Source organism: Watersipora subatra, chromosome 1 (assembly GCF_963576615.1).
Source record: "Watersipora subatra chromosome 1, tzWatSuba1.1, whole genome shotgun sequence".
Lineage (NCBI taxonomy): Eukaryota > Metazoa > Bryozoa > Gymnolaemata > Cheilostomatida > Watersiporidae > Watersipora > Watersipora subatra.
The window spans coordinates 37,242,985-37,315,073 of NC_088708.1; the positions used below are offsets into that span (position 1 = coordinate 37,242,985).

Consider the following 72,089-nt stretch of genomic DNA (forward strand, 5'->3'; position numbering starts at 1 on the left):
AGAAGGTAACACAGCTTATAACTACAGGTAGATCTTAACACAAGAGAAGGTACCACAGCTTATAATTACAGGTAGACCTTAACACAAGAGAAGGTAACACAGCTTATAACTACAACCATCTGCAAGACATTTCACATTCTCTTTGATAATCCTTAACACTATGGTAGTAAACGTAGAGTGTTTAGAATATTTGGCCGGCTTACATTCTTGTTGCGACTGTATAGTTATCCCGGAATCCTGCAAAACCTGGTCTAAAAGCTGATCCCGTAACCTGGAATCCATCTGCATTTTATCGTAGCGAGCAGTCAACTCCTTGAATTGAGATTCTTTCTGAGTACAAGCAAAGCCCTGAGTGAGAGCGAGTGAGAGAAGGTGCTCCAACAGATACTTGCTTTCATCAACAGAGGAGACATCCAAAGCTTTTGTCAAACTAGTCTCATCCTAACAAGTAAGGTAGTATGTGTAAAGAGCACATTTTGTAATATGGTTCAGAGACATCATTACAAGCAATATAACAACCAGTTCTTCGAGTTGCGTTGTGATTGCAAAAGCAATGACCAAATTTGATGCTCAAACCAAAGAGCTATCGCAATATGTAAACGTAACTTGTTTTGTCGTAATATAAACTGATAAAAACTAATGAAAAAGGACTCAAGAAAAAAACAGCAGGGGTTCATTCTATAAGAATATATAACATGTTAACTGTTTCTTGAATTTATGAGAAGAATTTGAGCCATAATAAAATTATTGATATAGGAATAAAAGTGTCATTTCTTCTAGTGAATAACGACAGGTTAAAAGATTATCTTGGCTCATAATAATATTTTATATGAGAGACAAGATAGATATGAAAGGGCATGCAAGTCGTACGATGAGGTTTAGAGGTTGTTAGAGGGGTAGCGTTTTAAACATAACATGAACTGCTTCTAGTGAATTATTGAGAAAATGTTTCCAGTCGATAGGAGATGAACTCATTGTGGATGTCAAATAAAGGTGAAAGATTATAGATTCTGAATTAACAAAATCAAATGTTGCTGCATGACTGTAGAAGATAACTTTACTGATTTACATGCGCTTACGTAAATTCGAGTATAGCCATCTATGGGAACGGGCCGATAAATGGGAATTGTTAGCTAAGCCGGCTGTAACATTAAAAAGGATAAATAAAGCAATGAATAATTACTAAACATACAACACACTGATGAAATATATTAGGTAAGTGCTTAGACAGGAGGCAATGCGAGATTACTAAATGCTTAGACAGGAAGCAATGTGAAATTAGTAAATGCTTAGACAGGAAGCAATGCGAGGTTAGTAAATGCTTAGACAGAAAGCAATGTGAGATTAGTAAATGCTTAGACAGGAAGCAATGCAAGGTTAGTAAATGCATGGACAGGAAGCAATGCGAGGTTAGTAAATGCTTAGACAGGAAGCAATGCGAGGTTAGTAAATGCTTAGACAGGAAGCAATGCGAGGTTAGTAAATGCTTAGACAAGAAGTAATGCGAGGTTAGTAAATGCTTAGACAGGAAGCAATGCGAGGTTAGTAAATGCTTAGACAGGAAGCAATGCGAGGTTAGTAAATGCTTAGACAGGAAACAATGCAAAGTTAGTAAATGCTAGCAGTAGCCACTACAAGCCTAAGCAGACGCATAGCAAAAGCAAATGAACAAACCTTCGCCTCCTCTTCCATCTGCATGATATTGTTTTGGCACTCAGACACGTTACTCTGAATGTATGTCATATTGGTGCTCATCGTCTCCAGCTGATCTTCTAGGTCCATGGCGACAGTCGTCTGCAAATGAATAGGAGTTACACAACAACTACCTTAAGCGTGGTTCTCATATATGCCGCAAAGCACCGGCAACAGCACCGCAGGCTATGGCGGTGAAATGTGAGCCTACACGCCGGGTACCGCCGAGTACCACCAGTAGTTGCCGGCAGTTAACACAAGATTTTAGCGTTGTTCAAATTTCGCAAATAGCCGCAAGCAAAACCTTCCTGAAATGCACTGTACAGGTAAAGGTCACCATTATCAAAATGGCGTGGCGAGCGAACATTTTATGTGAAGCTGCGATTATGTTTAGCAATGCAGCTTTAGATGTGAACAGAAGCTGCCGATCCTAACGTCGCAAGCGTTTTGCTGCGCAAGTTACCGCCGGAGTCTCGCAATCAATATGGAAACCAGACTTTAGCAGCTATGAAGATGAGTTGAACATATCATCAACAAAATTTCAGCGCAATATATTGTAACCGTGACATTACTGATTACTCTATGCAATGTAATGATTATGCCAGCAATTATCAAATAAGAGTCTGTAGAGAGTTTTCTGTTCAACAGAACAGAAAACATTAGAGAAACACAAGGAATAAGGCATTGGCTATTTACGCTGGCAAAATTATTATTTGCAAAGACACCACACACCCCTGATGGCTGTGTAGTAATAGAAGAAACTGATGTATTTGTGATTGGTTAAAAGTGTTGATCCCTGATTAACATAATCATGACACCAATTTGTTCATTTTCACAGTAAACCGATTTTTTTTGAAAGTTGCTTTGAACTAGTGACAACGATGACCAACAAGTATTTATATATGAAAAAGGCTGTTACTTGCTGTAAAAGATATGTGATGAACACTGGTGTAAATTGGAACTGCTTGCATAAAATTTCAGGATATGTTAGATTAAATATTTTAAAGACCTAAGTTTTACTTGCAGTTTGATACAATTCATCAGCCTGAGTTCAAGTTGTAGTTGGACGAATTTAGATTATAAGTTGATGGATCTTTTTTTTAAGAAAACACAAGTGTAAATAGCTGTACAAACATTAGTGCAATGATAAACTATGGTTTACCCATATCTACTATATATATATATATATATATATATATATATATATATATATATATATATATATATATATATATATAATTAATACAATCATGTTCCAATAAGGGTAATGACAACATCCAATAGATGTTTTGATCTTTACTTGACCTAGGTTGATACTTGTAAAACATAACTAGTTATTCAGTAGTCTCGATCTGTGTAGTCGCAGCAGATGTTTATGCCATATGTCAGCTAAGAAATTTGCCCATTTTAAGAGCCTAAGAGTAATGACTATACATGTGTCCGACCTCATTTCTCCTAATGGCAGTGTCCAGCCTTTTACTGTACGCATCTATCTTCTTGCTGAGCTGTTCTCGCTTGTTAATGTGAAGATCCATCTCAGCTTCCATGTTGGCAATTGTCTGTTTCCGCACAACAACGGATGTAATGTACCGCTCAAGCTTGTCCCACTTGCTTTTCGCCACCTGAGTTAGAGTAATCGAGTAAAACGTAGTGTCCATTAGCACAGAGGACAAGACAACATAATATGTGTATATATAAGAAACATGCCATACACAAAAAAAATACTCTTCCAAATTAAGTGGCAGATTATTTTATATTACTTTAGGTTTAGCTGTAATCAGTAGAAAAAGTCACTAGTAAGTTGAGATTATAACAACAGGCTGTGAGAAACTTTGATATAAGAGGTGACATGAGATAACATGAGGTGCCATGAGATAACATGAGGTGACATGAGATAACATGAGGTGCCGTGAGATAACATGAGGTGACATGAGATAACATGAGATAACATGAGATAACATGTGCTAGACGTATCAACAAAAGGCAAATAGTAAATCGCCGTCTGAGCAACAAGCAGTTATCTACTCTGCAATTGCTCATTTAACATTGTCTAGTTTTATCTCAGCTATAAGTTACGACCCAGTTAGTGCTATGGCCCAGCTATAAGTTGTTCTTCAGTAACTAACATTCGCTACCAGAATACTGTCCAGAAATGAAAATCATTTTGAAGCAAATTTGGCAGATTGATTGGGACAAAAAGGTTAAAAAAGACGATGCAAACAGTTACCTTGGGAGAGAAGAGAAGAGCTGCTGACTTGTGCCTAGAAGCAGAAGATGATGAAGTCTTGCCAGATGAATTTTCATGGGAGAGGTTTGCCCTATTTTTGGCCATCACCCTGGAAGAGGCGGACGAGTCTCTTTGTCTTTTCCTCAACTGACTGACCTCTTCGTGCTTGCGCTGGCAACACAATACGCTGACTTATGCAAAGGCTAGGATCAAATAAAAATGATTTATATGTCAAAGATACATGAAATGTCGATGGCTATCCCAAGCCACCTACTTTTTACGACAGAATTAATTAAAACATCAGTAGACTGTTATATTCGTCCTGTAATTAATGAAGGCACTCTTTGAAAACTTAGAGACCAACATTTGAGTGTTGTTAAAGACCAACCTTGAGTATGGCATTTTTCTGTCTGTTTTGCAACTTCAACATGCGCACCTGATTGTCTCGTTGCCGCTTCTCTTTTTTCAGCTGTAGCAGCTCCTTATTCTTTCGTTGGTCACTAATCTTATTCTTCTCTGATTCCGTTTTCATTTGTGCCATCAGTCGCACCTGCAATAGCATCACCATAGTTGTCAAGATCTCCAAAACCAAGATCATGTGGTGGTGCAATAGTCAACACAACACATTACGAAGATCCCAAAAAACTCATACGCCAAACAATTATTTCCCATTCAAACTTTTCCCTGACTAACACAGATATAAATATAGTAGTGATGTCTCTCTGTGTAGGATTAAGTAAGACATAAATAAATATATTGGTGATATCTCTTTGTGTAGGATTAACTAGCACATATAAATATAGTGGTGATATCTCTGTGTAGGATTAACTAGCACATATAAATATAGTGGTGATATCTCTGTGTAGGATTGACTAACACATATAAATATAGTAGTGATATCTCTCTGTGTAGGATTAACTAGCACATATAAATATAGTGGTGATATCTCTCTGTGTAGGATTAACTAATACATATAAATATAGTGGTGATATCTCTGTGTAGGATTAACTAGCACATATAAATATAGTGGTGATATCTCTCTGTGTAGGATTAACTAACACATATAAATATAGTGGTGATATCTCTCTGTGTAAGATTAACTAACACATATAAATATAGTGGTGATATCTGTGTGTAGGATTAACTAACACAGATATAAATATAGTGGTGATATCTCTGTGTGTAGGATTTACTAGCACATATATAAATATAGTGGTGATGTCTCTCTGTGTAGGATTAACTAACACATATAAATATAGTGGTGATATCTCTGTGTAGGATTAACTAGCACATAAAAATATAGTGGTGATATCTCTCTGTGTAGGATTAACTAACACATATAAATATAGTGGTGATATCTCTGTGTAGGATTAACTAGCACATATAAACATAGTGGTGATATCTCTCTGTGTAGGATTAACTAGCACATATAAATATAGTGGTGATATCTCTGTGTAGGATTAACTAACACATATAAATATAGTGGTGATATCTCTGTGTAGGATTAACTAGCACATATAAATATAGTGGTGATATCTCTCTGTGTAGGATTAACTAACACATATAAATATAGTGGTGATATCTGTGTGTAGGATTAACTAACACAGATATAAATATAGTAGTGATGTCTCTCTGTGTAGGATTAAGTAAGACATAAATAAATATAGTGGTGATATCTCTTTGTGTAGGATTAACTAGCACATATAAATATAGTGGTGATATCTCTGTGTAGGATTAACTAGCACATATATAAATATAGTGGTGATATCTCTGTGTAGGATTAACTAATACATATAAATATAGTGGTGATATCTCTGTGTAGGATTAACTAGCACATATAAATATAGTAGTGATATCTCTGTGTGTAGGATTAACTAACACATATAAATATAGTGGTGATATCTCTGTGTAGGATTAACTAGCACATATAAATATAGTGGTGATATCTCTGTGTAGGATTAACTAGCACATAAAAATATAGTGGTGATATCTCTCTGTGTAGGATTAACTAACACATATAAATATAGTGGTGATATCTCTGTGTAGGATTAACTAGCACATATAAATATAGTGGTGATATCTCTCTGTGCAGGATTAACTAACACATATAAATATAGTGGTGATATCTCTGTGTAGGATTAACTAACACATATAAATATAGTGGTGATATCTGTGTGTAGGATTAACTAACACAGATATAAATATAGTGGTGATATCTTTGTGTGTAGGATTAACTAGCACATATAAATATAGTGGTGATATCTCTCTGTGTAGGATTAACTAACACATATAAATAAAGTGGTGATATCTCTGTGTAGGATTAACTAACACATATAAATATAGTGGTGATATCTCTGTGTAGGATTAACTAGCACATATAAATATAGTGGTGATATCTCTCTGTGTAGGATTAACTAACACATATAAATATAGTGGTGATATCTGTGTGTAGGATTAACTAACACAGATATAAATATAGTAGTGATGTCTCTCTGTGTAGGATTAAGTAAGACATAAATAAATATAGTGGTGATATCTCTTTGTGTAGGATTAACTAGCACATATAAATATAGTGGTGATATCTCTGTGTAGGATTAACTAGCACATATATAAATATAGTGGTGATATCTCTGTGTAGGATTAAATAATACATATAAATATAGTGGTGATATCTCTGTGTAGGATTAACTAGCACATATAAATATAGTAGTGATATCTCTGTGTGTAGGATTAACTAACACATATAAATATAGTGGTGATATCTCTGTGTAGGATTAACTAGCACATATAAATATAGTGGTGATATCTCTGTGTAGGATTAACTAGCACATAAAAATATAGTGGTGATATCTCTCTGTGTAGGATTAACTAACACATATAAATATAGTGGTGATATCTCTGTGTAGGATTAACTAGCACATATAAATATAGTGGTGATATCTCTCTGTGTAGGATTAACTAACACATAAATATAGTGGTGATATCTCTGTGTAGGATTAACTAACACATATAAATATAGTGGTGATATCTGTGTGTAGGATTAACTAACACCGATATAAATATAGTGGTGATATCTTTGTGTGTAGGATTAACTAGCACATATAAATATAGTGGTGATATCTCTCTGTGTAGGATTAACTAACACATATAAATATAGTGGTGATATCTCTGTGTAGGATTAACTAACACATATAAATATAGTGGTGATATCTCTGTGTAGGATTAACTAGCACATATAAATATAGTGGTGATATCTCTCTGTGTAGGATTAACTAACACATATAAATATAGTGGTGATATCTGTGTGTAGGATTAACTAACACAGATATAAATATAGTGGTGATATCTCTGTGTGTAGGATTAACTAACACATATAAATATAGTGGTGATATCTCTCTGTGTAGGATTAACTAACACAGGTATAAATATAGCGGTGATTTCTCTCTTTGTAGGATTAACTAACACAGCTTTTGTATCGGTCAGCAAGCCTACCTTTATCTTCTTCATCTCATTCAGTTCAGTACTAAGGTCCCTGATGCGCCGGTCGTAGACAACTTGGTTCTTCATCATTTTGGCGTGCTCCTTTTTGGCAGTATTTACCTTATTGAGCTCCTGTTGCATGGTATCCAGCCGTTTCTCAAACTCCACTTTAACTTTGCGCACCTGCTCCTCCGACTGCTGCTTCTTGCTGCCTGAAAACAGAACTCACATAACAGTTTATTTCATTTGTATTTGCTATCCTGGTAACTGCTGTCCGGTTACGAATTAGCTGGTTGCAAAGCTAGCTACACGTTAAGATTATCAAACTCATACCAATTACTATCTAAATGACAGATTATTACACCGAAGCCATAGCACTGTATGGACTGAACTTTATAACTTGTTAAGAGCTAGCTGATTAACTGTTAACAGCTGATCTAACATATACTAGCTATAACAGCTGATCTAACATATACTAGCTATAACAGGAGGTTACCTAAGCTGCTTAGGACCTGGTTTCGTTCTCGTTCAACAGCCATTATTTGGTCCTGCAAGTTGCGCATTTTATCCTCGTAATGCTGACGAATTGTTTGCAGTTGTCGCTGGCTCCTTTCGAGTTCTTCAATCATTCTTTGTTTAAGTGAAATCTCTCCTGACAGCTCTGCCAGGTCTTCTTGAAGATGGTCAGACTCTACAAGAATTAGAAATGATAAAAACCAGCTGATTATATCAAGTCCTGATGAGCATATGAAGGTTTTAGCAATGCTTTCGACCAGTATTCATATGGGTAGAATAGCACCAGTGTATATACGTATATGGGTAGAATAGTACCGGTATCTATACGTATATGGGTAGAATTGTACCGGTATCTATATGGGTGCTATTCTACCTAGTATAGATACTGGGTAGAATAGTATTTATATGGGTAATCTTGGCCTTGACCTTTAAACAGTTGCATCAACCAAGGGTGATCAACGGATCAAGGCGGCAAAAGAAATTAACTGAAAGCAGCTGTCATATATGTTATAGCAGTTGTTATATATGTTATAGCAGTTGTTATATATGTTATAGCAGCTGTTATATATGTTATAGTAGCTGTTATATATGATATAGCAGCTGTTATATATGTCAAAATATGATGCTAGTAAGCGATCAATGAAAGTAATCTAGACTTGCACACTACACTTACTGCTTCTAGCGAGCTGCTCTTCCTTGTGTTAGTCTAGCAAAACATTATCGAATTAATTGTTACATGATATACCTTACCCGCCTTAGCTTATTATGGCATAGACTTATTATGGCAATAACTCACTTAACAAGTTGTATACCATTACTGTTAACAAACTGTAGATTTCACCTTAGTTGGTGGTCTTTAATACTTCTGAAAAACTCAGATTTTGCCCCCAAGTGAACAATAGTCTAGAGACACCTCATTTAATACTCTAACATAGAATTCAATTCTTTTTTAAAAATTACAGATAAATAATTTATAGATAGGCTAACTTTCAATATTATTTGCGTTCAACAAAGTTTACATAAGTTGGTAAAGCACAATGTTCAAATACTATTTGACGAAGAAAAATGTAACTAGCAGTTGTGACAGAGCTAAAACATAAGTTAATCATGTAAAATGTATCAAATAGTTTGTAGCTCTGAAAGTTTCAAGTTAATTACAAAAGATACATGAACGCTACGTTTTTTGCGGCGTTAAGAAGAAAAGCAACAAATGACAGCCACTGACTTACATTTAAAAAATGTGTCAAAATGTGTAAGAGTTGAGGCTGTTGTGGCTAGACACACAAAATAACACGTCACATTGACAAATAAATGGACGAGTGCGAATTAGCCTTTACCAGGCGAAGGCCATGACATTCTTGTTAGATTTTTTATTATCATTAGTTGTTATTATTAGCGTTTTTAAGGAAATTTTGTTGTGTAAATTTTACTGTTGGTTTTGAGAGAGAATAAATTGATTGGTTAAAAAAGGTCAGACTTTACAGAATCCAGCTAGTTTTTTTCTGCCTTAAAGAATAGAGAAAGCATAATATTATTATGCTTTATTAGTTATCTTGAGGTGTTGACTGATGTTCTAAAAAAAGAATCAAGGAGATTGACCCCCTTGAAGCTGAGATATAGACAGCCAAACACAGGTCTACCTAATAAAGAATCAGAGGAAAACCCTTCGAAAATCCCAAAAACTGTGACGTTTAAAATCGACTTAATGGTCATGTGCCGGAGTTGCGCACCCTTACCGTCGTTACTTATAATGATTGTTTTGGCTACGAGATGTGAAACGCATCTCGCGATAGTAAATAATTTACATACTAGCTCTGGTTTCTCAGGAAAATCATCCAAACATTGTATGGTAAAGGCATTTGCCCACAACCCCTCGCCATGATTTTTTAAAGCAGAAGAGCAGATTTTGACTATTGTGCTTCAACTTTTAACTCGATCTCCACGGATATGCTCCGAAGATCATCTGTTCAACGAACGGCGCGTGTATAGTCTATATGCGATATCCGCGATTGCAGTTTGTTTAGAATAAGAAATAGGAATGGGACTTTTTGTTCCCTTCATCATTTTTCTACTGTGTATCTACTGCAGCATTCAGTTTATTTTTATGATTATCGTCACTATTAACAGACTGGAAGTTCACTACAGCCATAATCTTAAAAAGACTAACTTGACCGTGCTGCTCTTGCTATAAGAAAAGAAAACGATAACTTTTGCTTTGATTTTTCTATTGATCTATTATCTAATCTATGATTATTTTTTATGATTTATATAATATTCATAATGCATATTATACAAAATAATAATATAACTGCGTATAGAATAAATGATGTAACTAATATAATTTGTAGAAAATTCCAAATGATAACCGAGATTGATGATTGATTTAATTGATTCTATTTATTAGCTATAGTTAAAAAATCTGAACAACGCTAAAGATGAGTCTGAATAGGGAAGCTAAGTAGGAGAACAACAAAACTGAGCTGAACTAGCAAGATAGCGAAATGTTGCGAAATAATAGATGCGTGTAGTTATTTTATGCTAAAACTAATCTACACGTCAGAGGGACTGGTTCGGAATTCTAGGAGCGATGATTGTTAGGCCCAATTTGATTGTTCTATACTTCCAGGGATTAAACCAATTAAAACGCCGTGATTGTTATAGGAGAGCGCATTAGTTGGCTTAATTGACCAATGGCACACAAGTCGATTTCATACGTCATAGATTGATGATTACCAAAACACTTTTGTTTTTTTGGTAGACCTGTGTTTGGCTGGCTATATCTCAGCTTCTGGTTGGTCAATCTTCTTGATTCTTTTTTTAGAACATCAGTCAACACCTCAAGATGAATAATAAAGCATAATAATATTATGCTTTCTCTATTCTTTAACAAAACAACAACTTAAAAGCATTCTATATAAAACATGTAATATAATTATTAGGTTAACAAAACTGTGTTTTGCCAAATAAACAACGACATTGATTCAAATTGTCTTTGTAATTTATTCAAATATCCATTCGCATCTTACTGACACTTAACAATGATTGAACAATGCGTGCAGAGTTATTGAAATTAATAATAAATGCCTGTTCAATAAATCAATAAAGGTCAGTATTACCTGAGGTATTGAAGAAACGAAATTGTTATCCATTTCAGTAGGAAATGTTTGCACAGAACTATCACCACTAGTGCCACAGCTATACCGTTCTAGATCTCTGCAGGCAGAAAAAGTAGGTCAAGGCCGGTCATACGGAGCAAGTTAAGGCCTGTCATACAGAGTAAGTTAAGGCCTGTCATACAGGGTAAGTTAAGGGCTGTCATACAGAGTGAGTTAAGGCCTGTCATACAGAGTAAGTTAAGGCCTGTCATACAGAGTAAGTTAAGGGCTGTCATACAGAGTAAGTTAAAGCCTGTCATACGGAGCAAGTTAAGGCCTTTCATACAGAGTAAGTTAAGGCCTGTCATACAGAGTAAGTTAAGGGCTGTCATACAGAGTAAGTTAAAGCCTGTCATACGGAGCAAGTTAAGGCCTTTCATACAGAGTAAGTTAAGGCCTGTCATACAGAGTAAGTTAAAGCCTGTCATACGGAGTAAGTTAAGGCCTGCCATACGGAGCAAGTTAAGGGCTGTCATACAGAAGAAGTTAATGCCTGTCATACAGAGTAAGTTAAAGCCTGTCATACAGAGTAAGTTAAGGCCGGTCATACAGGGTAAGTTAAGGGCTGTCATACAGAGTAAGGTAAAGCCTGTCATACGGAGCAAGTTGAGGGCTGTCATACAGAGTGAGTTAAGGCCTTTCATACAGAGTAAGTTAAGGCCTGTCATACAGAGTAAGTTAAGGCCTGTCATACAGGGTAAGTAAAGGGCTGTCATACAGAGTAAGTTAAAGCCTGTCATACGGAGCAAGTTGAGGGCTGTCATACAGAGTGAGTTAAGGCCTGTCATACAGAGTAAGTTAAGGCCTGTCATACAGAGCAAGTTAAGGGCTGTCATACAGAGTAAGTTAAAGCCTGTCATACGGAGCAAGTTAAGGGCTGTCATACAGAGTAAGTTAAAGCCTGTCATACAGAGTAAGTTAAAGCCTGTCATACAGAGTAAGTTAAGGCCGGTCATACAGAGTGAGTTAAGGCCTGTCATACAGAGTGAGTTAAGGCCTGTCATACAGAGTGAGTTAAGGCCTGTCATACAGAGAGCTAAAAGCTACTAAAACTGATAGTAGCTATTTACTATAAATACTATTTACTGTGTATGTGAACTTGTAGCTGTCATAGATAGATTTGCTGGAGCTCACCCTATAAAATTTTACTTGCATTCACAAACATGAATTAATGCAATGTCCGTAGTCATGTATTTTAATAATCATTTTATTGCACTAATGCTTTAAAAAAATTTCGAAAAAGATTAAATGTCCAGTAAACTGATGCAAATAGAAACAATCACATTAACCTTAACACAAGAGAAGATCTTAACACAAGAGAAGGTACCACAGCTTATAACTACAGGTAGATCTTAACACAAGAGAAGGTGAACCACAGCTTATAACTACAGGTAGATTTCAACACGAGAGAAGGTAACACAGCTTATAACTACAGGTAGATCTTAACACAAGAGAAGGTACCACAGCTTATAACTACAGGTAGACCTTAACACAAGAGAAGGTAACACAGCTTATAACTACAACCATCTGCAAGACATTTCACATTCTCTTTGATAATCCTTAACACTATGGTAGTAAACGTAGAGTGTTTAGAATATTTGGCCGGCTTACATTCTTGTTGCGACTGTATAGTTGTCCCGGAATCCTGCAAAACCTGGTCTAAAAGCTGATCCCGTAACCTGGAATCCATCTGCATTTTATCGTAGCGAGCAGTCAACTCCTTGAATTGAGATTCTTTCTGAGTACAAGCAAAGCCCTGAGTGAGAGCGAGTGAGAGAAGGTGCTCCAACAGATACTTGCTTTCATCAACAGAGGAGACATCCAAAGCTTTTGTCAAACTAGTCTCATCCTAACAAGTAAGGTAGTATGTGTAATGAGCACATTTTGTAATATGGTTCAGAGACATCATTACAAGCAATATAACAACCAGTTCTTCGAGTTGCGTTGTGATTGCAAAAGCAATGACCAAATTTGATGCTCAAACCAAAGAGCTATCGCAATATGTAAATGTAACTTGTTTTGTCGTAATATAAACTGATAAAAACTAATGAAAAAGGACTCAAGAAAAAAACAGCAGGGGTTCATTCTATAAGAATATATAACATGTTAACTGTTTCTTGAATCTATGAGAAGAATTTGAGCCATAATAAAATTATTGATATAGGAATAAAAGTGTCATTTCTTCTAGTGAATAACGACAGGTTAAAAGATTATCTTGGCTTATAATAATATTTTATATGAGAGACAAGATAGATATGAAAGGGCATGCAAGTCGTACGATGAAGTTTAGAGGTTGTTAGAGGGGTAGCGTTTTAAACATAACATGAACTGCTTCTAGTGAATTATTGAGAAAATGTTTCCAGTCGATAGGAGATGAACTCATTGTGGATGTCAAATAAAGGTGAAAGATTATAGATTCTGAATTAACAAAATCAAATGTTGCTGCATGACTGTAGAAGATAACTTTACTGATTTACATGCGCTTACGTAAATTCGAGTATAGCCATCTATGGGAACGGGCCGATAAATGGGAATTGTTAGCTAAGCCCGCTGTAACATTAAAAAGGATAAATAAAGCAATGAATAATTACTAAACATACAACACACTGATGAAATATATTAGGTAAATGCTTAGACAGGAAGCAATGCGAGATTACTAAATGCTTAGACAGGAAGCAATGTGAGATTAGTAAATGCTTAGACAGGAAGCAATGCGAGGTTAGTAAATGCTTAGACAGGAAGCAATGCGAGGTTAGTAAATGCTTAGACAGGAAGCAATGCGAGGTTAGTAAATGCTTAGACAGGAAGCAATGCGAGGTTAGTAAATGCTTAGACAGGAAGCAATGCGAGGTTAGTAAATGCTTAGACAAGAAGTAATGCGAGGTTAGTAAATGCTTAGACAGGAAGCAATACGAGGTTAGTAAATGCTTAGACAGGAAGCAATGCGAGGTTAGTAAATGCTTAGACAGGAAACAATGCAAGGTTAGTAAATGCTTAGACAGGAAGCAATGCGAGGTTAGTAAATGCTTAGACAGGAAGCAATGCGAGGTTAGTAAATGCTTAGACAGAAAGCAATGCGAGATTAGTAAATGCTTAGACAGGAAGCAATGCAAGGTTAGTAAATGCTTAGACAGGAAGCAATGCGAGGTTAGTAAATGCTTAGACAGGAAGCAATGCGAGGTTAGTAAATGCTTAGACAGAAAGCAATGCGAGATTAGTAAATGCTTAGACAGGAAGCAATGCAAGGTTAGTAAATGCTTAGACAGGAAGCAATGCGAGGTTAGTAAATGCTTAGACAGGAAGCAATGCAAGGTTAGTAAATGCTTAGACAGGAAGCAATGCGAGGTTAGTAAATGCTTAGACAGGAAGCAATGCGAGGTTAGTAAATGCTTAGACAGGAAGCAATGCGAGGTTAGTAAATGCTTAGACAAGAAGTAATGCGAGGTTAGTAAAAGCTTAGACAGGAAGCAATACGAGGTTAGTAAATGCTTAGACAGGAAGCAATGCGAGGTTAGTAAATGCTTAGACAGGAAACAATGCAAAGTTAGTAAATGCTAGCAGTAGCCACTACAAGCCTAAGCAGACGCATAGCAAAAGCAAATGAACAAACCTTCGCCTCCTCTTCCATCTGCATGATATTGTTTTGGCACTCAGACACGTTACTCTGAATGTATGTCATATTGGTGCTCATCGTCTCCAGCTGATCTTCTAGGTCCATGGCGACAGTCGTCTGCAAATGAATAGGAGTTACACAACAACTACCTTAAGCGTGGTTCTCATATATGCCGCAAAGCACCGGCAACAGCACCGCAGGCTATGGCGGTGAAATGTGAGCCTACACGCCGGGTACCGCCGAGTACCACCGGTAGTTGTCGGCAGTTAACACAAGAGTTTAGCGCTGTTCAAATTTCGCAAATAGCCGCAAGCAAAACCTTCCTGAAATGCACTGTACAGGTAAAGGTCACCATTATCAAAATGGCGTGGCGAGCGAACATTTTATGTGAAGCTGCGATTATGTTTAGCAATGCAGCTTTAGATGTGAACAGAAGCTGCCGATCCTAACGTCGCAAGCGTTTTGCTGCGCAAGTTACCGCCGAAGTCTCGCAATCGATATGGAAACCAGACTTTAGCAGCTATGAAGATGAGTTGAACATATCATCAACAAAATTTCAGCGCAATATAGTGTAACCGTGACATTACTGATTACTCTATGCAATGTAATGATTATGCCAGCAATTATCAAATAAGAGTCTGTAGAGAGTTTTCTGTTCAACAGAACAGAAAACATTAGAAAAACACAAGGAATAAGGCAATGGCTATTTACGCTGGCAAAATTATTATTTGCAAAGACACCACACACCCTTGATGGCTGTGTAGTAATAGAAGAAACTGATGTATTTGTGATTGGTTAAAAGTGTTGATCCCTGATTAACATAATCATGACACCAATTTGTTCATTTTCACAGTAAACCGATTTTTTTTTAAAGTTGCTTTGAACTAGTAACAACGATGACCAACAAGTATTTATATATGAAAAAGGCTGTTACTTGCTGTAAAAGATATGTGATGAACACTGGTGTAAATTGGAACTGCTTGCATAAAATTTCAGGATATGTTAGATTAAATATTTTAAAGACCTAAGTTTTACTTGCAGTTTGATACAATTCATCAGCCTGAGTTCAAGTTGTAGTTGGACGATTTTAGATTATAAGTTAATGGATCTTTTTTTTAAGAAAACACAAGTGTAAATAGCTGTACAAACATTAGTGCAATGATAAACTATGGTTTACCCATATCTACTATATATATATATATATATATATATATATATATATATATATATATATATATATATATATATATATATATATAGTGTTAATACAATCATGTTCCAATAAGGGTAATGACAACATCCAATAGATGTTTTGATCTTTACTTGACCTAGGTTGATACTTGTAAAACATAACTAGTTATTCAGTAGTCGCGATCTGTGTAGTCGCAGCAGATGTTTATGCCATATGTCAGCTAAGAAATTTGCCCATTTTAAGAGCCTAAGAGTAATGACTATACATGTGTCCGACCTCATTTCTCCTAATAGCAGTGTCCAGCCTTTTACTGTACGCATCTATCTTCTTGCTGAGCTGTTCTCGCTTGTTAATGTGAAGATCCATCTCAGCTTCCATGTTGGCAATTGTCTGTTTCCGCACAACAACGGATGTAATGTACCGCTCAAGCTTGTCCCACTTGCTTTTCGCCACCTGAGTTAGAGTAATCGAGTAAAACGTAGTGTCCATTAGCACAGAGGACAAGACAACATAATATGTGTATATATAAGAAACATGCCATACACAAAAAAATACTCTTCCAATTTAAGTGGCAGATTATTTTATATTACTTTAGGTTTAGCTGTAATCAGTAGAAAAAGTCACTAGTAAGTTGAGATTATAACAACAGGCTGTGAGAAACTTTGATATAAGAGGTGACATGAGATAACATGAGGTGCCATGAGATAACATGAGGTGACATGAGATAACATGAGGTGCCGTGAGATAACATGAGGTGACATGAGATAACATGAGATAACATGTGCTAGACGTATCAACAAAAGGCAAATAGTAAATCGCCGTCTGAGCAACAAGCAGTTATCTACTCTGCACTTGCTCATTTAACATTGTCTAGTTTTATCTCAGCTATAAGTTACGACCCAGTTAGTGCTATGGCCCAGCTATAAGTTGTTCTTCAGTAACTAACATTCGCTACCAGAATACTGTCCAGAAATGAAAATCATTCTGAAGCAAATTTGGCAGATTGATTGGGACAAAGAGGTTAAAAAAGACGATGCAAACAGTTACCTTGGGAGAGAAGAGAAGAGCTGCTGATTTGTGCCTAGAAGCAGAAGATGATGAAGTCTTGCCAGATGAATTTTCATGGGAGAGGTTTGCCCTATTTTTTGCCATCACCCTGGAAGAGGCGGACGAGTCTCTTTGTCTTTTCCTCAACTGACTGACCTCTTCGTGCTTGCGCTGGCAACGCAATACGCTGACTTATGCAAAGGCTAGGATAAAATAAAAATGATTTATATGTCAAGGATACATGAAATGTCGATGGCTATCCCAAGCCACCTACTTTTTACGACAGAATTAATTAAAACATCAGTAGACTGTTATATTCGTCCTGTAATTAATGAAGGCACTCTTTGAAAACTTAGAGACCAACATTTGAGTGTTGTTAAAGACCAACCTTGAGTATGGCATTTTTCTGTCTGTTTTGCAACTCCAACATGCGCACCTGATTGTCTCGTTGCCGCTTCTCTTTTTTCAGCTGTAGCAGCTCCTTATTCTTTCGTTGGTCACTAATCTTATTCTTCTCTGATTCCGTCTTCATTTGTGCCATCAGTCGCACCTGCAATAGCATCACCATAGTTGTCGAGATCTCCGAAACCAAGATCATGTGGTGGTGCAATAGTCAACACAACACATTACGAAGATCCCAAAAAACTCATACGCCAAACAATTATTTATCATTCAAACTTTTCCCTGACTAACACAGATATAAATATAGTAGTGATGTCTCTCTGTGTAGGATTAAGTAAGACATAAATAAATATAGTGGTGATATCTCTTTGTGTAGGATTAACTAGCACATATAAATATAGTGGTGATATCTCTGTGTAGGATTAACTAGCACATATAAATATAGTGGTGATATCTCTGTGTAGGATTGACTAACACATATAAATATAGTGGTGATATCTCTCTGTGTAGGATTAACTAACACATATAAATATAGTGGTGATATCTCTGTGTAGGATTAACTAACACATATAAATATAGTAGTGATATCTGTGTGTAGGATTAACTAACACAGATATAAATATAGTGGTGATATCTCTGTGTGTAGGATTTACTAGCACATATATAAATATAGTGGTGATGTCTCTCTGTGTAGGATTAACTAACACATATAAATATAGTGGTGATATCTCTGTGTAGGATTAACTAGCACATAAAAATATAGTGGTGATATCTCTCTGTGTAGGATTAACTAACACATATAAATATAGTGGTGATATCTCTGTGTAGGATTAACTAGCACATATAAATATAGTGGTGATATCTCTCTGTGTAGGATTAACTAACACATATAAATATAGTGGTGATATCTCTGTGTAGGATTAACTAACACATATAAATATAGTGGTGATATCTCTGTGTAGGATTAACTAGCACATATAAATATAGTGGTGATATCTCTCTGTGTAAGATTAACTAACACATATAAATATAGTGGTGATATCTGTGTGTAGGATTAACTAACACAGATATAAATATAGTGGTGATATCTCTGTGTGTAGGATTAACTAACACATATAAACATAGTGGTGATATCTCTTTGTGTAGGATTAACTAACACAGGTATAAATATAGCGGTGATTTCTCTCTTTGTAGGATTAACTAACACAGCTTTTGTATCGGCCAGCAAGCCTACCTTTATCTTCTTCATCTCATTCAGTTCAGTACTAAGGTCCCTGATGCGCCGGTCGTAGAAAACTTGGCTCTTCATCATTTTGGCGTGCTCCTTTTTGGCAGCATTTACCTTATTGAGCTCCTGTTGCATGGTATCCAGCCGTTTCTCAAACTCCATTTTAACTTTGCGCACCTGCTCCTCCGACTGCTGCTTCTTGCTGCCTGAAAACAGAACTCACATAACAGTTTATTTCATTTGTATTTGCTATCCAGGTAACTGCTGTCCGGTTACGAATTAGCTGGTTGCAAAGCTAGCTACACGTTAAGATTATCAAACTCATACCAATTACTATCTAAATGACAGATTATTACACCGAAGCCATAGCACTGTATGGACTGAACTTTATAACTTGTTAAGAGCTAGCTGATTAACTATTAACAGCTGATGTAACATATACTAGCTATAACAGCTGATCTAACATATACTAGCTATAACAGGAGGTTACCTAAGCTGCTTAGGACCTGGTTTCGTTCTCGTTCAACAGCCATTATTTGGTCCTGCAAGTTGCGCATTTTATCCTCGTAATGCTGACAAATTGTTTGCAGTTGTCGCTGGCTCCTTTCGAGTTCTTCAATCATTCTTTGTTTAAGTGAAATCTCTCCTGACAGCTCTGCCAGGTCTTTTTGAAGATGGTCAGACTCTACAAGAATTAGAAATGATAAAAACCAGCTGATTATATCAAGTCCTGATGAGCATATGAAGGTTTTAGCAATGCTTTCGACCAGTATTCATATGGGTAGAATAGCACCAGTGTATATACGTATATGGGTAGAATAGTTACCAGTGTAGGTACGTATATGGGTAGAATAGTACCGGTATCTATACGTATATGGGTAGAATTGTACCGGTATCTATATGGGTGCTATTCTACCTAGTATAGATACTGGGTAGAATAGTATCTATATGGGTAATCTTGGCCTTGACCTTTAAACGGTTGCATCAACCAAGGGTGATCAACTGATCAAGGCGGCAAAAGAAATTAACTGAAAGCAGCTGTCATATATGTTATAGCAGTTGTTATATATGTTATAGCAGTTGTTATATATGTTATAGCAGTTGTTATATATGTTATAGCAGCTGTTATATATGTTATAGTAGCTGTTATATATGATATAGCAGCTGTTATATATGTCAAAATATGATGCTAGTAAGCGATCAATGAAAGTAATCTAGACTTGCACACTACGCTTACTGCTTCTAGCGAGCTGCTCTTCCTTGTGTTAGTCTAGCAAAACATTATCGAATTAATTGTTACATGATATACCTTACCCGCCTTAGCTTATTATGGCATAGACTTATTTTGGCAATAACTCACTTAACAAATTGTATACCATTACTGTTAACAAACTGTAGATTTCACCTTAGTTGGTGGTCTTTAATACTTCTGAAAAACTCAGATTTTGCCCCCAAGTGAACAATAGTCTAGAGACACCTCATTTAATACTCTAACATAGAATTCAATTCTTTTTTAAAAATTACAGATAAATAATTTATAGATAGGCTAACTTTCAATATTATTTGCGTTCAACAAAGTTTACATAAGTTGGTAAAGCACAATGTTCAAATACTATTTGACGAAGAAAAATGTAACTAGCAGTTGTGACAGAGCTAAAACATAAGTTAATCATGTAAAATGTATCAAATAGTTTGTAGCTCTGAAAGTTTCAAGTTAATTACAAAAGATACATGAACGCTACGTTTTTTGCGGCGTTAAGAAGAAAAGCAACAAATGACAGCCACTGACTTACATTTAAAAAATGTGTCAAAATGTGTAAGAGTTGAGGCTGTTGTGGCTAGACACACAAAATAACACGTCACATTGACAAATAAATGGACGAGTGCGAATTAGCCTTTACCAGGCGAAGGCCATGACTTTCTTGTTAGATTTTTTATTATCATTAGTTGTTATTATTAGCGTTTTTAAGGAAATTTTGTTGTGTAAATTTTACTGTTGGTTTTGAGAGAGAATAAATTGATTGGTTAAAAAAGGTCAGACTTTACAGAATCCAGCTAGTTTTTTTCTGCCTTAAAGAATAGAGAAAGCATAATATTATTATGCTTTATTAGTTATCTTGAGGTGTTGACTGATGTTCTAAAAAAAGAATCAAGGAGATTGACCCCCTTGAAGCTGAGATATAGACAGCCAAACACAGGTCTACCTAATAAAGAATCAGAGGAAAACCCTTCGAAAATCCCGAAAACTGTGACGTTTAAAATCGACTTAATGGTCATGTGCCGGAGTTGCGCACCCTTACCGCCGTTACTTATAATGATTGTTTTGGCTACGAGATGTGAAACGCTTCTCGCGATAGTAAATAATTTACATACTAGCTCTGGTTTCTCAGGAAAATCATCCAAACATTGTATGGTAAAGGCATTTGCCCACAACCCCTCGCCATGATTTTTTAAAGCAGAAGAGCAGATTTTGACTATTGTGCTTCAAATTTTAACTCGATCTCCACGGATATGCTCCGAAGATCATCTGTTCAACGAACGGCGCGTGTATAGTCTATATGCGATATCCGCGATTGCAGTTTGTTTAGAATAAGAAATAGGAATGGGACTTTTTGTTCCCTTCATCATTTTTCTACTGTGTATCTACTGCAGCATTCAGTTTATTTTTATGATTATCGTCACTATTAACAGACTGGAAGTTCACTACAGCCATAATCTTAAAAAGACTAACTTGACCGTGCTGCTCTTGCTATAAGAAAAGAAAACGATAACTTTTGCTTTGATTTTTCTATTGATCTATTATCTAATCTATGATTATTTTTTATGATTTATATAATATTCATAATGCATATTATACAAAATAATAATATAACTGCGTATAGAATAAATGATGTAACTAATATAATTTGTAGAAAATTCCAAATGATAACCGAGATTGATGATTGATTTAATTGATTCTATTTATTAGCTATAGTTAAAAAATCTGAACAACGCTAAAGATGAGTCTGAATAGGGAAGCTAAGTAGGAGAACAACAAAACTGAGCTGAACTAGCAAGATAGCGAAATGTTGCGAAATAATAGATGCGTGTAGTTATTTTATGCTAAAACTAATCTACACGTCAGAGGGACTGGTTCGGAATTCTAGGAGCGATGATTGTTAGGCCCAATTTGATTGTTCTATACTTCCAGGGATTAAACCAATTAAAACGCCGTGATTGTTATAGGAGAGCGCATTAGTTGGCTTAATTGACCAATGGCACACAAGTCGATTTCATACGTCATAGATTGATGATTACCAAAACACTTTTGTTTTTTTGGTAGACCTGTGTTTGGCTGGCTATATCTCAGCTTCTGGTTGGTCAATCTTCTTGATTCTTTTTTTAGAACATCAGTCAACACCTCAAGATGAATAATAAAGCATAATAATATTATGCTTTCTCTATTCTTTAACAAAACAACAACTTAAAAGCATTCTATATAAAACATGTAATATAATTATTAGGTTAACAAAACTGTGTTTTGCCAAATAAACAACGACATTGATTCAAATTGTCTTTGTTATTTATTCAAATATCCATTCGCATCTTACTGACACTTAACCATGATTGAACAATGCGTGCAGAGTTATTGAAATTAATAATAAATGCCTGTTCAATAAATCAATAAAGGTCAGTATTACCTGAGGAATTGAAGAAACGGAATTGTTATCCATTTCAGTAGGAAGTGTTTGCACAGAACTATCACCACTAGTGCCACAGCTATACCGTTCTAGATCTCTGCAGGCAGAAAAAGTAGGTCAAGGCCGGTCATACGGAGCAAGTTAAGGCCTGTCATACAGAGTAAGTTAAAGCTTGTCATACGGAGCAAGTTAAAGCTTGTCATACAGAGTAAGTTAAGGCCTTTCATACAGAGTAAGTTAAAGCCTGTCATACGGAGTGAGTTAAGGCCTGCCATACGGAGCAAGTTAAGGGCTGTCATACAGAGTAAGTTAAAACCTGTCATACAGAGTAAGTTAAAGCCTGTCATACAGAGTAAGTTAAGGCCGGTCATACAGAGTGAGTTAAGGCCTGTCATACAGAGTGAGTTAAGGCCTGTCATACCGAGTGAGTTAAGGCCTGTCATACGGAGAGCTAAAAGCTACTAAAACTGATAGTAGCTATTTACTATAAATACTATTTACTGTGTATGTGAACTTGTAGCTGTCATAGATAGATTTGCTGGAGCTCACCCTATACAATTTTACTTGCATTCACAAACATGAATTAATGCAATGTCCGTAGTCATGTATTTTAATAATCATTTTATTGCACTAGTGCTTTAAAAAAATTTCGAAAAAGATTAAATGTCCAGTAAACTGATGCAAATAGAAACAATCACATTAACCTTAACACAAGAGAAGATCTTAACACAAGAGAAGGTACCACAGCTTATAACTACAGGTAGATCTTAACACAAGAGAAGGTGAACCACAGCTTATAACTACAGGTAGATTTTAACACAAGAGAAGGTAACACAGCTTATAACTACAGGTAGATCTTAACACAAGAGAAGGTACCACAGCTTATAACTACAGGTAGACCTTAACACAAGAGAAGGTAACACAGCTTATAACTACAACCATCTGCAAGACATTTCACATTCTCTTTGATAATCCTTAACACTATGGTAGTAAACGTAGAGTGTTTAGAATATTTGGCCGGCTTACATTCTTGTTGCGACTGTATAGTTATCCCGGAATCCTGCAAAACCTGGTCTAAAAGCTGATCCCGTAACCTGGAATCCATCTGCATTTTATCGTAGCGAGCAGTCAACTCCTTGAATTGAGATTCTTTCTGAGTACAAGCAAAGCCCTGAGTGAGAGCGAGTGAGAGAAGGTGCTCCAACAGATACTTGCTTTCATCAACAGAGGAGACATCCAAAGCTTTTGTCAAACTAGTCTCATCCTAACAAGTAAGGTAGTATGTGTAATGAGCTTATTTTGTAATATGGTTCAGAGACATCATTACAAGCAATATAACAACCAGTTCTTCGAGTTGCGTTGTGATTGCAAAAGCAATGACCAAATTTGATGCTCAAACCAAAGAGCTATCGCAATATGTAAATGTAACTTGTTTTGTCGTAATATAAACTGATAAAAACTAATGAAAAAGGACTCAAGAAAAAAACAGCAGGGGTTCATTCTATAAGAATATATAACATGTTAACTGTTTCTTGAATCTATGAGAAGAATTTGAGCCATAATAAAATGATTGATATAGGAATAAAAGTGTCATTTCTTCTAGTGAATAACGACAGGTTAAAAGATTATCTTGGCTTATAATAATATTTTATATGAGAGACAAGATAGATATGAAAGGGCATGCAAGTCGTACGATGAGGTTTAGAGGTTGTTAGAGGGGTAGCGTTTTAAACATAACATGAACTGCTTCTAGTGAATTATTGAGAAAATGTTTCCAGTCGATAGGAGATGAACTCATTGTGGATGTCAAATAAAGGTGAAAGATTATAGATTCTGAATTAACAAAATCAAATGTTGCTGCATGACTGTAGAAGATAACTTTACTGATTTACATGCGCTTACGTAAATTCGAGTATAGCCATCTATGGGAACGGGCCGATAAATGGGAATTGTTAGCTAAGCCCGCTGTAACATTAAAAAGGATAAATAAAGCAATGAATAATTACTAAACATACAACGCACTGATGAAATATATTAGGTAAATGCTTAGACAGGAAGCAATGCGAGATTACTAAATGCTTAGACAGGAAGCAATGCGAGATTAGTAAATGCTTAGACAGAAAGCAATGCGAGATTAGTAAATGCTTAGACAGGAAGCAATGCAAGGTTAATAAATGCTTAGACAGGAAGCAATGCGAGGTTAGTAAATGCTTAGACAGAAAGCAATGCGAGATTAGTAAATGCTTAGACAGGAAGCAATGCAAGGTTAGTAAATGCATGGACAGGAAGCAATGCGAGGTTAGTAAATGCTTAGACAGGAAGCAATGCGAGGTTAGTAAATGCTTAGACAGGAAGCAATGCGAGGTTAGTAAATGCTTAGACAAGAAGTAATGCGAGGTTAGTAAATGCTTAGACAGGAAGCAATGCGAGGTTAGTAAATGCTTAGACAGGAAGCAATGCGAGGTTAGTAAATGCTTAGACAGGAAACAATGCAAAGTTAGTAAATGCTAGCAGTAGCCACTACAAGCCTAAGCAGACGCATAGCAAAAGCAAATGAACAAACCTTCGCCTCCTCTTCCATCTGCATGATATTGTTTTGGCACTCAGACACGTTACTCTGAATGTATGTCATATTGGCGCTCATCGTCTCCAGCTGATCTTCTAGGTCCATGGCGACAGTCGTCTGCAAATGAATAGGAGTTACACAACAACTACCTTAAGCGTGGTTCTCATATATGCCGCAAAGCACCGGCAACAGCACCGCAGGCTATGGCGGTGAAATGTGAGCCTACACGCCGGGTACCGCCGAGTACCACCGGTAGTTGCCGGCAGTTAACACAAGAGTTTAGCGCTGTTCAAATTTCGCAAATAGCCGCAAGCAAAACCTTCCTGAAATGCACTGTAGAGGTAAAGGCCACCATTATCAAAATGGCGTGGCGAGCGAACATTTTATGTGAAGCTGCGATTATGTTTAGCAATGCAGCTTTAGATGTGAACAGAAGCTGCCGATCCTAACGTCGCAAGCGTTTTGCTGCGCAAGTTACCGCCGGAGTCTCGCAATCGATATGGAAACCAGACTTTAGCAGCTATGAAGATGAGTTGAACATATCATCAACAAAATTTCAGCGCAATATAGTGTAACCGTGACATTACTGATTACTCTATGCAATGTAATGATTATGCCAGCAATTATCAAATAAGAGTCTGTAGAGAGTTTTCTGTTCAACAGAACAGAAAACATTAGAGAAACACAAGGAATAAGGCATTGGCTATTTACGCTGGCAAAATTATTATTTGCAAAGACACCACACACCCCTGATGGCTGTGTAGTAATAGAAGAAAATGATGTATTTGTGATTGGTTAAAAGTGTTGATCCCTGATTAACATAATCATGACACCAATTTGTTCATTTTCACAGTAAACCGATTTTTTTTGAAAGTTGCTTTGAACTAGTGACAACGATGACCAACAAGTATTTATATATGAAAAAGGCTGTTACTTGCTGTAAAAGATATGTGATGAACACTGGTGTAAATTGGAACTGCTTGCATAAAATTTCAGGATATGTTAGATTAAATATTTTAAAGACCTAAGTTTTACTTGCAGTTTGATACAATTCATCAGCCTGAGTTCAAGTTGTAGTTGGACGATTTTAGATTATAAGTTGATGGATCTTTTTTTTAAGAAAACACAAGTGTAAATAGCTGTACAAACATTAGTGCAATGATAAACTATGGTTTACCCATATCTACTACATATATATATATATATATATATATATATATATATATATATATATATATATATATATATATATATATATATATAGTGTTAATACAATCATGTTCCAATAAGGGTAATGACAACATCCAATAGATGTTTTGATCTTTACTTGACCTAGGTTGATACTTGTAAAACATAACTAGTTATTCAGTAGTCTCGATCTGTGTAGTCGCAGCAGATGTTTATGCCATATGTCAGCTAAGAAATTTGCCCATTTTAAGAGCCTAAGAGTAATGACTATACATGTGTCCGACCTCATTTCTCCTAATGGCAGTGTCCAGCCTTTTACTGTACGCATCTATCTTCTTGCTGAACTGTTCTCGCTTGTTAATGTGAAGATCCATCTCAGCTTCCATGTTGGCAATTGTCTGTTTCCGCACAACAACGGATGTAATGTACCGCTCAAGCTTGTCCCACTTGCTTTTCGCCACCTGAGTTAGAGTAATCGAGTAAAACGTAGTGTCCATTAGCACAGAGGACAAGACAACATAATATGTGTATATATAAGAAACATGCCATACACAAAAAAATACTCTTCCAATTTAAGTGGCAGATTATTTTATATTACTTTAGGTTTAGCTGTAATCAGTAGAAAAAGTCACTAGTAAGTTGAGATTATAACAACAGGCTGTGAGAAACTTTGATATAAGAGGTGACATGAGATAACATGAGGTGCCATGAGATAACATGAGATAACATGAGGTGACATGAGATAACATGAGGTGCCGTGAGATAACATGAGGTGACATGAGATAACATGAGATAACATGTGCTAGACGTATCAACAAAAGGCAAATAGTAAATCGCCGTCTGAGCAACAAGCAGTTATCTACTCTGCAATTGCTCATTTAACATTGTCTAGTTTTATCTCAGCTATAAGTTACGACCCAGTTAGTGCTATGGCCCAGCTATAAGTTGTTCTTCAGTAACTAACATTCGCTACCAGAATACTGTCCAGAAATGAAAATCATTCTGAAGCAAATTTGGCAGATTGATTGGGACAAAGAGGTTAAAAAAGACGATGCAAACAGTTACCTTGGGAGAGAAGAGAAGAGCTGCTGACTTGTGCCTAGAAGCAGAAGATGATGAAGTCTTGCCAGATGAATTTTCATGGGAGAGGTTTGCCCTATTTTTGGCCATCACCCTGGAAGAGGCGGACGAGTCTCTTTGTCTTTTCCTCAACTGACTGACCTCTTCGTGCTTGCGCTGGCAACACAATACGCTGACTTATGCAAAGGCTAGGATAAAATAAAAATGATTTATATGTCAAGGATACATGAAATGTCGATGGCTATCCCAAGCCACCTACTTTTTACGACAGAATTAATTAAAACATCAGTAGACTGTTATATTCGTCCTGTAATTAATGAAGGCACTCTTTGAAAACTTAGAGACCAACATTTGAGTGTTGTTAAAGACCAACCTTGAGTATGGCATCTTTCTGTCTGTTTTGCAACTCCAACATGCGCACCTGATTGTCTCGTTGCCGCTTCTCTTTTTTCAGCTGTAGCAGCTCCTTATTCTTTCGTTGGTCACTAATCTTATTCTTCTCTGATTCCGTCTTCATTTGTGCCATCAGTCGCACCTGCAATAGCATCACCATAGTTGTCGAGATCTCCAAAACCAAAATCATGTGGTGGTGCAATAGTCAACACAACACATTACGAAGATCCCAGAAAACTCATACGCCAAACAATTATTTCCCATTCAAACTTTTCCCTGACTAACACAGATATAAATATAGTAGTGATGTCTCTCTGTGTAGGATTAAATAAGACATAAATAAATATAGTGGTGATATCTCTTTGTGTAGGTTTAACTAGCACATATAAATATAGTGGTGATATCTCTCTGTGTAGGATTACCTAACACATATAAATATAGTGGTGATATCTCTGTGTAGGATTGACTAACACATATAAATATAGTGGTGATATCTCTCTGTGTAGGATTAACTAGCACATATAAATATAGTGGTGATATCTCTCTGTGTAGGATTAACTAACACATATAAATATAGTGGTGATATCTCTGTGCAGGATTTACTAACACATATAAATATAGTGGTGATATCTCTGTGTAGGATTAACTAGCACATATAAATATAGTGGTGATATCTCTCTGTGTAAGATTAACTAACACATATAAATATAGTGGTGATATCTGTGTGTAGGATTAACTAACACAGATATAAATATAGTGGTGATATCTCTGCGTGTAGGATTAACTAACAAATATAAATATAGTGGTGATATCTCTTTGTGTAGGAATAACTAACACATATAAATATAGTGGTGATATCTCTGTGTAGGATTAACTAGCACATATAAATATAGTGGTGATGTCTCTCTGTGTAGGATTAACTAGCACATATAAATATAGTGGTGATATCTCTCAGTGTAGGATTAACTAACACATATAAATATAGTGGTGATATCTCTGTGTAGGATTAACTAAAACATATAAATATAGTAGTGATATCTGTGTGTAGGATTAACTAACACAGATATAAATATAGTGGTGATATCTCTCTGTGTAGGATTTACTAGCACATATATAAATATAGTGGTGATGTCTCTCTGTGTAGGATTAACTAACACATATAAATATAGTGGTGATATCTCTGTGTAGGATTAACTAGCACATAAAAATATAGTGGTGATATCTCTGTGTAGGATTAACTAACACATATAAATATAGTGGTGATATCTTTGTGTAGGATTAACTAGCACATATAAATATAGTGGTGATATCTCTCTGTGTAGGATTAACTAACACATATAAATATAGTGGTGATATCTCTGTGTAGGATTAACTAACACATATAAATATAGTGGTGATATCTCTGTGTAGGATTAACTAGCACATATAAATATAGTGGTGATATCTCTCTGTGTAAGATTAACTAACACATATAAATATAGTGGTGATATCTGTGTGTAGGATTAACTAACACAGATATAAATATAGTGGTGATATCTCTGTGTGTAGGATTAACTAACACATATAAATATAGTGGTGATATCTCTGTGTAGGATTAACTAGCACATATAAATATAGTGGTGATATCTCTCTGTGTAAGATTAACTAACACATATAAATATAGTGGTGATATCTCTTTGTGTAGGATTAAATAACACAGGTATAAATATAGCGGTGATTTCTCTCTTTGTAGGATTAACTAACACAGCTTTTGTATCGGTCAGCAAGCCTACCTTTATCTTCTTCATCTCATTCAGTTCAGTACTAAGGTCCCTGATGCGCCGGTCGTAGACAACTTGGTTCTTCATCATTTTGGCGTGCTCCTTTTTGGCAGCATTTACCTTATTGAGCTCCTGTTGCATGGTATCCAGCCGTTTCTCAAACTCCATTTTAACTTTGTGCACCTGCTCCTCCGACTGCTGCTTCTTGCTGCCTGAAAACAGAACTCACATAACAGTTTATTTCATTTGTATTTGCTATCCTGGTAACTGCTGTCCGGTTACGAATTAGCTGGTTGCAAAGCTAGCTACACGTTAAGGTTATCAAACTCATACCAATTACTATCTAAATGACAGATTATTACACCGAAGCCATAGCACTGTATGGACTGAACTTTATAACTTGTTAAGAGCTAGCTGATTAACTATTAACAGCTGATCTAACATATACTAGCTATAACAGCTGATCTAACATATACTAGCTATAACAGGAGGTTACCTAAGCTGCTTAGGACCTGGTTTCGTTCTCGTTCAACAGCCATTATTTGGTCCTGCAAGTTGCGCATTTTATCCTCGTAATGCTGACGAATTGTTTGCAGTTGTCGCTGGCTCCTTTCGAGTTCTTCAATCATTCTTTGTTTAAGTGAAATCTCTCCTGACAGCTCTGCCAGGTCTTCTTGAAGATGGTCAGACTCTACAAGAATTAGAAATGATAAAAACCAGCTGATTATATCAAGTCCTGATGAGCATATGAAGGTTTTAGCAATGCTTTCGACCAGTATTCATATGGGTAGAATAGCACCAGTGTATATACGTATATGGGTAGAATAGTTACCAGTGTAGATACGTATATGGGTAGAATAGTACCGGTATCTATACGTATATGGGTAGAATTGTACCGGTATCTATATGGGTGCTATTCTACCTAGTATAGATACTGGGTAGAATAGTATCTATATGGGTAATCTTGGCCTTGACCTTTAAACGGTTGCATCAACCAAGGGTGATCAACTGATCAAGGCGGCAAAAGAAATTAACTGAAAGCAGCTGTCATATATGTTATAGCAGTTGTTATATATGTTATAGCAGTTGTTATATATGTTATAGCAGTTGTTATATATGTTATAGCAGCTGTTATATATGTTATAGTAGCTGTTATATATGATATAGCAGCTGTTATATATGTCAAAATATGATGCTAGTAAGCGATCAATGAAAGTAATCTAGACTTGCACACTACGCTTACTGCTTCTAGCGAGCTGCTCTTCCTTGTGTTAGTCTAGCAAAACATTATCGAATTAATTGTTACATGATATACCTTACCCGCCTTAGCTTATTATGGCATAGACTTATTATGGCAATAACTCACTTAACAAGTTGTATACCATTACTGTTAACAAACTGTAGATTTCACCTTAGTTGGTGGTCTTTAATACTTCTGAAAAACTCAGATTTTTCCCCCAAGTGAACAATAGTCTAGAGACACCTCATTTAATACTCTAACATAGAATTCAATTCTTTTTTAAAAATTACAGATAAATAATTTATAGATAGGCTAACTTTCAATATTATTTGCGTTCAACAAAGTTTACATAAGTTGGTAAAGCACAATGTTCAAATACTATTTGACGAAGAAAAATGTAACTAGCAGTTGTGACAGAGCTAAAACATAAGTTAATCATGTAAAATGTATCAAATAGTTTGTAGCTCTGAAAGTTTCAAGTTAATTACAAAAGATACATGAACGCTACGTTTTTTGCGGCGTTAAGAAGAAAAGCAACAAATGACAGCCACTGACTTACATTTAAAAAATGTGTCAAAATGTGTAAGAGTTGAGGCTGTTGTGGCTAGACACACAAAATAACACGTCACATTGACAAATAAATGGACGAGTGCGAATTAGCCTTTACCAGGCGAAGGCCATGACATTCTTGTTAGATTTTTTATTATCATTAGTTGTTATTATTAGCGTTTTTAAGGAAATTTTGTTGTGTAAATTTTACTGTTGGTTTTGAGAGAGAATAAATTGATTGGTTAAAAAAGGTCAGACTCTACAGAATCCAGCTAGTTTTTTTCTGCCTTAACAAAACAACAACTTAAAAGCATTCTATATAAAACATGTAATATAATTACTAGGTTAACAAAACTGTGTTTTGCCAAATAAACAACGACATTGATTCAAATTGTCTTTGTAATTTATCCAAATATCCATTCGCATCTTACTGACACTTAACAATGATTGAACAATGCGTGCAGAGTTATTGAAATTAATAATAAATGCCTGTTCAATAAATCAATAAAGGTCAGTATTACCTGAGGTATTGAAGAAACGGAATTGTTATCCATTTCAGTAGGAAGTGTTTGCACAGAACTATCACCACTAGTGCCACAGCTATACCGTTCTAGATCTCTGCAGGCAGAAAAAGTAGGTCAAGGCCGGTCATACGGAGCAAGTTAAGGCCTGTCATACAGAGTAAGTTAAAGCCTGTCATACGGGGTAAGTTAAGGGCTGTCATACAGAGTAAGTTAAAGCTTGTCATACGGATCAAGTTAAGGGCTGTCATACAGAGTGAGTTAAGGCCTGTCATACAGAGTAAGTTAAGGCCTGTCATACAGAGTAAGTTAAGGGCTGTCATACAGAGTAAGTTAAAGCCTGTCATACGGAGCAAGTTAAGGCCTTTCATACGGAGTAAGTTAAGGCCTGTCATACAGAGTAAGTTAAAGCCTGTCATACGGAGTAAGTTAAGGCCTGCCATACGGAGCAAGTTAAGGGCTGTCATACAGAGTAAGTTAAAGCCTGTCATACAGAGTAAGTTAAAGCCTGTCATACAGAGTAAGTTAAGGCCGGTCATACAGAGTGAGTTAAGGCCTGTCATACAGAGTGAGTTAAAGCCTGTCATACAGAGTGAGTTAAGGCCTGTCATACAGAGAGCTAAAAGCTACTAAAACTGATAGTAGCTATTTACTATAAATACTATTTACTGTGTATGTGAACTTGTAGCTGTCATAGATAGATTTGCTGGAGCTCACCCTATAAAATTTTACTTGCATTCACAAACATGAATTAATGCAATGTCCGTAGTCATGTATTTTAATAATCATTTTATTGCACTAGTGCTTTAAAAAAATTTCGAAAAAGATTAAATGTCCAGTAAACTGATGCAAATAGAAACAATCACATTAACCTTAACACAAGAGAAGATCTTAACACAAGAGAAGGTACCACAGCTTATAACTACAGGTAGATCTTAACACAAGAGAAGGTGAACCACAGCTTATAACTACAGGTAGATTTTAACACAAGAGAAGGTAACACAGCTTATAACTACAGGTAGATCTTAACACAAGAGAAGGTACCACAGCTTATAACTACAGGTAGACCTTAACACAAGAGAAGGTAACACAGCTTATAACTACAACCATCTGCAAGACATTTCACATTCTCTTTGATAATCCTTAACACTATGGTAGTAAACGTAGAGTGTTTAAAATACTTGGCCGGCTTACATTCTTGTTGCGACTGTATAGTTATCCCGGAATCCTGCAAAACCTGGTCTAAAAGCTGATCCCGTAACCTGGAATCCATCTGCATTTTATCATAGCGAGCAGTCAACTCCTTGAATTGAGATTCTTTCTGAGTACAAGCAAAGCCCTGAGTGAGAGCGAGTGAGAGAAGGTGCTCCAACAGATACTTGCTTTCATCAACAGAGGAGACATCCAAAGCTTTTGTCAAACTAGTCTCATCCTAACAAGTAAGGTAGTATGTGTAATGAGCACATTTTGTAATATGGTTCAGAGACATCATTACAAGCAATATAACAACCAGTTCTTCGAGTTGCGTTGTGATTGCAAAAGCAATGACCAAATTTGATGCTCAAACCAAAGAGCTATCGCAATATGTAAATGTAACTTGTTTTGTCGTAATATAAACTGATAAAAACTAATGAAAAAGGACTCAAGAAAAAAACAGCAGGGGTTCATTCTATAAGAATATATAACATGTTAACTGTTTCTTGAATCTATGAGAAGAATTTGAGCCATAATAAAATTATTGATATAGGAATAAAAGTGTCATTTCTTCTAGTGAACAACGACAGGTTAAAAGATTATCTTGGCTTATAATAATATTTTATATGAGAGACAAGATAGATATGAAAGGGCATGCAAGTCGTACGATGAGGTTTAGAGGTTGTTAGAGGGGTAGCGTTTTAAACATAACATGAACTGCTTCTAGTGAATTATTGAGAAAATGTTTCCAGTCGATAGGAGATGAACTCATTGTGGATGTCAAATAAAGGTGAAAGATTATAGATTCTGAATTAACAAAATCAAATGTTGCTGCATGACTGTAGAAGATAACTTTACTGATTTACATGCGCTTACGTAAATTCGAGTATAGCCATCTATGGGAACGGGCCGATAAATGGGAATTGTTAGCTAAGCCGGCTGTAACAATAAAAAGGATAAATAAAGCAATGAATAATTACTAAACATACAACGCACTGATGAAATATATTAGGTAAATGCTTAGACAGGAAGCAATGCGAGATTACTAAAGGCTTAGACAGGAAGCAAAGTGAGATTAGTAAATGCTTAGACAGGAAGCAATGCGAGGTTAGTAAATGCTTAGACAGAAAGCAATGCGAGATTAGTAAATGCTTAGACAGGAAGCAATGCAAGGTTAGTAAATGCTTAGACAGGAAGCAATGTGAGATTAGTAAATGCTTAGACAGGAAGCAATGCGAGGTTAGTAAATGCTTAGACAGAAAGCAATGCGAGATTAGTAAATGCTTAGACAGGAAGCAATGCAAGGTTAGTAAATGCTTAGACAGGAAGCAATGCGAAGTTAGTAAATGCTTAGACAGGAAGCAATGCGAGGTTAGTAAATGCTTAGACAGGAAGCAATGTGAGATTAGTAAATGCTTAGACAGGAAGCAAAGCGAGGTTAGTAAATGCTTAGACAGAAAGCAATGCGAGATTAGTAAATGCTTAGACAGGAAGCAATGCAAGGTTAGTAAATGCTTAGACAGGAAGCAATGCGAGGTTAGTAAATGCTTAGACAGGAAGCAATGCGAGGTTAGTAAATGCTTAGACAGGAAGCAATGCGAGGTTAGTAAATGCTTAGACAAGAAGTAATGCGAGGTTAGTAAATGCTTAGACAGGAAGCAATGCGAGGTTAGTAAATGCTTAGACAGGAAGCAATGCGAGGTTAGTAAATGCTTAGACAGGAAACAATGCAAAGTTAGTAAATGCTAGCAGTAGCCACTACAAGCCTAAGCAGACGCATAGCAAAAGCAAATGAACAAACCTTCGCCTCCTCTTCCATCTGCATGATATTGTTTTGGCACTCAGACACGTTACTCTGAATGTATGTCATATTGGTGCTCATCGTCTCCAGCTGATCTTCTAGGTCCATGGCGACAGTCGTCTGCAAATGAATAGGAGTTACACAACAACTACCTTAAGCGTGGTTCTCATATATGCCGCAAAGCACCGGCAACAGCACCGCAGGCTATGGCGGTGAAATGTGAGCCTACACGCCGGGTACCGCCGAGTACCACCGGTAGTTGCCGGCAGTTAACACAAGAGTTTAGCGTTGTTCAAATTTCGCAAATAGCCGCAAGCAAAACCTTCCTGAAATGCACTGTACAGGTAAAGGTCACCATTATCAAAATGGCGTGGCGAGCGAACATTTTATGTGAAGCTGCGATTATGTTTAGCAATGCAGCTTTAGATGTGAACAGAAGCTGCCGATCCTAACGTCGCAAGCGTTTTGCTGCGCAAGTTACCGCCGGAGTCTCGCAATCGATATGGAAACCAGACTTTAGCAGCTATGAAGATGAGTTGAACATATCATCAACAAAATTTCAGCGCAATATATTGTAACCGTGACATTACTGATTACTCTATGCAATGTAATGATTATGCCAGCAATTATCAAATAAGAGTCTGTAGAGAGTTTTCTGTTCAACAGAACAGAAAACATTAGAGAAACACAAGGAATAAGGCATTGGCTATTTACGCTGGCAAAATTATTATTTGCAAAGACACCACACACCCCTGATGGCTGTGTAGTAATAGAAGAAACTGATGTATTTGTGATTGGTTAAAAGTGTTGATCCCTGATTAACATAATCATGACACCAATTTGTTCATTTTCACAGTAAACCGATTTTTTTTGAAAGTTGCTTTGAACTAGTGACAACGATGACCAACAAGTATTTATATATGAAAAAGGCTGTTACTTGCTGTAAAAGATATGTGATGAACACTGGTGTAAATTGGAACTGCTTGCATAAAATTTCAGGATATGTTAGATTAAATATTTTAAAGACCTAAGTTTTACTTGCAGTTTGATACAATTCATCAGCCTGAGTTCAAGTTGTAGTTGGACGATTTTAGATTATAAGTTGATGGATCTTTTTTTTAAGAAAACACAAGTGTAAATAGCTGTACAAACATTAGTGCAATGATAAACTATGGTTTACCCATATCTACTACATATATATATATATATATATATATAGTGTTAATACAATCATGTTCCAATAAGGGTAATGACAACATCCAATAGATGTTTTGATCTTTACTTGACCTAGGTTGATACTTGTAAAACATAACTAGTTATTCAGTAGTCTCGATCTGTGTAGTCGCAGCAGATGTTTATGCCATATGTCAGCTAAGAAATTTGCCCATTTTAAGAGCCTAAGAGTAATGACTATACATGTGTCCGACCTCATTTCTCCTAATGGCAGTGTCCAGCCTTTTACTGTACGCATCTATCTTCTTGCTGAGCTGTTCTCGCTTGTTAATGTGAAGATCCATCTCAGCTTCCATGTTGGCAATTGTCTGTTTCCGCACAACAACGGATGTAATGTACCGCTCAAGCTTGTCCCACTTGCTTTTCGCCACCTGAGTTAGAGTAATCGAGTAAAACGTAGTGTCCATTAGCACAGAGGACAAGACAACATAATATGTGTATATATAAGAAACATGCCATACACAAAAAAAATACTCTTCCAATTTAAGTGGCAGATTATTTTATATTACTTTAGGTTTAGCTGTAATCAGTAGAAAAAGTCACTAGTAAGTTGAGATTATAACAACAGGCTGTGAGAAACTTTGATATAAGAGGTGACATGAGATAACATGAGGTGCCATGAGATAACATGAGATAACATGAGGTGACATGAGATAACATGAGGTGCCGTGAGATAACATGAGGTGACATGAGATAACATGAGATAACATGTGCTAGACGTATCAACAAAAGGCAAATAGTAAATCGCCGTCTGAGCAACAAGCAGTTATCTACTCTGCAATTGCTCATTTAACATTGTCTAGTTTTATCTCAGCTATAAGTTACGACCCAGTTAGTGCTATGGCCCAGCTATAAGTTGTTCTTCAGTAACTAACATTCGCTACCAGAATACTGTCCAGAAATGAAAATCATTCTGAAGCAAATTTGGCAGATTGATTGGGACAAAGAGGTTAAAAAAGACGATGCAAACAGTTACCTTGGGAGAGAAGAGAAGAGCTGCTGACTTGTGCCTAGAAGCAGAAGATGATGAAGTCTTGCCAGATGAATTTTCATGGGAGAGGTTTGCCCTATTTTTGGCCATCACCCTGGAAGAGGCGGACGAGTCTCTTTGTCTTTTCCTCAACTGACTGACCTCTTCGTGCTTGCGCTGGCAACACAATACGCTGACTTATGCAAAGGCTAGGATAAAATAAAAATGATTTATATGTCAAGGATACATGAAATGTCGATGGCTATCCCAAGCCACCTACTTTTTACAACAGAATTAATTAAAACATCAGTAGACTGTTATATTCGTCCTGCAATTAATGAAGGCACTCTTTGAAAACTTAGAGACCAACATTTGAGTGTTGTTAAAGACCAACCTTGAGTATGGCATTTTTCTGTCTGTTTTGCAACTCCATTATGCGCACCTGATTGTCTCATTGCCGCTTCTCTTTTTTCAGCTGTAGCAGCTCCTTATTCTTTCGTTGGTCACTAATCTTATTCTTCTCTGATTCCGTCTTCATTTGTGCCATCAGTCGCACCTGCAATAGCATCACCATAGTTGTCGAGATCTCCGAAACCAAGATCATGTGGTGGTGCAATAGTCAACACAACACATTACGAAGATCCCAAAAAACTCATACGCCAAACAATTATTTCCCATTCAAACTTTTCCCTGACTAACACAGATATAAATATAGTAGTGATGTCTCTCTGTGTAGGATTAAGTAAGACATAAATAAGTATAGTGGTGATATCTCTTTGTGTAGGATTAACTAGCACATATAAATATAGTGGTGATATCTCTGTGTAGGATTAACTAGCACATATAAATATAGTGGTGATATCTCTGTGTAGGATTGACTAACACATATAAATATAGTGGTGATATCTCTCTGTGTAGGATTAACTAATACATATAAATATAGTGGTGATATCTCTGTGCAGGATTAACTAGCACATATAAATATAGTGGTGATATCTCTCTGTGTAGGATTAACTAACACATATAAATATAGTGGTGATACCTCTGTGTAGGATTAACTAGCACATATAAATATAGTGGTGATGTCTCTCTGTGTAGGATTAACTAGCACATATAAATATAGTGGTGATATCTCTCTGTGTAGGATTAACTAACACATATAAATATAATGGTGATATCTCTGTGTAGGATTAACTAACACAGGTATAAATATAGCGGTGATTTCTCTCTTTGTAGGATTACCTAACACATATAAATATAGTGGTGATATCTCTGTGTAGGATTAACTAGCACATATAAATATAATGGTGATATCTCTGTGTAGGATTAACTAGCACATATAAATATAGTGGTGATATCTCTGTGTAGGATTAACTAACACATATAAATATAGTAGTGATATCTGTGTGTAGGATTAACTAACACAGATATAAATATAGTGGTGATATCTCTGTGTGTAGGATTTACTAGCACATATATAAATATAGTGGTGATGTCTCTCTGTGTAGGATTAACTAACACATATAAATATAGTGGTGATATCTCTGTGTAGGATTAACTAGCACATAAAAATATAGTGGTGATATCTCTGTGTAGGATTAACTAACACATAAATATAGTGGTGATATCTCTGTGTAGGATTAACTAGCACATATAAATATAGTGGTGATATCTCTCTGTGTAGGATTAACTAACACATATAAATATAGTGGTGATATCTCTGTGTAGGATTAACTAGCACATATAAATATAGTGGTGATATCTCTCTGTGTAGGATTAACTAACACATATAAATATAGTGGTGATATCTGTGTGTAGGATTAACTAACACAGATATAAATATAGTGGTGATATCTCTGTGTGTAGGATTAACTAACACATATAAATATAGTGGTGATATCTCTCTGTGTAGGATTAACTAACACAGGTATAAATATAGCGGTGATTTCTCTCTTTGTAGGATTAACTAACACAGCTTTTGTATCGGTCAGCAAGCCTACCTTTATCTTCTTCATCTCATTCAGTTCAGTACTAAGGTCCCTGATGCGCCGGTCGTAGACAACTTGGTTCTTCATCATTTTGGCGTGCTCCTTTTTGGCAGTATTTACCTTATTGAGCTCCTGTTGCATGGTATCCAGCCGTTTCTCAAACTCCATTTTAACTTTGCGCACCTGCTCCTCCGACTGCTGCTTCTTGCTGCCTGAAAACAGAACTCACATAACAGTTTATTTCATTTGTATTTGCTATCCTGGTAACTGCTGTCCGGTTACGAATTAGCTGGTTGCAAAGCTAGCTACACGTTAAGATTATCAAACTCATACCAATTACTATCTAAATGACAGATTATTACACCGAAGCCATAGCACTGTATGGACTGAACTTTATAACTTGTTAAGAGCTAAATGATTAACTGTTAACAGCTGATCTAACATATACTAGCTATAACAGCTGATCTAACATATACTAGCTATAACAGGAGGTTACCTAAGCTGCTTAGGACCTGGTTTCGTTCTCGTTCAACAGCCATTATTTGGTCCTGCAAGTTGCGCATTTTATCCTCGTAATGCTGACGAATTGTTTGCAGTTGTCGCTGGCTCCTTTCGAGTTCTTCAATCATTCTTTGTTTAAGTGAAATCTCTCCTGACAGCTCTGCCAGGTCTTCTTGAAGATGGTCAGACTCTACAAGAATTAGAAATGATAAAAACCAGCTGATTATATCAAGTCCTGATGAGCATATGAAGGTTTTAGCAATGCTTTCGACCAGTATTCATATGGGTAGAATAGCACCAGTGTATATACGTATATGGGTAGAATAGTTACCAGTGTATATACGTATATGGGTAGAATAGTTACCAGTGTATATACGTATATGGGTAGAATAGTACCGGTATCTATACGTATATGGGTAGAATTGTACCGGTATCTATATGGGTGCTATTCTACCTAGTATAGATACTGGGTAGAATAGTATCTATATGGGTAATCTTGGCCTTGACCTTTAAACGGTTGCATCAACCAAGGGTGATCAACTGATCAAGGCGGCAAAAGAAATTAACTGAAAGCAGCTGTCATATATGTTATAGCAGTTGTTATATATGTTATAACAGTTGTTATATATGTTATAGCAGTTGTTATATATGTTATAGCAGCTGTTATATATGTTATAGTAGCTGTTATATATGATATAGCAGCTGTTATATATGTCAAAATATGATGCTAGTAAGCGATCAATGAAAGTAATCTAGACTTGCACACTACGCTTACTGCTTCTAGCGAGCTGCTCTTCCTTGTGTTAGTCTAGCAAAACATTATCGAATTAATTGTTACATGATATACCTTACCCGCCTTAGCTTATTATGGCATAGACTTATTATGGCAATAACTCACTTAACAAGTTGTATACCATTACTGTTAACAAACTGTAGATTTCACCTTAGTTGGTGGTCTTTAATACTTCTTAAAAACTCAGATTTTGCCCCCAAGTGAACAATAGTCTAGAGACACCTCATTTAATACTCTAACATAGAATTCAATTCTTTTTTAAAAATTACAGATAAATAATTTATAGATAGGCTAACTTTCAATATTATTTGCGTTCAACTAAGTTTACATAAGTTGGTAAAGCACAATGTTCAAATACTATTTGACGAAGAAAAATGTAACTAGCAGTTGTGACAGAGCTAAAACATAAGTTAATCATGTAAAATGTATCAAATAGTTTGTAGCTCTGAAAGTTTCAAGTTAATTACAAAAGATACATGAACGTTACGTTTTTTGCGGCGTTAAGAAGAAAAGCAACAAATGACAGCCACTGACTTACATTTAAAAAATGTGTCAAAATGTGTAAGAGTTGAGGCTGTTGTGGCTAGACACACAAAATAACACGTCACATTGACAAATAAATGGACGAGTGCGAATTAGCCTTTACCAGGCGAAGGCCATGACATTCTTGTTAGATTTTTTATTATCATTAGTTGTTATTATTAGCGTTTTTAAGGAAATTTTGTTGTGTAAATTTTACTGTTGGTTTTGAGAGAGAATAAATTGATTGGTTAAAAAAGGTCAGACTCTACAGAATCCAGCTAGTTTTTTTCTGCCTTAACAAAACAACAACTTAAAAGCATTCTATATAAAACATGTAATATAATTATTAGGTTAACAAAACTGTGTTTTGCCAAATAAACAACGACATTGATTCAAATTGTCTTTGTAATTTATCCAAATATCCATTCGCATCTTACTGACACTTAACAATGATTGAACAATGCGTGCAGAGTTATTGAAATTAATAATAAATGCCTGTTCAATAAATCAATAAAGGTCAGTATTACCTGAGGTATTGAAGAAACGGAATTGTTATCCATTTCAGTAGGAAGTGTTTGCACAGAACTATCACCACTAGTGCCACAGCTATACCGTTCTAGATCTCTGCAGGCAGAAAAAGTAGGTCAAGGCCGGTCATACGGAGCAAGTTAAGGCCTGTCATACAGAGTAAGTTAAAGCCTGTCATACAGGGTAAGTTAAGGGCTATCATACAGAGTAAGTTAAAGCCTGTCATTCGGAGTGAGTTAAGGCCTGTCATACAGAGTGAGTTAAGGCCTGTCATACAGAGAGCTAAAAGCTACTAAAACTGATAGTAGCTATTTACTATAAATACTATTTACTGTGTATGTGAACTTGTAGCTGTCATAGATAGATTTGCTGGAGCTCACCCTATAAAATTTTACTTGCATTCACAAACATGAATTAATGCAATGTCCGTAGTCATGTATTTTAATAATCATTTTATTGCACTAGTGCTTTAAAAAAATTTCGAAAAAGATTAAATGTCCAGTAAACTGATGCAAATAGAAACAATCACATTAACCTTAACACAAGAGAAGATCTTAACACAAGAGAAGGTACCACAGCTTATAACTACAGGTAGATCTTAACACAAGAGAAGGTGAACCACAGCTTATAACTACAGGTAGATTTTAACACAAGAGAAGGTAACACAGCTTATAACTACAGGTAGATCTTAACACAAGAGAAGGTACCACAGCTTATAACTACAGGTAGACCTTAACACAAGAGAAGGTAACACAGCTTATAACTACAACCATCTGCAAGACATTTCACATTCTCTTTGATAATCCTTAACACTATGGTAGTAAACGTAGAGTGTTTAGAATATTTGGCCGGCTTACATTCTTGTTGCGACTGTATAGTTATCCCGGAATCCTGCAAAACCTGGTCTAAAAGCTGATCCCGTAACCTGGAATCCATCTGCATTTTATCGTAGCGAGCAGTCAACTCCTTGAATTGAGATTCTTTCTGAGTACAAGCAAAGCCCTGAGTGAGAGCGAGTGAGAGAAGGTGCTCCAACAGATACTTGCTTTCATCAACAGAGGAGACATCCAAAGCTTTTGTCAAACTAGTCTCATCCTAACAAGTAAGGTAGTATGTGTAATGAGCACATTTTGTAATATGGTTCAGAGACATCATTACAAGCAATATAACAACCAGTTCTTCGAGTTGCGTTGTGATTGCAAAAGCAATGACCAAATTTGATGCTCAAACCAAAGAGCTATCGCAATATGTAAATGTAACTTGTTTTGTCGTAATATAAACTGATAAAAACTAATGAAAAAGGACTCAAGAAAAAAACAGCAGGGGTTCATTCTATAAGAATATATAACATGTTAACTGTTTCTTGAATCTATGAGAAGAATTTGAGCCATAATAAAATTATTGACATAGGAATAAAAGTGTCATTTCTTCTAGTGAATAACGACAGGTTAAAAGATTATCTTGGCTTATAATAATATTTTATATGAGAGACAAGATAGATATGAAAGGGCATGCAAGTCGTACAATGAGGTTTAGAGGTTGTTAGAGGGGTAGCGTTTTAAACATAACATGAACTGCTTCTAGTGAATTATTGAGAAAATGTTTCCAGTCGATAGGAGATGAACTCATTGTGGATGTCAAATAAAGGTGAAAGATTATAGATTCTGAATTGACAAAATCAAATGTTGCTGCATGACTGTAGAAGATAACTTTACTGATTTACATGCGCTTACGTAAATTCGAGTATAGCCATCTATGGGAACGGGCCGATAAATGGGAATTGTTAGCTAAGCCCGCTGTAACATTAAAAAAAGGATAAATAAAGCAATGAATAATTACTAAACATACAACACACTGATGAAATATATTAGGTAAATGCTTAGACAGGAAGCAATGCGAGATTACTAAATGCTTAGACAGGAAGCAATGTGAGATTAGTAAATGCTTAGACAGGAAGCAATGCGAGGTTAGTAAATGCTTAGACAGAAAGCAATGCGAGATTAGTAAATGCTTAGACAGGAAGCAATGCAAGGTTAGTAAATGCTTAGACAGGAAGCAATGCGAGGTTAGTAAATGCTTAGACAGGAAGCAATGCGAGGTTAGTAAATGCTTAGACAGGAAGCAATGCGAGGTTAGTAAATGCTTAGACAAGAAGTAATGCGAGGTTAGTAAATGCTTAGACAGGAAGCAATGCGAGGTTAGTAAATGCTTAGACAGGAAGCAATGCGAGGTTAGTAAATGCTTAGACAGGAAACAATGCAAAGTTAGTAAATGCTAGCAGTAGCCACTACAAGCCTAAGCAGACGCATAGCAAAAGCAAATGAACAAACCTTCGCCTCCTCTTCCATCTGCATGATATTGCTTTGGCACTCAGACATGTTACTCTGAATGTATGTCATATTGGTGCTCATCGTCTCCAGCTGATCTTCTAGGTCCATGGCGACAGTCGTCTGTAAATGAATAGGAGTTACACAACAACTACCTTAAGCGTGGTTCTCATATATGCCGCAAAGCACCGGCAACAGCACCGCAGGCTATGGCGGTGAAATGTGAGCCTACACGCCGGGTACCGCCGAGTACCACCGGTAGTTGCCGGCAGTTAACACAAGAGTTTAGCGTTGTTCAAATTTCGCAAATAGCCGCAAGCAAAACCTTCCTGAAATGCACTGTACAGGTAAAGGTCACCATTATCAAAATGGCGTGGCGAGTGAACATTTTATGTGAAGCTGCGATTATGTTTAGCAATGCAGCTTTAGATGTGAACAGAAGCTGCCGATCCTAACGTCGCAAGCGTTTTGCTGCGCAAGTTACCGCCGGAGTCTCGCAATCGATATGGAAACCAGACTTTAGCAGCTATGAAGATGAGTTGAACATATCATCAACAAAATTTCAGCGCAATATAGTGTAACCGTGACATAACTGATTACTCTATGCAATGTAATGATTATGCCAGCAATTATCAAATAAGAGTCTGTAGAGAGTTTTCTGTTCAACAGAACAGAAAACATTAGAGAAACACAAGGAATAAGGCATTGGCTATTTACGCTGGCAAAATTATTATTTGCAAAGACACCACACACCCCTGATGGCTGTGTAGTAATAGAAGAAACTGATGTATTTGTGATTGGTTAAAAGTGTTGATCCCTGATTAACATAATCATGACACCAACTTGTTCATTTTCACAGTAAACCGATTTTTTTTGAAAGTTGCTTTGAACTAGTGACAACGATGACCAACAAGTATTTATATATGAAAAAGGCTGTTACTTGCTGTAAAAGATATGTGATGAACACTGGTGTAAATTGGAACTGCTTGCATAAAATTTCAGGATATGTTAGATTAAATATTTTAAAGACCTAAGTTTTACTTGCAGTTTGATACAATTCATCAGCCTGAGTTCAAGTTGTAGTTGGACGATTTTAGATTATAAGTTGATGGATCTTTTTTTTAACAAAACACAAGTGTAAATAGCTGTACAAACATTAGTGCAATGATAAACTATGGTTTACCCATATCTACTATATATATATATATATATATATATATATATATATATATATATATATATATATATATATATATATATATAGTGTTAATACAATCATGTTCCAATAAGGGTAATGACAACATCCAATAGATGTTTTGATCTTTACTTGACCTAGGTTGATACTTGTAAAACATAACTAGTTATTCAGTAGTCTCGATCTGTGTAGTCGCAGCAGATGTTTATGCCATATGTCAGCTAAGAAATTTGCCCATTTTAAGAGCCTAAGAGTAATGACTATACATGTGTCCGACCTCATTTCTCCTAATGGCAGTGTCCAGCCTTTTACTGTACGCATCTATCTTCTTGCTGAGCTGTTCTCGCTTGTTAATGTGAAGATCCATCTCAGCTTCCATGTTGGCAATTGTCTGTTTCCGCACAACAACGGATGTAATGTACCGCTCAAGCTTGTCCCACTTGCTTTTCGCCACCTGAGTTAGAGTAATCGAGTAAAACGTAGTGTCCATTAGCACAGAGGACAAGACAACATAATATGTGTATATATAAGAAACATGCCATACACAAAAAAAATACTCTTCCAATTTAAGTGGCAGATTATTTTATATTACTTTAGGTTTAGCTGTAATCAGTAGAAAAAGTCACTAGTAAGTTGAGATTATAACAACAGGCTGTGAGAAACTTTGATATAAGAGGTGACATGAGATAACATGAGGTGCCATGAGATAACATGAGGTGACATGAGATAACATGAGGTGCCGTGAGATAACATGAGGTGACATGAGATAACATGAGATAACATGTGCTAGACGTATCAACAAAAGGCAAATAGTAAATCGCCGTCTGAGCAACAAGCAGTTATCTACTCTGCAATTGCTCATTTAACATTGTCTAGTTTTATCTCAGCTATAAGTTACGACCCAGTTAGTGCTATGGCCCAGCTATAAGTTGTTCTTCAGTAACTAACACTCGCTACCAGAATACTGTCCAGAAATGAAAATCATTCTGAAGCAAATTTGGCAGATTGATTGGGACAAAGAGGTTAAAAAAGACGATGCAAACAGTTACCTTGGGAGAGAAGAGAAGAGCTGCTGACTTGTGCCTAGAAGCAGAAGATGATGAAGTCTTGCCAGATGAATTTTCATGGGAGAGGTTTGCCCTATTTTTGGCCATCACCCTGGAAGAGGCGGACGAGTCTCTTTGTCTTTTCCTCAACTGACTGACCTCTTCGTGCTTGCGCTGGCAACGCAATACGATGACTTATGCAAAGGCTAGGATAAAATAAAAATGATTTATATGTCAAGGATACATGAAATGTCGATGGCTATCCCAAGCCACATACTTTTTACGACAGAATTAATTAAAACATCAGTAGACTGTTATATTCGTCCTGTAATTAATGAAGGCACTCTTTGAAAACTTAGAGACCAACATTTGAGTGTTGTTAAAGACCAACCTTGAGTATGGCATTTTTCTGTCTGTTTTGCAACTCCAACATGCGCACCTGATTGTCTCGTTGCCGCTTCTCTTTTTTCAGCTGTAGCAGCTCCTTATTCTTTCGTTGGTCACTAATCTTATTCTTCTCTGATTCCGTCTTCATTTGTGCCATCAGTCGCACCTGCAATAGCATCACCATAGTTGTCGAGATCTCCGAAACCAAGATCATGTGGTGGTGCAATAGTCAACACAACACATTACGAAGATCCCAAAAAACTCATACGCCAAACAATTATTTCCCATTCAAACTTTTCCCTGACTAACACAGATATAAATATAGTAGTGATGTCTCTCTGTGTAGGATTAAGTAAGACATAAATAAATATAGTGGTGATATCTCTTTGTGTAGGATTAACTAGCACATATAAATATAGTGGTGATATCTCTGTGTAGGATTAACTAGCACATATAAATATAGTGGTGATATCTCTGTGTAGGATTGACTAACACATATAAATATAGTGGTGATATCTCTCTGTGTAGGATTAACTAACACATATAAATATAGTGGTGATATCTCTGTGTAGGATTAACTAACACATATAAATATAGTAGTGATATCTGTGTGTAGGATTAACTAACACAGATATAAATATAGTGGTGATGTCTCTCTGTGTAGGATTAACTAACACATATAAATATAGTGGTGATATCTCTGTGTAGGATTAACTAGCACATAAAAATATAGTGGTGATATCTCTCTGTGTAGGATTAACTAACACATATAAATATAGTGGTGATATCTCTGTGTAGGATTAACTAGCACATATAAATATAGTGGTGATATCTCTCTGTGTAGGATTAACTAACACATATAAATATAGTGGTGATATCTCTGTGTAGGATTAACTAACACATATAAATATAGTGGTGATATCTCTGTGTAGGATTAACTAGCACATATAAATATAGTGGTGATATCTCTCTGTGTAAGATTAACTAACACATATAAATATAGTGGTGATATCTGTGTGTAGGATTAACTAACACAGATATAAATATAGTGGTGATATCTCTGTGTGTAGGATTAACTAACACATATAAATATAGTGGTGATATCTCTTTGTATAGGATTAACTAACACAGGTATAAATATAGCGGTGATTTCTCTCTTTGTAGGATTAACTAACACAGCTTTTGTATCGGCCAGCAAGCCTACCTTTATCTTCTTCATCTCATTCAGTTCAGTACTAAAATCCCTGATGCGCCGGTCGTAGACAACTTGGTTCTTCATCATTTTGGCGTGCTCCTTTTTGGCAGTATTTACCTTATTGAGCTCCTGTTGCATGGTATCCAGCCGTTTCTCAAACTCCATTTTAACTTTGCGCACCTGCTCCTCCGACTGCTGCTTCTTGCTGCCTGAAAACAGAACTCACATAACAGTTTATTTCATTTGTATTTGCTATCCTGGTAACTGCTGTCCGGTTACGAATTAGCTGGTTGCAAAGCTAGCTACACGTTAAGATTATCAAACTCATACCAATTACTATCTAAATGACAGATTATTACACCGAAGCCATAGCACTGTATGGACTGAACTTTATAACTTGTTAAGAGCTAGCTGATTAACTGTTAACAGCTGATCTAACATATACTAGCTATAACAGCTGATCTAACATATACTAGCTATAACAGGAGGTTACCTAAGCTGCTTAGGACCTGGTTTCGTTCTCGTTCAACAGCCATTATTTGGTCCTGCAAGTTGCGCATTTTATCCTCGTAATGCTGACGAATTGTTTGCAGTTGTCGCTGGCTCCTTTCGAGTTCTTCAATCATTCTTTGTTTAAGTGAAATCTCTCTTGACAGCTCTGCCAGGTCTTCTTGAAGATGGTCAGACTCTACAAGAATTAGAAATGATAAAAACCAGCTGATTATATCAAGTCCTGATGAGCATATGAAGGTTTTAGCAATGCTTTCGACCAGTATTCATATGGGTAGAATAGCACCAGTGTATATACGTATATGGGTAGAATAGTTACCAGTGTATATACGTATATGGGTAGAATAGTACCGGTATCTATACGTATATGGGTAGAATTGTACCGGTATCTATATGGGTGCTATTCTACCTAGTATAGATACTGGGTAGAATAGTATCTATATGGGTAATCTTGGCCTTGACCTTTAAACGGTTGCATCAACCAAGGGTGATCAACTGATCAAGGCGGCAAAAGAAATTAACTGAAAGCAGCTGTCATATATGTTATAGCAGTTGTTATATATGTTATAGCAGTTGTTATATATGTTATAGCAGTTGTTATATATGTTATAGCAGCTGTTATATATGTTATAGTAGCTGTTATATATGATATAGCAGCTGTTATATATGTCAAAATATGATGCTAGTAAGCGATCAATGAAAGTAATCTAGACTTGCACACTACGCTTACTGCTTCTAGCGAGCTGCTCTTCCTTGTGTTAGTCTAGCAAAACATTATCGAATTAATTGTTACATGATATACCTTACCCGCCTTAGCTTATTATGGCATAGACTTATTATGGCAATAACTCACTTAACAAGTTGTATACCATTACTGTTAACAAACTGTAGATTTCACCTTAGTTGGTGGTCTTTAATACTTCTGAAAAACTCAGATTTTGCCCCCAAGTGAACAATAGTCTAGAGACACCTCATTTAATACTCTAACATAGAATTCAATTCTTTTTTAAAAATTACAGATAAATAATTTATAGATAGGCTAACTTTCAATATTATTTGCGTTCAACAAAGTTTACATAAGTTGGTAAAGCACAATGTTCAAATACTATTTGACGAAGAAAAATGTAACTAGCAGTTGTGACAGAGCTAAAACATAAGTTAATCATGTAAAATGTATCAAATAGTTTGTAGCTCTGAAAGTTTCAAGTTAATTACAAAAGATACATGAACGCTACGTTTTTTGCGGCGTTAAGAAGAAAAGCAACAAATGACAGCCACTGACTTACATTTAAAAAATGTGTCAAAATGTGTAAGAGTTGAGGCTGTTGTGGCTAGACACACAAAATAACACGTCACATTGACAAATAAATGGACGAGTGCGAATTAGCCTTTACCAGGCGAAGGCCATGACTTTCTTGTTAGATTTTTTATTATCATTAGTTGTTATTATTAGCGTTTTTAAGGAAATTTTGTTGTGTAAATTTTACTGTTGGTTTTGAGAGAGAATAAATTGATTGGTTAAAAAAGGTCAGACTTTACAGAATCCAGCTAGTTTTTTTCTGCCTTAAAGAATAGAGAAAGCATAATATTATTATGCTTTATTAGTTATCTTGAGGTGTTGACTGATGTTCTAAAAAAAGAATCAAGGAGATTGACCCCTTGAAGCTGAGATATAGACAGCCAAACACAGGTCTACCTAATAAAGAATCAGAGGAAAACCCTTCGAAAATCCCGAAAACTGTGGCGTTTAAAATCGACTTAATGGTCATGTGCCGGAGTTGCGCACCTTACCGCCGTTACTTATAATGATTGTTTTGGCTACGAGATGTGAAACGCTTCTCGCGATAGTAAATAATTTACATACTAGCTCTGGTTTCTCAGGAAAATCATCCAAACATTGTATGGTAAAGGCATTTGCCCACAACCCCTCGCCATGATTTTTTAAAGCAGAAGAGCAGATTTTGACTATTGTGCTTCAAATTTTAACTCGATCTCCACGGATATGCTCCGAAGATCATCTGTTCAACGAACGGCGCGTGTATAGTCTATATGCGATATCCGCGATTGCAGTTTGTTTAGAATAAGAAATAGGAATGGGACTTTTTGTTCCCTTCATCATTTTTCTACTGTGTATCTACTGCAGCATTCAGTTTATTTTCATGATTATCGTCACTATTAACAGACTGGAAGTTCACTACAGCCATAATCTTAAAAAGACTAACTTGACCGTGCTGCTCTTGCTATAAGAAAAGAAAACGATAACTTTTGCTTTGATTTTTCTATTGATCTATTATCTAATCTATGATTATTTTTTATGATTTATATAATATTCATAATGCATATTATACAAAATAATAATATAACTGCGTATAGAATAAATGATGTAACTAATATAATTTGTAGAAAATTCCAAATGATAACCGAGATTGATGATTGATTTAATTGATTCTATTTATTAGCTATAGTTAAAAAATCTGAACAACGCTAAAGATGAGTCTGAATAGGGAAGCTAAGTAGGAGAACAACAAAACTGAGCTGAACTAGCAAGATAGCGAAATGTTGCGAAATAATAGATGCGTGTAGTTATTTTATGCTAAAACTAATCTACACGTCAGAGGGACTGGTTCGGAATTCTAGGAGCGATGATTGTTAGGCCCAATTTGATTGTTCTATACTTCCAGGGATTAAACCAATTAAAACGCCGTGATTGTTATAGGAGAGCGCATTAGTTGGCTTAATTGACCAATGGCACACAAGTCGATTTCATACGTCATATATTGATGATTACCAAAACACTTTTGTTTTTTTGGTAGACCTGTGTTTGGCTGGCTATATCTCAGCTTCTGGTTGGTCAATCTTCTTGATTCTTTTTTTAGAACATCAGTCAACACCTCAAGATGAATAATAAAGCATAATAATATTATGCTTTTTCTATTCTTTAACAAAACAACAATTTAAAAGCATTCTATATAAAACATGTAATATAATTATTAGGTTAACAAAACTGTGTTTTGCCAAATAAACAACGACATTGATTCAAATTGTCTTTGTTATTTATTCAAATATCCATTCGCATCTTACTGACACTTAACAATGATTGAACAATGCGTGCAGAGTTATTGAAATTAATAATAAATGCCTGTTCAATAAATCAATAAAGGTCAGTATTACCTGAGGTATTGAAGAAACGGAATTGTTATCCATTTCAGTAGGAAGTGTTTGCACAGAACTATCACCACTAGTGCCACAGCTATACCGTTCTAGATCTCTGCAGGCAGAAAAAGTAGGTCAAGGCCGGTCATACGGAGCAAGTTAAGGCCTGTCATACAGAGTAAGTTAAAGCTTGTCATACGGAGCAAGTTAAAGCTTGTCATACAGAGTAAGTTAAGGCCTTTCATACAGAGTAAGTTAAAGCCTGTCATACGGAGTAAGTTAAGGCCTGCCATACGGAGCAAGTTAAGGGCTGTCATACAGAGTAAGTTAAAGCCTGTCATACAGAGTAAGTTAAAGCCTGTCATACAGAGTAAGTTAAGGCCGGTCATACAGAGTGAGTTAAGGCCTGTCATACAGAGTGAGTTAAGGCCTGTCATACAGAGTGAGTTAAGGCCTGTCATACGGAGAGCTAAAAGCTACTAAAACTGATAGTAGCTATTTACTATAAATACTATTTACTGTGTATGTGAACTTGTAGCTGTCATAGATAGATTTGCTGGAGCTCACCCTATAAAATTTTACTTGCATTCACAAACATGAATTAATGCAATGTCCGTAGTCATGTATTTTAATAATCATTTTATTGCACTAGTACTTTAAAAAAATTTCGAAAAAGATTAAATGTCCAGTAAACTGATGCAAATAGAAACAATCACATTAACCTTAACACAAGAGAAGATCTTAACACAAGAGAAGGTACCACAGCTTATAACTACAGGTAGATCTTAACACAAGAGAAGGTGAACCACAGCTTATAACTACAGGTAGATTTTAACACAAGAGAAGGTAACACAGCTTATAACTACAGGTAGATCTTAACACAAGAGAAGGTACCACAGCTTATAACTACAGGTAGACCTTAACACAAGAGAAGGTAACACAGCTTATAACTACAACCATCTGCAAGACATTTCACATTCTCTTTGATAATCCTTAACACTATGGTAGTAAACGTAGAGTGTTTAGAATATTTGGCCGGCTTACATTCTTGTTGCGACTGTATAGTTATCCCGGAATCCTGCAAAACCTGGTCTAAAAGCTGATCCCGTAACCTGGAATCCATCTGCATTTTATCGTAGCGAGCAGTCAACTCCTTGAATTGAGATTCTTTCTGAGTACAAGCAAAGCCCTGAGTGAGAGCGAGTGAGAGAAGGTGCTCCAACAGATACTTGCTTTCATCAACAGAGGAGACATCCAAAGCTTTTGTCAAACTAGTCTCATCCTAACAAGTAAGGTAGTATGTGTAATGAGCACATTTTGTAATATGGTTCAGAGACATCATTACAAGCAATATAACAACCAGTTCTTCGAGTTGCGTTGTGATTGCAAAAGCAATGACCAAATTTGATGCTCAAACCAAAGAGCTATCGCAATATGTAAATTTAACTTGTTTTGTCGTAATATAAACTGATAAAAACTAATGAAAAAGGACTCAAGAAAAAAACAGCAGGGGTTCATTCTATAAGAATATATAACATGTTAACTGTTTCTTGAATCTATGAGAAGAATTTGAGCCATAATAAAATTATTGATATAGGAATAAAAGTGTCATTTCTTCTAGTGAATAACGACAGGTTAAAAGATTATCTTGGCTTATAATAATATTTTATATGAGAGACAAGATAGATATGAAAGGGCATGCAAGTCGTACGATGAGGTTTAGAGGTTGTTAGAGGGGTAGCGTTTTAAACATAACATGAACTGCTTCTAGTGAATTATTGAGAAAATGTTTCTAGTCGATAGGAGATGAACTCATTGTGGATGTCAAATAAAGGTGAAAGATTATAGATTCTGAATTAACAAAATCAAATGTTGCTGCATGACTGTAGAAGATAACTTTACTGATTTACATGCGCTTACGTAAATTCGAGTATAGCCATCTATGGGAACGGGCCGATAAATGGGAATTGTTAGCTAAGCCCGCTGTAACATTGAAAAGGATAAATAAAGCAATGAATAATTACTAAACATACAACACACTGATGAAATATATTAGGTAAATGCTTAGACAGGAAGCAATGCGAGATTACTAAATGCTTAGACAGGAAGCAATGTGAGATTAGTAAATGCTTAGACAGGAAGCAATGCGAGGTTAGTAAATGCTTAGACAGAAAGCAATGCGAGATTAGTAAATGCTTAGACAGGAAGCAATGCAAGGTTAGTAAATGCTTAGACAGGAAGCAATGCGAGGTTAGTAAATGCTTAGACAGGAAGCAATGCGAGGTTAGTAAATGCTTAGACAGGAAGCAATGCGAGGTTAGTAAATGCTTAGACAAGAAGTAATGCGAGGTTAGTAAATGCTTAGACAGGAAGCAATGCGAGGTTAGTAAATGCTTAGACAGGAAGCAATGCGAGGTTAGTAAATGCTTAGACAGGAAACAATGCAAAGTTAGTAAATGCTAGCAGTAGCCACTACAAGCCTAAGCAGATGCATAGCAAAAGCAAATGAACAAACCTTCGCCTCCTCTTCCATCTGCATGATATTGTTTTGGCACTCAGACACGTTACTCTGAATGTATGTCATATTGGTGCTCATCGTCTCCAGCTGATCTTCTAGGTCCATGGCGACAGTCGTCTGCAAATGAATAGGAGTTACACAACAACTACCTTAAGCGTGGTTCTCATATATGCCGCAAAGCACCGGCAACAGCACCGCAGGCTATGGCGGTGAAATGTGAGCCTACACGCCGGGTACCGCCGAGTACCACCGGTAGTTGCCGGCAGTTAACACAAGAGTTTAGCGCTGTTCAAATTTCGCAAATAGCCGCAAGCAAAACCTTCCTGAAATGCACTGTAGAGGTAAAGGCCACCATTATCAAAATGGTGTGGCGAGCGAACATTTTATGTGAAGCTGCGATTATGTTTAGCAATGCAGCTTTAGATGTGAACAGAAGCTGCCGATCCTAACGTCGCAAGCGTTTTGCTGCGCAAGTTACCGCCGGAGTCTCGCAATCGATATGGAAACCAGACTTTAGCAGCTATGAAGATGAGTTGAACATATCATCAACAAAATTTCAGCGCAATATAGTGTAACCGTGACATTACTGATTACTCTATGCAATGTAATGATTATGCCAGCAATTATCAAATAAGAGTCTGTAGAGAGTTTTCTGTTCAACAGAACAGAAAACATTAGAGAAACACAAGGAATAAGGCATTGGCTATTTACGCTGGCAAAATTATTATTTGCAAAGACACCACACACCCCTGATGGCTGTGTAGTAATAGAAGAAACTGATGTATTTGTGATTGGTTAAAAGTGTTGATCCCTGATTAACATAATCATGACACCAATTTGTTCATTTTCACAGTAAACCGATTTTTTTTTAAAGTTGCTTTGAACTAGTGACAACGATGACCAACAAGTATTTATATATGAAAAAGGCTGTTATTTGCTGTAAAAGATATGTGATGAACACTGGTGTAAATTGGAACTGCTTGCATAAAATTTCAGGATATGTTAGATTAAATATTTTAAAGACCTAAGTTTTACTTGCAGTTTGATACAATTCATCAGCCTGAGTTCAAGTTGTAGTTGGACGATTTTAGATTATAAGTTGATGGATCTTTTTTTTAAGAAAACACTAGTGTAAATAGCTGTACAAACATTAGTGCAATGATAAACCATGGTTTACCCATATCTACTACATATATATATATATAGTGTTAATACAATCATGTTCCAATAAGGGTAATGACAACATCCAATAGATGTTTTGATCTTTACTTGACCTAGGTTGATACTTGTAAAACATAACTAGTTATTCAGTAGTCTCGATCTGTGTAGTCGCAGCAGATGTTTATGCCATATGTCAGCTAAGAAATTTGCCCATTTTAAGAGCCTAAGAGTAATGACTATACATGTGTCCGACCTCATTTCTCCTAATGGCAGTGTCCAGCCTTTTACTGTACGCATCTATCTTCTTGCTGAGCTGTTCTCGCTTGTTAATGTGAAGATCCATCTCAGCTTCCATGTTGGCAATTGTCTGTTTCCGCACAACAACGGATGTAATGTACCGCTCAAGCTTGTCCCACTTGCTTTTCGCCACCTGAGTTAGAGTAATCGAGTAAAACGTAGTGTCCATTAGCACAGAGGACAAGACAACATAATATGTGTATATATAAGAAACATGCCATACACAAAAAAAATACTCTTCCAATTTAAGTGGCAGATTATTTTATATTACTTTAGGTTTAGCTGTAATCAGTAGAAAAAGTCACTAGTAAGTTGAGATTATAACAACAGGCTGTGAGAAACTTTGATATAAGAGGTGACATGAGATAACATGAGGTGCCATGAGATAACATGAGATAACATGAGGTGACATGAGATAACATGAGGTGCCGTGAGATAACATGAGGTGACACGAGATAACATGAGATAACATGTGCTAGACGTATCAACAAAAGGCAAATAGTAAATCGCCGTCTGAGCAACAAGCAGTTATCTACTCTGCAATTGCTCATTTAACATTGTCTAGTTTTATCTCAGCTATAAGTTACGACCCAGTTAGTGCTATGGCCCAGCTATAAGTTGTTCTTCAGTAACTAACATTCGCTACCAGAATACTGTCCAGAAATGAAAATCATTCTGAAGCAAATTTGGCAGATTGATTGGGACAAAGAGGTTAAAAAAGACGATGCAAACAGTTACCTTGGGAGAGAAGAGAAGAGCTGCTGACTTGTGCCTAGAAGCAGAAGATGATGAAGTCTTGCCAGATGAATTTTCATGGGAGAGGTTTGCCCTATTTTTGGCCATCACCCTGGAAGAGGCGGACGAGTCTCTTTGTCTTTTCCTCAACTGACTGACCTCTTCGTGCTTGCGCTGGCAACACAATACGCTGACTTATGCAAAGGCTAGGATAAAATAAAAATGATTTATATGTCAAGGATACATGAAATGTCGATGGCTATCCCAAGCCACCTACTTTTTACGACAGAATTAATTAAAACATCAGTAGACTGTTATATTCGTCCTGTAATTAATGAAGGCACTCTTTGAAAACTTAGAGACCAACATTTGAGTGTTGTTAAAGACCAACCTTGAGTATGGCATCTTTCTGTCTGTTTTGCAACTCCAACATGCGCACCTGATTGTCTCGTTGCCGCTTCTCTTTTTTCAGCTGTAGCAGCTCCTTATTCTTTCGTTGGTCACTAATCTTATTCTTTTCTGATTCCGTCTTCATTTGTGCCATCAGTCGCACCTGCAATAGCATCACCATAGTTGTCGAGATCTCCGAAACCAAGATCATGTGGTGGTGCAATAGTCAACACAACACATTACGAAGATCCCAAAAAACTCATACGCCAAACAATGATTTCCCATTCAAACTTTTCCCTGACTAACACAGATATAAATATAGTGGTGATATCTCTGTGTAGGATTAACTAACACATATAAATATAGTGGTGATATCTCTGTGTAGGATTAACTAGCACATATAAATATAGTGGTGATGTCTCTCTGTGTAGGATTAACTAGCACATATAAATATAGTGGTGATATCTCTCTGTGTAGGATTAACTAACACATATAAATATAGTGGTGATATCTCTGTGTAGGATTAACTAGCACATATAAATATAGTGGTGATGTCTCTTTGTGTAGGATTAACTAGCACATATAAATATAGTGGTGATATCTCTCTGTGTAGGATTAACTAACACATATAAATATAGTGGTGATATCTCTGTGTACGATTAACTAACACATATAAATATAGTAGTGATATCTGTGTGTAGGATTAACTAACACAGATATAAATATAGTGGTGATATCTCTGTGTGTAGGATTTACTAGCACATATATAAATATAGTGGTGATGTCTCTCTGTGTAGGATTAACTAACACATATAAATATAGTGGTGATATCTCTGTGTAGGATTAACTAGCACATAAAAATATAGTGGTGATATCTCTCTGTGTAGGATTAACTAACACATATAAATATAGTGGTGATATCTCTGTGTAGGATTAACTAGCACATATAAATATAGTGGTGATATCTCTCTGTGTAGGATTAACTAACACATATAAATATAGTGGTGATATCTCTGTGTAGGATTAACTAACACATATAAATATAGTGGTGATATCTCTGTGTAGGATTAACTAGCACATATAAATATAGTGGTGATATCTCTCTGTGTAGGATTAACTAACACATATAAATATAGTGGTGATATCTGTGTGTAGGATTAACTAACACAGATATAAATATAGTGGTGATATCTCTGTGTGTAGGATTAACTAACACAGATATAAATATAGTGGTGATATCTCTGTGTGTAGGATTAACTAACACATATAAATATAGTGGTGATATCTCTTTGTGTAGGATTAACTAACACAGGTATAAATATAGCGGTGATTTCTCTCTTTGTAGGATTAACTAACACAGCTTTTGTATCGGTCAGCAAGCCTACCTTTATCTTCTTCATCTCATTCAGTTCAGTACTAAGGTCCCTGATGCGCCGGTCGTAGACAACTTGGTTCTTCATCATTTTGGCGTGCTCCTTTTTGGCAGTATTTACCTTATTGAGCTCCTGTTGCATGGTATCCAGCCGTTTCTCAAACTCCATTTTAACTTTGCGCACCTGCTCCTCCGACTGCTGCTTCTTGCTGCCTGAAAACAGAACTCACATAACAGTTTATTTTATTTGTATTTGCTATTCTGGTAACTGCTGTCCGGTTACGAATTAGCTGGTTGCAAAGCTAGCTACACGTTAAGATTATCAAACTCATACCAATTACTATCTAAATGACAGATTATTACACCGAAGCCATAGCACTGTATGGACTGAACTTTATAACTTGTTAAGAGCTAGCTGATTAACTATTAACAGCTGATCTAACATATACTAGCTATAACAGCTGATCTAACATATACTAGCTATAACAGGAGGTTACCTAAGCTGCTTAGGACCTGGTTTCGTTCTCGTTCAACAGCCATTATTTGGTCCTGCAAGTTGCGCATTTTATCTTCGTAATGCTGACGAATTGTTTGCAGTTGTCGCTGGCTCCTTTCGAGTTCTTCAATCATTCTTTGTTTAAGTGAAATCTCTCCTGACAGCTCTGCCAGGTCTTCTTGAAGATGGTCAGACTCTACAAGAATTAGAAATGATAAAAACCAGCTGATTATATCAAGTCCTGATGAGCATATGAAGGTTTTAGCAATGCTTTCGACCAGTATTCATATGGGTAGAATAGCACCAGTGTATATACGTATATGGGTAGAATAGTTACCAGTGTAGATACGTATATGGGTAGAATAGTACCGGTATCTATACGTATATGGGTAGAATTGTACCGGTATCTATATGGGTGCTATTCTACCTAGTATAGATACTGGGTAGAATAGTATCTATATGGGTAATCTTGGCCTTGACCTTTAAACGGTTGCATCAACCAAGGGTGATCAACTGATCAAGGCGGCAAAAGAAATTAACTGAAAGCAGCTGTCATATATGTTATAGCAGTTGTTATATATGTTATAGCAGTTGTTATATATGTTATAGCAGTTGTTATATATGTTATAGCAGCTGTTATATATGTTATAGTAGCTGTTATATATGATATAGCAGCTGTTTTATATGTCAAAATATGATGCTAGTAAGCGATCAATGAAAGTAATCTAGACTTGCACACTACGCTTACTGCTTCTAGCGAGCTGCTCTTCCTTGTGTTAGTCTAGCAAAACAATATCGAATTAATTGTTACATGATATACCTTACCCACCTTAGCTTATTATGGCATAGACTTATTATGGCAATAACTCACTTAAAAAGTTGTATACCATTACTGTTAACAAACTGTAGATTTCACCTTAGTTGGTGGTCTTTAATACTTCTTAAAAACTCAGATTTTGCCCCCAAGTGAACAATAGTCTAGAGACACCTCATTTAATACTCTAACATAGAATTCAATTCTTTTTTAAAAATTACAGATAAATAATTTATAGATAGGCTAACTTTCAATATTATTTGCGTTCAACAAAGTTTACATAAGTTGGTAAAGCACAATGTTCAAATACTATTTGACGAAGAAAAATGTAACTAGCAGTTGTGACAGAGCTAAAACATAAGTTAATCATGTAAAATGTATCAAATAGTTTGTAGCTCTGAAAGTTTCAAGTTAATTACAAAAGATACATGAACGCTACGTTTTTTGCGGCGTTAAGAAGAAAAGCAACAAATGACAGCCACTGACTTACATTTAAAAAATGTGTCAAAATGTGTAAGAGTTGAGGCTGTTGTGGCTAGACACACAAAATAACACGTCACATTGACAAATAAATGGACGAGTGCGAATTAGCCTTTACCAGGCGAAGGCCATGACATTCTTGTTAGATTTTTTATTATCATTAGTTGTTATTATTAGCGTTTTTAAGGAAATTTTGTTGTGTAAATTTTACTGTTGGTTTTGAGAGAGAATAAATTGATTGGTTAAAAAAGGTTAGACTTTACAGAATCCAGCTAGTTTTTTTCTGCCTTAAAGAATAGAGAAAGCATAATATTATTATGCTTTATTAGTTATCTCGAGGTGTTGACTGATGTTCTAAAAAAAGAATCAAGGAGATTGACCCCCTTGAAGCTGAGATACAGACAGCCAAACACAGGTCTACCTAATAAAGAATCAGAGGAAAACCCTTCGAAAATCCCAAAAACTGTGACGTTTAAAATCGACTTAATGGTCATGTGCCGGAGTTGCGCACCCTTACCGTCGTTACTTATAATGATTGTTTTGGCTACGAGATGTGAAACGCTTCTCGCGATAGTAAATAATTTACATACTAGCTCTGGTTTCTCAGGAAAATCATCCAAACATTGTATGGTAAAGGCATTTGCCCACAACCCCTCGCCATGATTTTTTAAAGCAGAAGAGCAGATTTTGACTATTGTGCTTCAAATTTTAACTCGATCTCCACGGATATGCTCCGAAGATCATCTGTTCAACGAACGGCGCGTGTATAGTCTATATGCGATATCCGCGATTGCGGTTTGTTTAGAATAAGAAATAGGAATGGGACTTTTTGTCCCCTTCATCATTTTTCTACTGTGTATCTACTGCAGCATTCAGTTTATTTTCATGATTATCGTCACTATTAACAGACTGGAAGTTCACTACAGCCATAATCTTAAAAAGACTAACTTGACCGTGCTGCTCTTGCTATAAGAAGAGAAAACGATAACTTTTGCTTTGATTTTTCTATTGATCTATTATCTTATCTATGATTATTTTTTATGATTTATATAATATTCATAATGCATATTATACAAAATAATAATATAACTGCGTATAGAATAAATGATGTAACTAATATAATTTGTAGAAAATTCCAAATGATAACCGAGATTGATGATTGATTTAATTGATTCTATTTATTAGCTATAGTTAAAAAATCTGAACAACGCTAAAGATGAGTCTGAATAGGGAAGCTAAGTAGGAGAACAACAAAACTGAGCTGAACTAGCAAGATAGCGAAATGTTGCGAAATAATAGATGCGTGTAGTTATTTTATGCTAAAACTAATCTACACGTCAGAGGGACTGGTTCGGAATTCTAGGAGCGATGATTGTTAGGCCCAATTTGATTGTTCTATACTTCCAGGGATTAAACCAATTAAAACGCCGTGATTGTTATAGGAGAGCGCATTAGTTGGCTTAATTGACCAATGGCACACAAGTCGATTTCATACGTCATATATTGATGATTACCAAAACACTTTTGTTTTTTTGGTAGACCTGTGTTTGGCTGGCTATATCTCAGCTTCTGGTTGGTCAATCTTTTTGATTTTTTTTTAGAACATCAGTCAACACCTCAAGATGAATAATAAAGCATAATAATATTATGCTTTCTCTATTCTTTAACAAAACAACAACTTAAAAGCATTCTATATAAAACATGTAATATAATTATTAGGTTAACAAAACTGTGTTTTGCCAAATAAACAACGACATTGATTCAAATTGTCTTTGTAATTTATTCAAATATCCATTCGCATCTTACTGACACTTAACAATGATTGAACAATGCGTGCAGAGTTATTGAAATTAATAATAAATGCCTGTTCAATAAATACATAAAGGTCAGTATTACCTGAGGTATTGAAGAAACGGAATTGTTATCCATTTCAGTAGGAAATGTTTGCACAGAACTATCACCACTAGTGCCACAGCTATACCGTTCTAGATCTCTGCAGGCAGAAAAAGTAGGTCAAGGCCGGTCATACGGAGCAAGTTAAGGCCTGTGATACAGAGTAAGTTAAGGCCTGTCATACAGGGTAAGTTAAGGGCTGTCATACAGAGTGAGTTAAGGCCTGTCATACAGAGTAAGTTAAGGCCTGTCATACAGAGTAAGTTAAGGGCTGTCATACAGAGTAAGTTAAAGCCTGTCATACGGAGCAAGTTAAGGCCTTTCATACAGAGTAAGTTAAGGCCTGTCATACAGAGTAAGTTAAGGGCTGTCATACAGAGTAAGTTAAAGCCTGTCATACGGAGCAAGTTAAGGCCTTTCATACAGAGTAAGTTAAGGCCTGTCATACAGAGTAAGTTAAAGCCTGTCATACGGAGTAAGTTAAAGCCTGTCATACAGAGTAAGTTAAGGCCGGTCATACAGGGTAAGTTAAGGGCTGTCATACAGAGTAAGTTAAAGCCTGTCATACGGAGTGAGTTAAGGCCTGTCATACAGAGTGAGTTAAGGCCTGTCATACAGAGAGCTAAAAGCTACTAAAACTGATAGTAGCTATTTACTATAAATACTATTTACTGTGTATGTGAACTTGTAGCTGTCATAGATAGATTTGCTGGAGCTCACCCTATAAAATTTTACTTGCATTCACAAACATGAATTAATGCAATGTCCGTAGTCATGTATTTTAATAATCATTTTATTGCACTAGTGCTTTAAAAAAATTTCGAAAAAGATTAAATGTCCAGTAAACTGATGCAAATAGAAACAATCACATTAACCTTAACACAAGAGAAGATCTTAACACAAGAGAAGGTACCACAGCTTATAACTACAGGTAGATCTTAACACAAGAGAAGGTGAACCACAGCTTATAACTACAGGTAGATTTTAACACAAGAGAAGGTAACACAGCTTATAACTACAAGTAGATCTTAACACAAGAGAAGGTACCACAGCTTATAACTACAGGTAGACCTTAACACAAGAGAAGGTAACACAGCTTATAACTACAACCATCTGCAAGACATTTCACATTCTCTTTGATAATCCTTAACACTATGGTAGTAAACGTAGAGTGTTTAGAATATTTGGCCGGCTTACATTCTTGTTGCGACTGTATAGTTATCCCGGAATCCTGCAAAACCTGGTCTAAAAGCTGATCCCGTAACCTGGAATCCATCTGCATTTTATCGTAGCGAGCAGTCAACTCCTTGAATTGAGATTCTTTCTGAGTACAAGCAAAGCCCTGAGTGAGAGCGAGTGAGAGAAGGTGCTCCAACAGATACTTGCTTTCATCAACAGAGGAGACATCCAAAGCTTTTGTCAAACTAGTCTCATCCTAACAAGTAAGGTAGTATGTGTAATGAGCTTATTTTGTAATATGGTTCAGAGACATCATTACAAGCAATATAACAACCAGTTCTTCGAGTTGTGTTGTGATTGCAAAAGCAATGACCAAATTTGATGCTCAAACCAAAGAGCTATCGCATTATGTAAATGTAACTTGTTTTGTCGTAATATAAACTGATAAAAACTAATGAAAAAGGACTCAAGAAAAAAACAGCAGGGGTTCATTCTATAAGAATATATAACATGTTAACTGTTTCTTGAATCTATGAGAAGAATTTGAGCCATAACAAAATTATTGATATAGGAATAAAAGTGTCATTTCTTCTAGTGAATAACGACAAGTTAAAAGATTATCTTGGCTTATAATAATATTTTATATGAGAGACAAGATAGATATGAAAGGGCATGCAAGTCGTACGATGAGGTTTAGAGGTTGTTAGAGGGGTAGCGTTTTAAACATAACATGAACTGCTTCTAGTGAATTATTGAGAAAATGTTTCCAGTCGATAGGAGATGAACTCATTGTGGATGTCAAATAAAGGTGAAAGATTATAGATTCTGAATTAACAAAATCAAATGTTGCTGCATGACTGTAGAAGATAACTTTACTGATTTACATGCGCTTACGTAAATTCGAGTATAGCCATCTATGGGAACGGGCCGATAAATGGGAATTGTTAGCTAAGCCCGCTGTAACATTAAAAAGGATAAATAAAGCAATGAATAATTACTAAACATACAACACACTGATGAAATATATTAGGTAAATGCTTAGACAGGAAGCAATGCGAGAATACTAAATGCTTAGACAGGAAGCAATGTGAGATTAGTAAATGCTTAGACAGGAAGCAATGCGAGATTACTAAATGCTTAGACAGGAAGCAATGCGAGGTTAGTAAATGCTTAGACAGGAAGCAATGCGAGGTTAGTAAATGCTTAGACAGGAAGCAATGCGAGGTTAGTAAATGCTTAGACAAGAAGTAATGCGAGGTTAGTAAATGCTTAGACAGGAAGCAATGCGAGGTTAGTAAATGCTTAGACAGGAAGCAATGCGAGGTTAGTAAATGCTTAGACAGGAAACAATGCAAAGTTAGTAAATGCTAGCAGTAGCCACTACAAGCCTAAGCAGACGCATAGCAAAAGCAAATGAACAAACCTTCGCCTCCTCTTCCATCTGCATGATATTGTTTTGGCACTCAGACACGTTACTCTGAATGTATGTCATATTGGTGCTCATCGTCTCCAGCTGATCTTCTAGGTTCATGGCGAAAGTCGTCTGCAAATGAATAGGAGTTACACAACGACTACCTTAAGCGTGGTTCTCATATATGCCGCAAAGCACCGGCAACAGCACCGCAGGCTATGGCGGTGAAATGTGAGCCTACACGCCGGGTACCGCCGAGTACCACCGGTAGTTGCCGGCAGTTAACACAAGAGTTTAGCGCTGTTCAAATTTCGCAAATAGCCGCAAGCAAAACCTTCCTGAAATGCACTGTACAGGTAAAGATCACCATTATCAAAATGGCGTGGCGAGCGAACATTTTATGTGAAGCTGTGATTATGTTTAGCAATGCAGCTTTAGATGTGAACAGAAGCTGCCGATCCTAACATCGCAAGCGTTTTGCTGCGCAAGTTACCGCCAGAGTCTCGCAATCGATATGGAAACCAGACTTTAGCAGCTATGAAGATGAGTTGAACATATCATCAACAAAATTTCAGCGCAATATAGTGTAACCGTGACATTACTGATTACTCTATGCTATGTAATGATTATGCCAGCAATTATCAAATAAGAGTCTGTAGAGAGTTTTCTGTTCAACAGAACAGAAAACATTAGAGAAACACAAGGAATAAGGCATTGGCTATTTACGCTGGCAAAATTATTATTTGCAAAGACACCACACACCCCTGATGGCTGTGTAGTAATAGAAGAAACTGATGTATTTGTGATTGGTTAAAAGTGTTGATCCCTGATTAACATAATCATGACACCAATTTGTTCATTTTCACAGTAAACCGATTTTTTTTGAAAGTTGCTTTGAACTAGTGACAACGATGACCAACAAGTATTTATATATGAAAAAGGCTGTTACTTGCTGTAAAAGATATGTGATGAACACTGGTGTAAATTGGAACTGCTTGCATAAAATTTCAGGATATGTTAGATTAAATATTTTAGAGACCTAAGTTTTACTTGGAGTTTGATACAATTCATCGGCCTGAGTTCAAGTTGTAGTTGGACGATTTTAGATTATAAGTTGATGGATCTTTTTTTTAAGAAAACACAAGTGTAAATAGCTGTACAAACATTAGTACAATGATAAACTATGGTTTACCCATACCTACTATGTATATATATATATATATATATATATATATATATATATCATATATATATATATATCATATATATATATATATATATATATATATATATATATATATATATATATATATATATATATAGTGTTAATACAATCATGTTCCAATAAGGGTAATGACAACATCCAATAGATGTTTTGATCTTTACTTGACCTAGGTTGATACTTGTAAAACATAACTAGTTATTCAGTAGTCTCGATCTGTGTAGTCGCAGCAGATGTTTATGCCATATGTCAGCTAAGAAATTTGCCCATTTTAAGAGCCTAAGAGTAATGACTATACATGTGTCCGACCTCATTTCTCCTAATGGCAGTGTCCAGCCTTTTACTGTACGCATCTACCTTCTTGCTGAGCTGTTCTCGCTTGTTAATGTGAAGATCCATCTCAGCTTCCATGTTGGCAATTGTCTGTTTCCGCACAACAACGGATGTAATGTACCGCTCAAGCTTGTCCCACTTGCTTTTCGCCACCTGAGTTAGAGTAATCGAGTAAAACGTAGTGTCCATTAGCACAGAGGACAAGACAACATAATATGTGTATATATAAGAAACATGCCATACACAAAAAAAATACTCTTCCAATTTAAGTGGCAGATTATTTTATATTACTTTAGGTTTAGCTGTAATCAGTAGAAAAAGTCACTAGTAAGTTGAGATTATAACAACAGGCTGTGAGAAACTTTGATATAAGAGGTGACATGAGATAACATGAGGTGCCATGAGATGCCATGAGATAACATGAGATAACATGAGGTGACATGAGATAACATGAGGTGCCGTGAGATAACATGAGGTGACATGAGATAACATGAGATAACATGTGCTAGACGTATCAACAAAAGGCAAATAGTAAATCGCCGTCTGAGCAACAAGCAGTTATCTACTCTGCAATTGCTCATTTAACATTGTCTAGTTTTATCTCAGCTATAAGTTACGACCCAGTTAGTGCTATGGCCCAGCTATAAGTTGTTCTTCAGTAACTAACATTCGCTACCAGAATACTGTCCAGAAATGAAAATCATTCTGAAGCAAATTTGGCAGATTGATTGGGACAAAGAGGTTAAAAAAGACGATGCAAACAGTTACCTTGGGAGAGAAGAGAAGAGCTGCTGACTTGTGCCTAGAAGCAGAAGATGATGAAGTCTTGCCAGATGAATTTTCATGGGAGAGGTTTGCCCTATTTTTGGCCATCACCCTGGAAGAGGCGGACGAGTCTCTTTGTCTTTTCCTCAACTGACTGACCTCTTCGTGCTTGCGCTGGCAACGCAATACGCTGACTTATGCAAAGGCTAGGATAAAATAAAAATGATTTATATGTCAAGGATACATGAAATGTCGATGGCTATCCCAAGCCACCTACTTTTTACAACAGAATTAATTAAAACATCAGTAGACTGTTATATTCGTCCTGTAATTAATGAAGGCACTCTTTGAAAACTTAGAGACCAACATTTGAGTGTTGTTAAAGACCAACCTTGAGTATGGCATCTTTCTGTCTGTTTTGCAACTCCAACATGCGCACCTGATTGTCTCGTTGCCGCTTCTCTTTTTTCAGCTGTAGCAGCTCCTTATTCTTTCGTTGGTCACTAATCTTATTCTTCTCTGATTCCGTCTTCATTTGTGCCATCAGTCGCACCTGCAATAGCATCACCATAGTTGTCGAGATCTCCAAAACCAAGATCATGTGGTGGTGCAATAGTCAACACAACATATTACGAAGATCCCAAAAAACTCATACGCCAAACAATTATTTCCCATTCAAACTTTTCCCTGACTAACACAGATATAAATATAGTAGTGATGTCTCTCTGTGTAGGATTAACTAACACATATAAATATAGTGGTGATATCTCTGTGAATGATTAACTAGCACATATAAATATAGTGGTGATATCTCTGTGTAGGATTAACTAGCACATATAAATATAGTGGTGATATCTCTCTGTGTAGGATTAACTAACACATATAAATATAGTGGTGATATCTCTGTGTAGGATTAACTAGCACATATAAATATAGTGGTGATGTCTCTCTGTGTAGGATTAACTAGCACATATAAATATAGTGGTGATATCTCTCTGTGTAGGATTAACTAACACATATAAATATAATGGTGATATCTCTGTGTAGGATTAACTAACACAGGTATAAATATAGCGGTGATTTCTCTCTTTGTAGGATTAACTAACAAATATAAATATAGTGGTGATATCTCTGTGTAGGATTAACTAGCACATATAAATATAGTGGTGATATCTCTGTGTGTAGGATTAACTAGCACATATAAATATAGTGGTGATATCTCTGTGTAGGATTAACTAGCACATAAAAATATAGTGGTGATATCTCTGTGTGTAGGATTAACTAACACATATAAATATAGTGGTGATATCTCTGTGTAGGATTAACTAGCACATATAAATATAGTGGTGATATCTCTCTGTGTAGGATTAACTAACACATATAAATATAGTGGTGATATCTCTGTGTAGGATTAACTAACACATATAAATATAGTGGTGATATCTCTGTGTAGGATTAACTAGCACATATAAATATAGTGGTGATATCTCTCTGTGTAGGATTAACTAACACATATAAATATAGTGGTGATATCTGTGTGTAGGATTAACTAACACAGATATAAATATAGTGGTGATATCTCTGTGTGTAGGATTAACTAACACATATAAATATAGTGGTGATATCTCTCTGTGTAGGATTAACTAACACAGGTATAAATATAGCGGTGATTTCTCTCTTTGTACGATTAACTAACACAGCTTTTGTATCGGTCAGCAAGCCTACCTTTATCTTCTTCATCTCATTCAGTTCAGTACTAAGGTCCCTGATGCGCCGGTCGTAGACAACTTGGTTCTTCATCATTTTGGCGTGCTCCTTTTTGGCAGTATTTACCTTATTGAGCTCCTGTTGCATGGTATCCAGCCGTTTCTCAAACTCCATTTTAACTTTGCGCACCTGCTCCTCCGACTGCTGCTTCTTGCTGCCTAAAAACAGAACTCACATAACAGTTTATTTCATTTGTATTTGCTATCCTGGTAACTGCTGTCCGGTTACGAATTAGCTGGTTGCAAAGCTAGCTACACGTTAAGATTATCAAACTCATACCAATTACTATCTAAATGACAGATTATTACACCGAAGCCATAGCACTGTATGGACTGAACTTTATAACTTGTTAAGAGCTAGCTGATTAACTGTTAACAGCTGATCTAACATATACTAGCTATAACAGCTGATCTAACATATACTAGCTATAACAGGAGGTTACCTAAGCTGCTTAGGACCTGGTTTCGTTCTCGTTCAACAGCCATTATTTGGTCCTGCAAGTTGCGCATTTTATCCTCGTAATGCTGACGAATTGTTTGCAGTTGTCGCTGGCTCCTTTCGAGTTCTTCAATCATTCTTTGTTTAAGTGAAATCTCTCCTGACAGCTCTGCCAGGTCTTCTTGAAGATGGTCAGACTCTACAAGAATTAGAAATGATAAAAACCAGCTGATTATATCAAGTCCTGATGAGCATATGAAGGTTTTAGCAATGCTTTCGACCAGTATTCATATGGGTAGAATAGCACCAGTGTATATACGTATATGGGTAGAATAGTTACCAGTGTATATACGTATATGGGTAGAATAGTTACCAGGGTATATACGTATATGGGTAGAATAGTACCGGTATCTATACGTATATGGGTAGAATTGTACCGGTATCTATATGGGTGCTATTCTACCTAGTATAGATACTGGGTAGAATAGTATCTATATGGGTAATCTTGGCCTTGACCTTTAAACGGTTGCATCAACCAAGGGTGATCAACTGATCAAGGCGGCAAAAGAAATTAACTGAAAGCAGCTGTCATATATGTTATAGCAGTTGTTATATATGTTATAGCAGTTGTTATATATGTTATAGCAGTTGTTATATATGTTATAGCAGCTGTTATATATGTTATAGTAGCTGTTATATATGATATAGCAGCTGTTATATATGTCAAAATATGATGCTAGTAAGCGATCAATGAAAGTAATCTAGACTTGCACACTACGCTTACTGCTTCTAGCGAGCTGCTCTTCCTTGTGTTAGTCTAGCAAAACATTATCGAATTAATTGTTACATGATATACCTTACCCGCCTTAGCTTATTATGGCATAGACTTATTATGGCAATAACTCACTTAACAAGTTGTATACCATTACTGTTAAAAAACTGTAGATTTCACCTTAGTTGGTGGTCTTTAATACTTCTTAAAAACTCAGATTTTGCCCCCAAGTGAACAATAGTCTAGAGACACCTCATTTAATACTCTAACATAGAGTTCAATTCTTTTTTAAAAATTACAGATAAATAATTTATAGATAGGCTAACTTTCAATATTATTTGCGTTCAACAAAGTTTACATAAGTTGGTAAAGCACAATGTTCAAATACTATTTGACGAAGAAAAATGTAACTAGCAGTTGTGACAGAGCTAAAACATAAGTTAATCACGTAAAATGTATCAAATAGTTTGTAGCTCTGAAAGTTTCAAGTTAATTACAAAAGATACATGAACGCTACGTTTTTTGCGGCGTTAAGAAGAAAAGCAACAAATGACAGCCACTGACTTACATTTAAAAAATGTGTCAAAATGTGTAAGAGTTGAGGCTGTTGTGGCTAGACACACAAAATAACACGTCACATTGACAAATAAATGGACGAGTGCGAATTAGCCTTTACCAGGCGAAGGCCATGACATTCTTGTTAGATTTTTTATTATCATTAGTTGTTATTATTAGCGTTTTTAAGGAAATTTTGTTGTGTAAATTTTACTGTTGGTTTTGAGAGAGAATAAATTGATTGGTTAAAAAAGGTTAGACTTTACAGAATCCAGCTAGTTTTTTTCTGCCTTAAAGAATAGAGAAAGCATAATATTATTATGCTTTATTAGTTATCTTGAGGTGTTGACTGATGTTCTAAAAAAAGAATCAAGGAGATTGACCCCCTTGAAGCTGAGATATAGACAGCCAAACACAGGTCTACCTAATAAAGAATCAGAGGAAAACCCTTCGAAAATCCAAAAAACTGTGACGTTTAAAATCGACTTAATGGTCATGTGCCGGAGTTGCGCACCCTTACCGTCGTTACTTATAATGAGTGTTTTGGCTACGAGATGTGAAACGCTTCTCGCGATAGTAAATAATTTACATACTAGCTCTGGTTTCTCAGGAAAATCATCCAAACATTGTATGGTAAAGGCATTTGCCCACAACCCCTCGCCATGATTTTTTAAAGCAGAAGAGCAGATTTTGACTATTGTGCTTCAAATTTTAACTCGATCTCCACGGATATGCTCCGAAGATCATCTGTTCAACGAACGGCGCGTGTATAGTCTATATGCGATATCCGCGATTGCAGTTTGTTTAGAATAAGAAATAGGAATGGGACTTTTTGTTCCCTTCATCATTTTTCTACTGTGTATCTACTGCAGCATTCAGTTTATTTTCATGATTATCGTCACTATTAACAGACTGGAAGTTCACTACAGCCATAATCTTAAAGGTTGACTTGCAACAAAATTCACATTACAGTTATTTGGTATCAAAAGATTCGCCATGTTTTACTCTGTTGTGTGGTAGGTGCCAAATATGTGGAAATGTGATTAAAAGCTCTTAAAAGCTCAAAAACAAAAAGCCGCCGTAGATTGGAATCTCTTGATTTCGATGACGTATCCGCGCTGTATGGTTATTGTCTTGTCACGTGATGTTCTCGCGTGAATTGAAAGGCCAATAAAAAGCTCAATATCAAACTTATCGTAGCAATAGTTTATGATAATCACTTCGGGTTTTACCTAAGACCCCGTATCAAATATAGATGCTCGCTACTTTACAGTTTCGGCTTGGCCATTCCGTTCGACTATTCATGTCTGAGTTGCGATCATAAAAAATGTCAAATTCTGAAGAGTTAAGACCCTGGCGTTTCGAGCCTGACGCTCTATCTGAAGAAGATCCTCAACAGAATCAAACCTCCCAGCAAGTAAGCACCGCTACTAGCCAGCTCTTATGTGCCAAGCTAGCTAGTAGTAATAGTTTTAGCTTGAGAGTGATAGAACGAATATTATTATATATGATTTTAATGATGATAATTATCGCTTCAATATTGCGAAAAAATAATTACAGATTTTTCTCGAATGACAACATTAACAATTTTAATATTTAAATCTAGTGCTGCACTGATATACTGTTGGATAACATCGACCTGATGTATTAGCTATGGTTCCATAGACATATCTGTTCATTTCTTTAGGAGCTAATACCACCGGCTACAGAGTGGTGTGCCTGCGAGCGTTGTCAAGACATGCCATCTCTTCCTGAATGTTTGTGCTGCCATTATGCTGAGTTTTCGCATTGTCTCCTTGACCGAGGGGAGCATGAATGCCTGCGTATGCATCCTGGTGTAAACGAATTTGTGGCGTCTGCACCCCTTGAGTTGAGGTGGAATAATTACCTGCGATATCATAGTGAGTTGGATATTCATTTAATGCCAACAACACCAAGGCTATGCTAATGTGTCAAGCATTATCTACAATTCTTGTGTTACACATTTAATGCATCACTTGAACACACATATTCTGAACTCGTGGAACACAAGGAGAACTGGTATATTTGGCTTGTACACTTACTACAGTAGAGAGTGTATTAGTTTTATCATTTTATTATATAAAGATCGAGATTATTTTGATGATCAGCAATTATTGTTTTTCAATAGTTGTTTTGGTAGATAATCTATTCCCATTTGGAGAGCCATCGCCAAATGCTCGGAAAAGGTTGTGTGCATACCGCAATCTTGTGTTTTGGTTTATGCCGCAAATCTTGTTTGCAAGTCTGCAAACTCTTCTTCATCATCCGTTGGTGGGAAAAGAGCCCGAATCTTAGACACCAAGCATGCAGGTAGAGGCCGTCGCTCACGGCGACAAATTTGCGGCATAAGCCAAAACACAAGCTTGCAGTATGCACACAAGCTTTGTAACAACATCCGTTGTAATGGACCTCACTCTCAGGCCGTGGGAAATTAGATCGGACTGGCATCGCTTGAAGCCTTTCAGCTCCATGGTGTTAGAGCTGGTGGTCTCCGTTGACTGCAAAGTAAAGAAAGTTACGACCAACAATTACTTTCACATTATTTGAATGAACTATTTAGCTAGATGAGCAACTTCATGTTTATGTATTGATAACTAT

General features: G+C 36.2%; 2 protein-coding genes and 2 long non-coding RNA genes across 4 annotated transcripts in view; all 4 read right to left on the reverse strand.

Annotated features, from left to right (window-relative positions):
• Positions 1–7,567: 7,567 nt before the first annotated feature.
• Positions 7,568–23,355, reverse strand: LOC137386008 (uncharacterized). Its single transcript, XR_010977814.1, has 3 exons — positions 23,259–23,355; positions 7,896–8,090; positions 7,568–7,611 (listed from the first exon to the last, which is right to left on the reverse strand). It is a non-coding gene; the product is annotated as an uncharacterized lncRNA (long non-coding RNA).
• A 5,990-nt stretch (positions 23,356–29,345) lies between these two features.
• LOC137385953 (uncharacterized) lies at positions 29,346–32,795 on the reverse strand. The gene is made up of 3 exons (XR_010977809.1): positions 32,724–32,795; positions 29,716–29,910; positions 29,346–29,431 (listed from the first exon to the last, which is right to left on the reverse strand). It is a non-coding gene; the product is annotated as an uncharacterized lncRNA (long non-coding RNA).
• A 1,399-nt stretch (positions 32,796–34,194) lies between these two features.
• On the reverse strand, positions 34,195–42,013 carry LOC137387254 (kinesin-like protein KIF21A). The gene is made up of 5 exons (XM_068073600.1): positions 41,917–42,013; positions 39,212–39,406; positions 38,728–38,927; positions 37,213–37,283; positions 34,195–34,204 (listed from the first exon to the last, which is right to left on the reverse strand). Exons 2-5 carry the CDS (start codon positions 39,342–39,344, stop codon positions 34,195–34,197), a joined length of 414 nt encoding a protein of 137 aa, XP_067929701.1. The 5' UTR covers positions 39,345–39,406; positions 41,917–42,013.
• Positions 42,014–64,357: 22,344 nt separating this feature from the next.
• The window catches only part of LOC137387264 (kinesin-like protein KIF21A), a 20,911-nt gene continuing 13,179 nt past the window's right edge, over positions 64,358–72,089 (reverse strand). The window contains exon 5 of the mRNA XM_068073612.1: positions 64,358–64,409. Within this exon, the coding sequence (XP_067929713.1) occupies positions 64,358–64,409 (52 nt within the window). The remainder of the gene's footprint in view (positions 64,410–72,089) is intronic.

Excerpts from the sequence above, each read along its gene's own strand:
- LOC137387254 (XM_068073600.1), bottom strand. The coding sequence starts at position 39,344 with ATGATTGAAGAACTCGAAAGGAGCCAGCGACAACTGCAAACAATTCGT. Across the intron at positions 38,928-39,211 it reads CCAGGTCCTAAGCAGCTTAG|GCAGCAAGAAGCAGCAGTCG; the intron begins GTAACCTCCTGT and ends TTCTGTTTTCAG. Across the intron at positions 37,284-38,727 it reads ATGAGATGAAGAAGATAAAG|GTGCGACTGATGGCACAAAT; the intron begins GTAGGCTTGCTG and ends ATGCTATTGCAG.